This window comes from Oryx dammah, unplaced genomic scaffold (assembly GCF_014754425.2).
Source record: "Oryx dammah isolate SB20612 unplaced genomic scaffold, SCBI_Odam_1.1 HiC_scaffold_13, whole genome shotgun sequence".
In the NCBI taxonomy this organism is placed as follows: Eukaryota; Metazoa; Chordata; class Mammalia; order Artiodactyla; family Bovidae; genus Oryx; species Oryx dammah.
Genome location: NW_024070197.1, coordinates 13002937 through 13066154, shown reverse-complemented (window position 1 = coordinate 13066154; position 63218 = coordinate 13002937). Strand labels below are relative to the sequence as shown.

The window sequence follows — 63218 nt, the reverse complement described above, 5'->3', positions numbered from 1 at the left end:
TCAGAATTTATTTTGGGGGGCTCCAAAATCATTGCAGATGGTAATTGCAGCCATGAAATTAAAAGACTCTTACTCCTTGCAAGGAAAGTTATGACCAACCTAGATAGCATATTGAAAAGCAGAGACATTACTTTGCCAACAAAGGTCCGTCTAGTCAAGGCTATGGTTTTTCCAGTGGTCATGTATGGATGTGAGAGTTGGACTGTGAAGAAAGCTGAGCTCAGAAGAATTGATGCTTTTGAAGTGTGGTGTTGGAGAAGACTCTTGAGAGTCCCTTGGACTGCAAGGAAATCCAACCAGTCCATCCTAAAGGAGATCGGTCCTGGGTGTTCATTGGAAGGACTGATGCTGAAGCTGAAACTCCAGTACTCTGGCCACCTCATGCGAAGAGTTGACTCATTGGAAAAGACTCTGATGCTGGGAGGGCTTGGGGGCAGGAGGAGAAGGAGACGACAGAGGATGAGATGGCTGGATGGCATCACCGACTCGATAGATGTGAGTTTGAGTGAACTCCGGGAGTTGGTGATGGACAGGGAGGCCTGGCGTGCTGTGACTCATGGGGTCACAAAGAGTCGGACACGACTGAGCGACTGAACTGAACTGAGAAAACATCAGGATAGGGGCTGGTCACAAGAAAGACCAAAGCATGATTAGAGGGGTCAAACTTCCTAACCCTAAACTGACCCTAACCCTCATCCCAACTTGGACCTCTGGGGAAGAGACAGACATTAGAGGCTGAATGAATCACTAGTGGCCAATGGTGTAATCAGTCATGCCTGTGTGATGAAACTTCCATAAAAACCCTAAGTGACAGGATTCAGAGAGCTTCTGGGTTGGAGAAGACATCAAGTTTCTAGGAGGGTGGTGCTCCCAGAGAGGGTATGGAAGTTTTGCACACATATACCCCATACCCAGCCTTATGCATCTCTTCTATTTGGCTGTTTCTGAGTTGCATCCTTTATTAAAAAAACAAACAAACAACAGCGGGACATCCCTGGCAGTCCAGTGGTTAAGGCTCCATGCTTCCACTGCAGGGGGCATGGGTTCCATCTCTGGTCAGGGAACAAAGATCCCACGTGCCATGAGGTTCAGCCATAAACTACTACTAATAAACCACAAAATGGAAGTTAAGTGCTCCCTGAGTTTTATAAGCTGTTCTGGAAATGACTAAACCTGAAAGGGAAGGGGCTGTGGAAACCCCCAACCTTGTAGCCAAGTCTGAGTGAAGTTCAGGTAACTTGGGGACCCAATGCTTGCTACTGGCATCTGAAGTGAGGGCAATCTTTTGGGCTGAGCCCCTAACCTGTGGAGTCTGACTGACTCTGGGCAGCTGTTGTCATACTGAACTGCAGGACCCTAGCTGGTGTTAGAAACTCAGAGACAGTATGAGAAAAGAAAACCACACATTTGGTATCAGTAGTGTGAGTAAAAACATCCCAGTAAGTGAAGGGTGAACACAGGAACGCTTGCTCCTATTTCTGCAACTTCTTTTGAGTTAAACTATTTCAAAATGAAATGTTATAATTTTCTTTTAAAAGATGTGAAGGGCACTTGGATTTAACTTTTCATTTACAATAAACTTTTTTTTTTCCCCCAAATTTGCAGCTTTTTGCAAAGGACAGCATTATATTATACACCTCTCTATTTTATCTACCTTGACAAGACTTTGTGGGCTTTTGAAGCAATTCGCCTAACCACCTTTCCTTTCTAAATTTAGCTTTCATTGTCCATTAAATATAATGTAAAATTTTACAACACTCAGATGCAAATACATTCCAGAGGGGTTGAATGTAAGGTAAGCCACTCATTCAGAGAAGTCACCCAAGATTTAGAAGCAGAAGTTCAGAACCTAGAACCTGCCTCCTTTGGGTAAGTGGAGGTGTTGTCTGCAGACCAGCTCAACCTAAACCTGGATAATGCAAGTAAACATTTATTGAGTGCTTACTGTGTGCCGGGCACAGTTTTAAGAGCCTTATTGGATTAACTCGCTTAATCTTTACATCAACCCTGTTGCTGTTTAGTCACTAAGTTGACTCTTGCAACCCCATGGACTGTAACCTGCCAGGTTCCTCTGTCCGTGGGATTTTCCAGGCAAGAATACTGGAGTGGGCTGCCATTTCCTTCTCCAGGGGATCCTCCTGACCCAGGGATTGAACTGGAATCTCCTGCATTGGTAGGCAGATTCTTTACCACTGAGGCACCAGCAGAACATCAACCCTAGGAAGAAGGTATTAGTAGTTTTACAAGATCACACAGGCAATGTGTGACAAGACTGAAATCTGAACCCTGGCCATCCAGCACGAGGTCTTCACCGCCCTGCTACAGAAGCAGGCTGAGGCACGGGCCTGGCTTCAGACTGTGGTCCTGTGTGGTCCCTTCCAAGTCCCTCACCAGACTTCACTGCATCCCTCTTTGCCTGATTCCCTGGAAACGGACTCTGAGACAGGAAGCTGCATGTGAGAGGTCTGCCGGGAGAGTGTTTTCAGGTCCAGCCTTGTGCGTGGTGAGGAAGGCAGGCTTGGGTGGAGAGAGAAGCTGATCTACTGTGGGAAAGAAAGTGAGGCCTCGGGCCACTCTGAGGCTCCACAGGGAGCTCAAGTTGAGACCAAAGAGTTACTGTGGGTTGAGCTGTGTTCCCACCAAGAAGATGACGTTCCAGATTCCCAGGACCCGGAGTGAGTGTGACCTTATTTGGAAATAGGGTCTTTGCACTCATCAAGCTGAGGTCTTTAGCGTGGGCCCTCATCCATTAGGACTGTGTCTTTATAAAACGAGGAGCATCCAGATGGAGGGAGCAGACTGGGAGGAGGGCAGCGGTCTACCCTGAGTCAAAGCATGGCGGGACGTGGTGCGGTAACAAATAGCCAGGAGAGGGGGCGGCCAAAGGAGCATGAGTGTGGTGGGGAGGGGTAGTGAGAGATGAGGGCAGAAAGCTAACTGTGAAGGTGGGGTGGATATGTCGGTGAGGTGAGGACTTGGTATTTACTCTGCTTGAGAGGGAGCAGAACAAAGAGACAAGTTCTGTTTTAATGGAATCCCTGTGGCTGTATGTAGGGGAAAGATGGCGGGGGCAAGAAGGCAATATCAGGGAGACAGGGGAGACTGTGATGACCCAGACCATGGGGGACAGGGCCCAGACCAGGATATTCCTAGTCTCTTGAAACTGGAATGACCCAGGTGTCCATCAGTAGAGGAGTGGATGCAAACTCCATACAATGGACTACTACACAGCCATAAAAAGGAATAAGCTATTGATAACCCAGTAACATGGATAAATCTCCAAATTGTCATGCTGAGTAAAAGCAGCCAGGTGAGAACAGAGTACCTACTGTGTGATCCCACTTATATAAAAGATGAGAAAATGTAAACTAACCTATAGTGACAGAAAGCTGACCAGTGGATGCCTGGGGTGTCAGGGGCGGGGGGACCCAGAGGGAAAGCAATGGGAGATGCAGGAGATATTCTGGAGGTAGAGTAAACAGGATTTGATGACCTACTGGATCGAGTAGTATGAGACAGAGAGGTGCTGGGGATGACTGCAAGGTGTGGGAGGGCTGAGCATGGATGTACTCGGAACAGCGCAGAGTGGAGGTGACAACACTGAGTTCCCATATGGGGCTTGAGGGGCCTGTGGGTCCTAGGTGGCAACTTACAGGAAACAGGTGAAGATTGTTTTCGCTCTCAGAAGGGAGGTGGGCAACAGAAGAGGATTTTGGGGAAACATGGAACGGGGGCCATGGTGTGCGCTAGTAAACTAGTCCTCTGAAAGAAAAGTAAAAGCCCTGATTTGCTCTGATCGTTTCTGTGGAGTGCATATTCCCAATTTCAAGCTACTAATGGCTTCACAAGGAGCTGGCATTCCTGAATATTTAACAGCTCAACCAACCTGGTAGGAGTTGGCTCCAGCAGCCATTATGAAGGGTTGGAGACAGTAATAATCCTGAGAATGACCATCTAGCAAGCACTAATTCTGTCCCAACTGTAATGCTTCTTGTCTCCTTCAGTTTCCACAATGCACTCTCTTCTCAGAGGAGGAAATGGAGACACAGAGTGGGGCTTTGCTCAAAGCCTCAGCCACCAAGTGGAAAAACTGGGATCAAGACTCAGCAGACAGATGCAGCGCTGCATGTATTTTGTTTTGCTTTGCTTTTTGATTTATAACGTTGTGTTAGTTTTTGCTGTACAGCAAAAGTGAATCAGTTATACGTATACCTATATTCACTCTTTTATTCTTTTTCCACAAAGTCATTACAGAATCGAGTTCCCTGTGCTATAGAGTAGGTCCTTATTACCTATTTCATATATAGTAGTGTGTATATATCAATCCCAATCTCCCAACTCATCCCTCCCCTCTGACCCCCCTGGTAACTATAAGATTGCTTTTTACATCTGTGACTCTATTTCTGGTTTGTAAATAAGTTCATTTGCATCACTTTTTAAGATTCCATATATAAGCGATGTCATACGATATTTGTCTTTGACTTCTCTCAGGAGGACAATCTCTGGTCCACCCATGTTGCTGCAAATGGCATTGTTTCATTCTTTTTTTTTTGTGGCTGAGTAACATTCCGGTGTATATATGTACCACATTTTCTTTATCCGTTCCTCTGTCGGTAGACATTCAGGTTGCTTCCACATCCTGGCTGTTGTAAACAGTGCTTCAGTGAACACTGGGGTGCGTGTATCTTTTTGAATTAGAGTTTCCATCTTCCCCAGATACATGTCCAAGAGTGAGACTGCTGGGTCACATGACAGCTCTATTTTTAGTTAGGGAAAGTTTGTATTGTTTTCCACAATGGTTGCACCTATTTATATTTCCACCAGCAGTGAAGGAGGGCTCCCTCTTCTCCACACACTCTCCAGCACTTACCGTTTGTAGGATTTTTTGATGATGGCCACTCCCATGTGGGGTGACACCTCGCAGTTTTGATTTGTGTTTCTCTAATAGTTAGAGATGTTAAGGATCTTGTCATGTTCCTGTTGGCCATCTGTATGTATTCTTTGAGAAACGTCTCTTTAGATATTGCACCCATTTTTTGATGGGGGTTTATTTTTTATATGGAGCTGCATGAGCTGTTTGTATATTTTGGAGATTAATCCCTTGTTGGTCTGTTTGTTTGCAAATATTTTTTCCCATTCCGTGGGCTGTCTTTTTGTTTCTGATTTCCTTTCCTATGCAAACATTTTAAAGTTTAATTAGGCCCCATTTGTTTTTGTTTTCATTTTCATTACTCTAGGAGGTGGATCCAAAAAGATCTTGCTGTAGTGTTCTACCTACGTTTTCCTCTGAGAATTTTATTGTGTCCTGCCTGACATTGAGATCTTTAATCCATTTTGAGTTTATTTTTGTGTATAGTGTTAGGCTGCATAAGTGTTGATACTTTGATTGCTATGACCCAGAAGCTTCCTGAATTGAGCCACTCACCACCCAGCAGGCACTATCCTAGGACTGTTACTTCTAACAAATCTAAGAGGTAGATTCCATTATGATTCCATTTTAGATAGGGAAACTGTGGGTCGAAGGAACAATAGCTTGTCTGATGGCTCATGGTTAGCTGATGATGAAGGTGGGACTTGTAGCCAGGCAGGCTGGCTCCATGACTATGCCCTCAACCTCTGGGTTATGCCACCCACAGACCAGGCTGCATTCCCCACCCTTAATTCAGATCACTGAATCTTACTGAGAAGCTCAGCTCCGAGGTTTCAGGAACAACCAGTTTTATCACGCTCTTAGTCCAGTCCATATTATGTCACCAACATTTCCTCCCATTGTTCAGTTTGTCTAAGAAGACCAGATTTTAGTGACTCGGGGATTGTTCTAGTTGGCACAATCAGGACAACGGACACCTGGCAATAAGGAATGGGGAGGTTGGGGAGACAGATACTAGCGGTTGCAGTGGGCATGGCTTGGGAGGCTGTGAGGCAGGGAAGCTCAGATGCTGCCCATGATCAGAGCCTCAGGTGAGCACTCCTCCAGTACACCACTGTGCTCACTCAGGATTCCCAGCCAGGGGAGCCTGAGGGAATTTGTTTCCCTTTGGTGGCCAAAAATTCAAGAGAGCTTAGGGGCCATGAGTAGTTATGTTCTTGCCTCTGTGGAAAAAGTCCAGCTGTAAGAAGAGAAAAGAATGAATGCAAGGTACAGAGGGAGGCAGATATGAAAGGGAGAAAAAAAGTTCCTGCAGAGGTTTGAGCTTCTGGTCTGCGTGTCCTTGAAACACAGCCCCACTCTTATCTCGGAATTCCCTTACAACAAGTTTTCCTTTTTCCTTCCAGTGGGATTCCTGTCATGCAGCCCCAAAAGAATTTCAAGAGATACACTTGCCTTGACAGGATGTATCCTGACTTTCTTCTCCATGAGAGAGTACTTTTGTCAAGAGTAGGTTCAACTCCACATAACAGAAAAACCCAAAATCATATAACCTAAACAAGCTGGAAGCTTAATTTGTTTTTACACAGAGTCTAGTGGTAGGGCATCCAGGCTAATGTGGCAGCTTCATAGTCATTAGTACCCAGCCTCCTTCAATATTATTGCTCTGGCATCTTCAGTATATAACTAGTGATCCAAGATGGCTGCTGGAGCTCCAGCCATCATATCCACATTCCAGTCAGTAGTGTAAAGGACAAAGGACTTAGAAAAATTCTTTAAGACCAACCCCGAGAAGGCCCACACAATGCTTCTACTGGCACCTATTGGCCAAAATGTCATCACCTGGCCATACTTAGGGAAACATAGACAATCTAACTTTTGCTGGTTTAATGTGTCCATTTGAAAATCAAGGTTTGTATTACTAAGGGAGAAAGGGGCAGGGGTATCAGAGGACTCTCTTCCAGAATCTTATCCTTCAGCAGAAATGGAGGGCATCCTGAAGCTTCTGCCAAAGCCCTCTAAACTGAGAGTTTCCTCACAGGCCTTCAAAGAATTGATTGCACCAAGAACAGGCTATCAACAGTAGGCCAGTGGATGTAGCTCACCAGGGGACAGGTGGTGACCTGGAAAGCAGACACAAGCCAAAGAGCTGTTGATCTTCTGTTAGAGCCCAGTTTCATCCCTTCTTATCAACAGAGAAAACCATCCCAGCCCCACCCAGGGCAAGGTTTCTGCTGCCCAGCTGGCAGCTGACACTAATCAAGAATCCAGACTTCCCATGAGGGAACAATGAATGCTTACCTGAGACTCCCAAGAGCTGTAAATGGGGAGGGGCTCTGGTCTCTTGCCACCCCCAGAGATAGAAGACCCCCAGTTCTCCCCTGGCCCACTGTCTGGACGGACACCCATCCTACCAATGTCCCCTTTTAAAATACACACCTCCACCAACAGGAGGCGCCATTCACAAAGCATATCCAACAGAGTTATGCAAGGCAGTGGCATCCTGGTCCACCTCCCAATGGGGTGGAAAGGGAGCAGAAGAACTAGGCTGAGGGGGTCTATAAATTTTTTATGGCATACAAGTATTATAGTCATATTCATAATACAGTACTGGGAACCTTGTTGCTTTTTTTTTTTAAAAAATCACTTATCTAAGTAAGTGTAGGCTGACACACAGTTTCTCCAGTTATGAGGGGGAGGGAGAAAGATATACTGGAATTTAATTCTTTGAAAGCAAAGTCATAAAAACACTAAGAAAACTAACATGTTAATTTTATATTAAATGTATAAATATATTCAGCTTATGCCTATGTAAGGAGAGGCACCTCAAAACAAGGCTTGCACATAATGTTCTACACATATATTCTTGTGTATTTATTGAAAAAAATCTGCATGTAAGTGGACCCATGCAGCTCAAAACTGTGTCATTCAAGGGTTAACTGTACTCGGCAGTAAAAAGGAATGAAGTACTGGGACAAGCAACCATGTGGCTGAATTTCAAAAACATGCTGAGTTAAATGACTGCTCAGAATGGACTCAAGAGAAGGCATTCAGTGTAATTCCCTTGATAAGAAATGCTGAGAGAGACAAATCTAATTTTTTTTTCCCTAAAAAAAGGCCAATCAGTGGTTGCCTGGGATGCAGGGATTAACTGCAAAGAGGCACAAAGAATCTTTTGGAGTCACAAACATGTTTTGTATCTTGACTGTAGTGGCGGTTGTGCGTGCGTGCGTGCTAAGTCGCTTCAGTCATGTCTGACTCTTTGTGACCCTATGGACAGTAGCTCGCCAGGCTCCTCTGTCCAAGGGATTCTCCAGGCAAGAATTTTGGAGGGGGCTGCCATGGCCTCTTCCAGGGGATCTTCCCAACTTAGGGATAAAACCCGTGTTTCTTATGTCTCCTGCATTAGCAGGCAGGTTCTTTACAACCAGCACCACCTGGGAAGCCCAGTGGTGGTTACATGGATTAAATACATCAAATGTGTACTTGAAAAACAATCAAAGTATAGTTAATTTACAATGTTTTGTTAGTTCAAGTGTAGAGCAAAATGATTTGACCCTGCACAGATTTTCAAAATCCCCCATGATCTGGTCCTACCATGCTTATTCACAGTTAGCAGCTATCAGTCTCACATAAACCATCTATTCAAAAATCTGGCTTCCTTACCCATCATCTTGACTTTCATATCTGTAATTTTGCTTTTTTTTTTTAACTTGACCTAATATGTCTTTCCCTAAAAACTTCAAAGTTTGGTACATAGCTTGTCCTCTACACACCTTCCCTGGCAGTTCCAGTTTATACTGACCTCTTTACAAACTCAATTGTTCCCGCATTAGAATCAGGTGTGGACCTTCTGCCCACCCCTGTGAGACACTGACTTAGTGGCTCTCATATGGAGCCTGAGGATCTGTATGTTCACAGAGCTGTACTAATGATTCTGATATATACACAGGAATGCAAAGTACCTCTCTGGCATGTAATATGCTTCCTGTACCAATCAATTAAGCACGTGTTCAATATTTCCTCCATTGCCTGGGGGCCCTGGGGATACACAGACATAGCAGCATCCTTATGTCCAGGTAGCACAGAGTCTAGCTGTGGCGTTCCCTCAAATAAATGTGATGGGAACTATGAAGGAGGTATGGGTCCAGTGCTTTGGGAGCAGAATGGTAAATGGTTACCAAAGGGACTATGGAGGAAGTTGAGGTAGCCCTTGAAGAACAGTTGGCTTTGGTTGTTTAGTCTCTAAGTCACGTTTGACTCTTTGCAAACCCATGGTCTGTAGCCCGCTGGGCCCCATTGTCCATAGGGTTTCCCAGGCAAGAATACTGGAGAGGATTGCCATTTCCTTCTCCAGGGGATCTTTCTGATCCAGAGATCCAACCTATGTTGTCTGCATTGGCAGGTGGATTCTTTACTACTGACCCACCAGGGAAGCCCAGTTGGATTTTATCCACTCTCAAACAATAGGGCTATTTTAGCTGTAGCCACATACAGAGTATACACCTCCAGATACTCTGGTGGAGACTATATGGAGGAAATGACAGAGTCAGGATGGAAATGCTGGTAGAGATTAGAACATGAAAAACATCAAATACCACGCTAAGAACGTCACTGTTTTCGTCCGGACAACTGAAAATAATTTAAGGAAGAAACATCCAACTTAGTTGTTGTTATTGTTTTCTGGCACAGATTCACATGATAGTACTCTCTTTGAGTATGGTGCCCATTCACTTCTATTAAAACTGTGTCAAGAAATTAAAAAAAAAAAAATTTTGAAAAGGGACCTCCCTGGTGGTCCAGTGGTTAAGACTCTGCACTTCCAATTCAGGGGCATGGGTTAGATCTCTGGTTGGGGAACTAAGATCCCACATGCCTCGCTGCACAGTCAAAAACTAAAAAAAAAAAAAAAAGAAGAAGAAAGAAAAAGAAATAATAAAAAATTTTACAAATTAAAAAAAGGTGTATGACAATCGATTTTGTGTAAGAAATACCAAATCAGAGTCTCTCTAAATGTATAAGAATACTACATTCTCATCTAGTTTTTCTTTCACTAATAATTCACAACACCCAAGTTTCAAGTTATAATTTTCAGTGATTCTTAAAACAATATATTTTAACTACATCTAGCTTCAGTTACAATTACTAACAAATCCCAATCCACCAGAAGATGACCACCTGAAACCAATTTTATGTACAGGGTAGCAAACAGGTGAAAATAAGTATCCTGTCTGCTTTTTGTTATTATTTACAATTTTTGCCCACAGCCCTTGCCTGTCACACCCTGCAGCATGCAGGACCTTATTTCCCTGGCTGCTAAGTCGCTTCAGTCGTGTCCGACTCTGCGCAACCCCATAGACAGCAGCCCACCAGGCTCCCCCTTCCCTGGGATTCTCCAGGCAAGAACACTGGAGTGGGTTGCCATTTCCTTCTCCAATGGGTGAAAGTGAAGTCGCTCAGTCATGTCCGACTCTTAGCGACCCCATGGACTGCAGCCTACCAGGTTCCTCCATCCATGGGATTTTCCAGGCAAGAGTACTGGAGTGGGGTGCCATTGCTTTCTCCGGACCAGGGATCAAAAACCATGCCCCCTGCAGTGGTAGGTGGAGTTTTAACCACTGGACTACCAGGGAAGTCTTTGTCTTTCTGCTTTTTAAGGTAACTCCTAGAAATTTAAAAAAATGTATCTGTGGCATGCAATATATTTCCATTGTTCAGAGATGCTTCAGACTGCAATGCTACCCACTTCTCAAGGATTGGTACATGGCTCAGTTCAGCTCAAGTCTACATGTAAAAGAGACTGATTTTAAATCGTTGAGGGGGCAGGAGGAGTTTGATAAGCCTTAGGAAATACTGAAACAGTAATAGGTAGCATTTAAACAGACCGTACCACATGCCAAGCATATGTGCTTATCTATTACCTCACTGAATCCGATGAATCCCGTGGTTTCCGTGAAGGAGTGTAACAAATTGCTGTGTAACAAATTACTCCAAAAACTTATGGCTTTAAAAAAAAAAAAAAAGTTTTTAAGCACAGCTTCTGTGTGTCGGGAATTTAGGAGCGGCTTACCTGGGTAGTTCTGGCTAAGAGTATCTCTCACGAGGTTTCGGTCAAGATGAGAACCAAAGTAGCAGTCAACTAAAGGTTAAAAGATCTGCTTTCTAGATGGTTCATCCCCTTGGCTGTTGACTGAAGGCCCCAGGTCTCCACCAGGTGGATTTCTCCTGAGGGCTGCTTTGAAGTGTGATGGAACGCAGAGGGAAGAGCCTGAGACTGGAACCGCCTCAAATGTAGAAGGTGTGGGTAGCGGAGGCAGGTGGGGTAACTCCCAGTAGCGTCCACTCCTCCCTGTCTCCCTCGCTTGAAGTGCGCCCACAGCTGTAACCTGACCACCGTCCCCCCTGCCTTCTGTGGGGAATTAAGGACAGGAACCCGCCAAAAAAAAAAAAAAGTCCTGATTGGTTAACAGCTGAACCAATCATAATGTTCCTATCCCCAGCAATAGACACGTGACGTGGTACCAAGTGAGATGACGTCTTCTAGGGGATGCTGATGGGAAAGATTTTATTCTGTCTTAAAGAGAGCTAGTCACCAGGGGTCCTTTTTTCTGCCTTTGGAAGTTGTTGGCCCACGAAGTGGCTATCCTGGACTGTGAAGGGATTTGGCCTCAGAGTTCAACCTGCTGAGAGCAATGAAGGAAGATGCAGAACTTGGGTCTTTGGTGTTATCACCGAGCTGCTGGGTTAACCAACCCAGAACTGCTCTATCCTTGGAATCCTGCTACATAGGACAATACATGTCAGATTTTAAAATCTTTTTGAGTTGGGTTATCCTTTTTTTTTTTTTTTTTGCAACCAAAAGCAACCAAACATATTTTTGAGGATGATTTTCTCACCTGATCATAGTCCCCACTGAATTAAGCATGATATGAGGTGAGGCGCAGGGACATAGGCAGCAAGAAGGAAGGTCTGTTAAAAGGTTTTAAAATGCGAGCTGAACGTTAAGGGGAAGAGCCCCACCCACCCACATAAGACTTGAAGACTGGACTTGTCACCACTGTGGAGTTCTTAACTTTGCAAGAAAACAACAGTTTTTCAAATGCAACTCTCTGAGAAGTGAGGCGATTGTGCGAGGTAGATTCTGCCCCCCGCTCCCGCCAATAATTGGGATATCTGAATGTCACCATTAACCTCCAAATGGGATACAGCTCAAAAGTGACAGGTTATTTATGGGACTTCCCTGGTGTCCAGTGGCTAGGACTCTGTGTTCCCAATGCCACGGGCTCAGGTTTCATCCCTGGTCAGAGAATTAGATCCCACAGGCCAAAACTAAAGATCAGCATGCCTCAATGAAGATTGTAGATCCTGTGTGCTGCAATGAAGACCTGGCGCAGCCAAACAAATTTTAAAAAGAGAGTATCGCCTTCATACTCAAAACATGAAAAATAAAAAGTGACAGAACCTGAGTCCAAAAGACTGGTTTGGGTTCACAGCCATCCTGGGACCCCTCAAACTACAATTTTTACTTTTCCCTCTAACTTCTTCTTTTTAATGGATGCAAACTGTTGCATGCCTCATGTTCTATTTGTTAATAATCATATTAATCCCATTTGCCTTTACATTGTAAGTTTTGACCATATTGAGACTGCTTCTTTGTTTTCTTAACACTAAAAAAAAGTGTGATTGCAAGACTTTGCCTTGAAACTCTAGGCTGTTTAAACTGGTAACAGAAATCTCAGCAACAATCTCTCTTCTACAGCTTCTGAAAAGCAGAGACTTTGGCTCATGAAATCCTCTTTTCACATGTATTTTGAATAAAGGAGTCTTATAAGAAACCTGGACTTCAAAAGCTGATGTTGCTTCATCATTTGAAAGCCCCCATTAACCTGCTGTATTGGTTTGCTAGGGCTGCCTTAATAAAATACTACAGGCTAGGTGGCTTGAATAAAATCACTCAATCCTGAAGGAAAAGCTCTGAAATTGAAAGTCACTTAGTTGTGTCTGACCCTTTGTGACCCCATGGACTATACAGTCCATGGAATTCTCCAGGCCAGAATTCTGGAGTACCCTTTCCTTTCTCCCTTCTTCCTTTCCCTTCTCCCTTCTTCCTTTCCCTTTCCCTTCTCTTGGGAAGGGGAGCTTCCCAACCCACGGATTGAACCCAAGTCTCCCACATTGCAGGAACATTCTTTACCAGCTGAGCCACAAGGGAAGCCCAAGAATACTGGAGTGGGTAGCCTATCCCTTCTCCAGCGGACCTTCCCGACCCAGGAATCAAACCAGGGTCTCTGGCATTGCAGGCAGATTCCTTACCAACTGAGCTACCAGGGAAGCCCCCCTGGAGGAAATCAACCCTGGATATTCATTGAAAGGACTGATGCTGAAGCTGACGCTCCAATACTTTGGCCACCTGATGCAAAGAGCCAACTCATTGGAAAAGACTCTGGTGCTGAGAAAGATAGAAGGCAAAACAAGAAGAGGGTGGCAGAGAATACGATTAGATAGCATCACTGACTCAATGGACATGAATTTAAGCAAACTCCAGGAGACAGTGAAGGACAGGGAAGCCTGATGTGCTGCAGTCCATGGGGTCACAGAGTCAGACATGACTTAATGACTGAACAACAATGAGATGCCTTAAACAACAGAAAAAATGTTCTCATACTTCCAGCAGTCCAAGGTCAAGGTGCTAGCAGATTTGGTTTCTCCTAAGCTCTCTCTTTTTGACTTGCAGATGGGTGACCTCTTACTGTGTCCTCAGATGACTTTTTCCCTGCATGCATGCCCATCCCTGGTGTCTTTTCTTATGAGATCACTGGGCCTGTTGGGTTAGTTTAATGAGGTTAAGTTTAACCTCATTAAACTTAATTACCCCTTTAAAGAACTGTCTCCAATACAGTCACATGAGGGTATAGGGCTTCAACATATGGATTTTGGAGGACACAATTTAGTTGCTAATATGTCCCAAATCTGGACTGGTTGTTTTAATAATAACCTGTTGCCCCTGATAATAATATCTACATTGATACTCCCTTTTCCTGAAAAACGCCAAGATCAGTTTTCATTGTTGCTTCTCTCTTGTTCTACCCTCATGGAGCTAAGAAGAACACTCATGACTCTGCTAGATCCTTTATTGAAACAAATAGTGTTGTGTCACTTAAATTAATGTTTACCTCCTATTGCTATAGGCCATGACTTAAAAGAGGAAGGTGAGAAAATTGCTTTCACTTAGGAGATAATATTGCCCTTGTGTTTTCTATATGTTGGGAAGGTAGATGATCTGGTGCTATGACATTCTTGTGTATATGATTTGACTTAAGAGTGGATTGACTTTTTAAATAAATTTATTGATTGATTGATTTTTGGCTGTGCTGGGTCTTCATTGCTGCATATAGGCTTTCTCTAGTTGCAGCAAGAAGGATCTACTCTCTAGTTGCAATGCATGGGCTTTCATTGCGGAGATATCTCTTGTTGCAGAGCATGGGCTCTAGAGCACAAGCTCAATAGTTGTGAGGCAAATGGTTAGTTGTCCCTTGGCATATTGGATCTTCCCAGACCAAGGATTGAACCCGTATCCCCTGAATTGGCAGGCAGGTTCTTAACCACAAGACCACCAAGGAAGTCCTGGATTAACTTAAATTGGCTGAAAGGGACAGACCCACACCTACAGATATTACAGGTTTAGTTCCAGGCCATTACAATAAAGTGAATATCATAATAAAGCAAGCCACAGGAACTTCTTGGTTTCCCAGTTCAGATAAAAGTTATGTTTACACCATACTGGAGTCTATCAAGTGTGCAACAGCATTATGTCTAAAAAAATGCACATACCTTAATTTAAAAATACTTTATTGCTAAAAAACGCTAACCATCATCTGAGCCTCCTGCCAGCTGCAGTAACAATATCAAAAATCCCCGATCAAGGCCACTATACCAAATTAGTAATAATGAGAAAGTTTGAGAAATTGTGAGAATTACCAAAATCTGACACAGAGACATGAAGTGAATAAATGCTGTTGGGAAAACAGCATCAATCGCCTTGTTCAACACATGGTTGCCACAAACCTTCAGTTTGTATAAAACATAAATCTCTGCAAAGCACAATGAAACTAGTAGGTCTATACTGGCCCCAGAACCACATCATACTTGCTGAATTCACAAAGAGCCTCTCAAAACACACAAAGCCAGTCACTGGTGGTGCCTTCGAATAAACACCAGTCTGTCCATGACTGGCTTTACAAAAATCCATAGCAGAAGCATCATGAGCAAAGCTTCCATTTCACTTTCATTTTCCAAATCTCATGCAAGTATGTCATATTGGTAGAAGCCTGGCTTCAAGGGAAGTAAGGAAATATAGCTTCCCACCCTCTGTGGTACTGGAAGGTATTCTAGATGGGGAAAGTCTCAGATGGTGAGCAAAGAAATGCAACAATCTAAAACCCCTGGGACATTTTCTCCTCAGCTTCCTACATCCAAGGGGAACTCCACTGCTGATCTGTCCCCAGCATAAGTAAGGCCTGCTTTGCAGAAGAAAGTCCAGATAATCTCTGGTTTCTTTACACCCATTTTTCTACCAGCAACTGGGTGGAGATTGAAGATCTCAGTGAATATCACTCTTTGTCCTGGTCTGCAGGTAGTAACAATTGAGAGAGAAAAAGAGACGCAGGGGTGTATAAGAGAGAGGATAACATGATGGTTTTATTACCTGAACTATAAGCAACAGCAGGGAACGTGGCTGAGTCCTGTGGCCCAATGGGTTTACCATCACCTTCCCCTCCTTTCTGTTGCCCCCAAACGAACAGCTTAAAATTTGGCTGCATGTGAGATATTCAAAATAATGATAGCTTGCATTACACAGAAATGTTATTTCTCTCTCCTGCCACAGTCCCAGTTGGTGTGCAGCTCTGCTCTGTGAAGGTGCCAAGGGTTCTTTGATATTGTGATACTTACCCCCTTGGCCCAGGATGCCAGCTCATGATGTCCCTACTCTAGCCTCAAGAAAGGGAAAATGAGAAAGGGAGGCCCTCTTCCTTTAAGTTCAGTTCAGTCGCTCAGTCATGTCCAGCTCTTTGCAACCCCATGAACCGCAGCACACCAGGCCTCCCTGTCCATCACTATCTCCCGGAGTCTACCCAAACCCATGTCCATCGAGTCGATGATGCCATCCAACCATCTCATCCTCTGTCATCCCCTTCTCCTCCTGCCCTCAATCTTTCCCCGCATCAGGGTCTTTTCAAATGAGTCAGCTCTCTGCATCAGGTGGCCAAAGTACTGGAGTTTCACCTTCAAGATCAGTCCTACCAATGAACACCCAGGACTGATCTCCTTTAGGATGGACTGGTTGGATCTCCTTGCAGTCCAAGTGACTCTCAAGAGTCTTCTCCAACACCACAGCTCGAAAGCATCAATTCTTCAGTGCTCAGCTTTCTTTATAGTCCAACTCTCACATCCATACACGACCATGACCTCCACCTCTGCTCACGTCTCATGGACCAGAATCTGGTTACATGACTGCATCTGCTGTAAGAGAGGCTAGGAAATGTAGTCCTTATTCTAAACAATTAAGGGCCCTGCTAAAGTTTCTTTAACTATGAAAGAGGAGGCTAATAGATCAGAGATGGGGGCACCACTAGTTTCTCTTGCTTATAAACTTACCTTCCACAGGCCCTACAATCACATGACTGGAGGCGACAGACCAAAATGTGCAGATCCAAAACAAGAGGACCACAAAACAGGACAAAAACCAGAGTCACATGAGCCTTACTCCAATCCCACCTTTCTAACTGGTGTGCTGCTGGCCTTTTCTTTTTTTAAGTATTTATTTATTTATTTTTATGTGTTGGCCGCACAGCATGTGGGATCTTAGTTCCCCAACCAAGGATTAAACCCTTGCCTCTTGCATTGGAAGCACCAAGTCTTAACTACTGGACCACCAGGGAAATCCCACTATTGGCTTTTTAGGTGAGACAAATCTCTGGTATATGGGACAGTCCCATCTATTATTGCTGGATCTTTACAGCAATAAATGTCAGTGCTATTTCATCCTCAGGCATGTGACAACCAAAATGTAGGGAGATATTTCCAAAACCCCTGGAAGGGGCTGTGGCTGCCTCTGATGAATGGCAGGACATCCTTCCACGGAAATGTGAAACATGTGAGACAAGATTGGACAGGGAGTTCTTTTGGCCTTCAAGTTGCATTTCACAATTCTGTCCAGAACTGCACCACCTTGCTATTTGTCCTGTTATTAACAAAATGATGCTTTGGACTTCTCTGCTGGTTAGGAATCTGCCTGCCAATGTAGGGGACACAGGTTAGGAATCTGCCTGCCAATATAGGGGACACAGGTTCAATCCCTGGACAAGGAAAATCCCACATGCCAGGGATCAATTAAGCCAGTGTGCCACAACTACTGAGGCCCATGCACATTACAGCCTGTGCTCTGCAAAAAGAGAAACCACTGCAACGAGAAGCCCACTCACTGTAACTAGAGAAAGTCCGCGTGCAGCAACAAATATCCAGTGCAACCAAAATTAAATAAATAGTTTTAAAATGATGCTTTACTGCTCCCCTCTGATGCACCATAACACACACACACACACACACACACGAAGAAATAAATGATGCTGCAAGTATTCAAGGAGCCAAGGAGACAGGATCTGACCTGTGCCTCAGGAAATGCATTGTCTGAGGGCAGGAGGAAGGAAGTGAGGCTGGTTTGGGGTGACTGTGAGTTACATGTGTGTGACCTTGAACAATTTATTTAACCTCAGCCATGTATCTCTGTTTCCTCATATGAAAATATGAAAACAATAATATCTACCACTTCGGGATGTTAGAAGGCCCAAATGACTTAAAAACAAATTTATTGGAGTATAGTTGATTTACCATGTTGTGTTTGTTTCCCAAATGACATTAAAAGATCGTTGTATATAATGTCTAAGACCACAGACTCTGGAGACTGGCACCTGGGTCTGCCCAGCCATCCACCAGCTGTGTAACCTTAGATAAGTCACTTACCCTCTCGTTTCCTCCTCTGTAATAGGGGAATGGCAGCGCTTGCCTCAGAGGGCTGTTGAAAGGATAACTGAGCTAACAGATGTCAAGTGTTTACAGCAGTGCCCCAGAGTTGAGTTCTCTGTAAATGTTAGCAATTGCTATGTCAGGATTATGTCCTCCAAGTGGGACTCATGTTTGTTTGATTGTTTCCATTAAACTCTACACTGTATTCTAATTTCACCAAATTTTCCATTAAAGTCCTCTGTGTCAGGATGCAATCCGGATTACCATATCACATGCTGTTTCCATGGCTCCTGGGTTTCCTTTGTGGCAGTTTCTTAGTCTTACCCTGTTTTTCATGGTTGTGGAAGTTTTAAGGAATACTGGTCAGATATTTTGTAGAACGTCTCTCAGTTTGGCTTGGTCTGAGTTTTTCTCATACTTAGACTGGGGTTATGGGTTTGGAGGGAGGGGAGAAATACCATAGAGATGAAGTGCCCTTCTTATCTCATCATATGAGGAGCTCCATAATACTCACATGACATCACTATCGATGGTAGGCTGAGCTATCCAACTTTAATGAAAGAGAAGTAACTTATTAGACATTACATCTCCCATTTGCATTCTTTGTTCCTCTTTGAGTATTCAGTCCCTCCCCCAAGTTAACTACAGACTTGATGATGGTTTGTTATGATTTCTACATATGTAATTTTGCTACTTATTAGAATATAAGCAAGGGTTTATTTTAGACTGTAAAGACAAGCTATGTACATGATTGCTCCTGGCTCTCTTCTGGTTAAAAAATAAATTTTTTTAAATTGTGGCTGCAAAAAACACCTCATGATACAAAATTTTAAGGTACATTTAATTTTATTTTTGAGGTACAGATCAGAAATGTTAAGTTTCTTCACATCATGAAGCGACAGACTGGGGCTCGTATTCTTTTGGTGACACACCAAAGAATTTACACCAGTTATGTGGAAAAATATGTTTTATATTCATCATTATGCTTTAATTTTCATCTGCATTAATATAAGTTGCATATTAGAATATAATTTTGTGAATGTTAGCGTTTAAAAACTGAGTTGAGCTTATTTTAGTTGAGTTGTTTTAAGGAAAACTATTGGACGGGGGAGCCTGGTGGGCTGCTGTCTCTGGGGTCGCACAGAGTAGGACACGACTGAAGCGACTTAGCAGCAGCAGCAGCAGCAGCATTAAGTAAATAAATTAAAATGTATGTGGGTGTGCATATGTGAGGTATTATGATGTGGTAAGAGAAAGGCTGAGGTTTGTGAAACACTGACTTGCTAAATCCTCTTCCTCCCCCAGGATCAGTTTAACCATCTGCTTCACAGGGCACTTCCCCTACCATCCTCAGTCTCTGCTGGATCCCAAATCATATGGTCTCAAAACTCTATTTTTCACTTTTCCTTTCAATCAAATTTCTTTTGGAGACAAATAACTGAATCCCAAATCAAACTGGTCTGGGAAGATCAATGGAAATATATAGACTCACGTAATCTAAAATGTGAAGTCAACATTAGTACCAACTTCAGGCACAGCTAGATCTAGGTGTTTAAATGATATCCCCTGAAATTTCTGTTCACTTTGGCTATGCTTTCCTGTGTGTCAGCCTCATTCCTTTACAGCCTCTCTCAAGGCAGAAAGAGGGCCCCGAGCAGCTCCACGTTTAGATCCCTTCTGCTTAGCAAGCCCAGGAGAAAGCAGTCCTATATTTCCCAGAATTCAGGTAAAAGTCCTCATTTTGCTCCTCCTTGGCCTGCTTTGGGTATGTGCCCAAGTCTCAAGAAATTACCAAGGCTTGAGGCTAAAATGCTCTGATCCATTAAGCTTGGGTCACAAGTCCAGCCCTTACTCAGACACTGTGGTTGAAGAGTATAAAGTGCTCTGATTGGTCAGGCCTGGGCTCCTCGGCTCCCTGGAACCAAGAGGAAGTTTGTTTCTCAAAAGAAGCTCCACTTGTCACCTGGATAAAAGAATGTGAACACTGGTGGAGCAGAAACCACGAGTTCTCATCCATAGACGGTTATTAACCATACTGCAAATATTTGTTTATTACCCATCCCTGGTCCCCTGGCCTGGCTAGTTGCCCTAGCAGAGGCCTTCAGAAAAATCATAAAAAAAGGCAGTATGGCTAGTACCAGTAAAGACATAACCCTGTCACTTGATGATGATGACTTTCAGAGATTAAAGGCGGAGACTTTGTCCCAGGGTAGAGTAGAGCCTAGACATCTCTGGGAGAGAAAAATAGGAACTTCTGAGTCAGATATGAGTTCAAATTCCAACACTCCCATTATTTCATTATTTCCAACACTCATTCTTTCATGCACTCACTAAAGGAAATTTACTGGGCATCCAGGAGAAGGAAATGGCGACCCACTGCAGCGTTCTTGCCTGGAGAATCCCAGGGATGGGGAAGCCTGGTGGGCTGCCGTCTATGGGGTCGCACAGAGTCGGACACGACTGAAGCGACTTAGCGGCAGCAGCAGCATGATGTGCCCTGGGACATAGTCATGAGCCAAACATGACTGAAGGGCTCCTCTTGGATCTGACATTCTAGCCAGGGAGGTAGATGTGGGGGATAAGAGACAAATAATAAACAAATGAAAAAAGAAATGATTTCAGATTGTATAATAGTAGACATTATAAAGAAAATAAAGCAGTGTATCTTGCTAGCAAGAAGCAGGAGGGGGCTGCTGTAAGTAGGTGTTTAGGGAAGACCTTTGTGGGGCATTACTATTTGAATTGATATTTGACTTGAGATTAGAATAATGAGATGATGATTATTCTCGTCTCAGCCAGTCATGAGATGATTCGTGAAAGCCTCCAAGGAGGAGTAGCAGGGCTAAGGCCCTGAGGTGGCTCATTCCAAGAACTGACAAAAGCCATTAGGAAGAGCTGTGTGGCATTGCATGAATTTCTTAGACTCTGTGAACCCTGGAAAATGAGGATGTTCATACCAACCCCTCAAGGTACTATGAGAAGCCAACCAGAAAACAATTGTAAATGGCAATAACTGGCACTCAATGGGTGTTCAGTAAATCCAAGATATTATTTGGGCAGTATTATTATTAACTTGAGAAGGAAAGACTAGGCCTGAAGGGTCAAAAGGATGAGAGAATGAAGCTTTGATGGCTTCTCCTTCTAGAATCCAACATTTAGAATGTATAATATGAGCACAGCCGTGAGAAAGGGCTCCTGATCGTGACTCGAGAACATTCAAGACATCAATAATCATTATTATAATTAGCATTATTGTAATAGCCATGGCCATTTTTTGAGTACCTAGGACATGCCAGACACCCTGTTGAGCACCTGATTTCTGTATGCATGGGCCCCTCTGATCCTACAGAAGGCACTATCAACACCTTCATTTTATAGAGGCTCAGCGTTAACAGTCGGAAAGTCTAGAGCAAAGTCAGGAGGCCAGCACGAGGCCCAGCTCCCCGCCTACCTGATGACCTTTGGCCCGTCGTCGCCTCTGATGTGGGGTTCCAGGGACAGCTCTGTCCTAGTTCTCCATCTTCACCGTTCTCCCGGCCCAGAGGGGCTGGGAGGGGGAGCCGGAGAGAGAGGCGAGCTCAACTCCAGAGCCTCTTCTCCGAAGACCCTTCCCCAGCCTGCTCCCCCGCCCTGCCTCCCACTGCCACGAACCCAGTGCTAGAGAAGAGACTTCCCAGCTCATGACTGGAGACCAAGGCAGGGCACCGTGGGGGTGTGGCCAGGGAATGGGCGGGGCCTTGCGGGGTAGGGGCCAAGGTTGTGTACTTAACTGTGTGGTCTAGGAGACCCCACTCCAGAAGGGCGGCCTCTCCTGCGCAGCTGCCTACGCTGCAGGACAGAACGCGGCTTGAGGTGGCCTCTGGACACCAGCCGCAGCCACAGCCCCACCTGGACAAGACTGCTTCTAACAGGTGCGTGAGAGACAAGGGCTACACTCACGGGTTGGGGACAAAGAGGAGACATCCCTGGGGAGGAAGAGAGTCTTTATCCAAATCAGAGACGCCCCCACTCTGAGTTCTGACTCTGGTCATGTTACAGCCCACGCAGCATGGGCAACCGACACACAAGAGCTCTTGAAATCCCCAAGAGGCCCGTGTGATTGACACCTCTTACAAAGGAGTAAAGTGAGGCTCAGATCGGGGTGGGGTCACTTGCTCAAGAGCAGGCAGCTGGCAAAGGCAAAATAAGAATTCAGTACCCCCATGCCAGCCCCTTTCCACCAGAGCACCCTGTCTGACCCTAGCTATCCATATCTAATAACAATTTTTCAATAACAACAATAGCAATGAAAATAGTATAATAATCATAATAAAAAGAGGCCATTGTGACTGAGTACTTCTACATGTCAGCCTCTTCTAAGTGCTTTCATGTAGAAACACTTAATTCTTAACCCCAAGAGGCTAGAGCTACATGAGCCCCATTTCATAGAATGGGAAACTGAGACACAGAGAGGTTATGGGTCCTCCCCAGGCCACACAGCTTGAAAGTACCAGAAGAAGGACTTGACCCCAGATGGTCTGGCCACCAAGACCACACTTTCCAGAAACCACCCACATTTACCTCTTGGAGAGTAAATGAATTGCTTCTTTTTCCAGGCCTTAAAAAGTCCAGTTCTGTGTAATTTCAAAACTTCAGCCACAGTTGAGAACTTCACTTCTGCCCCAGCTTGGACCTGGGTCAGGCTGCAGAGAGGATGTAGTGGGATGTGGTGGGCCTGTCCTTTCTCCCTACCCAGAGGTGAGGTCTGTGCCCACCCCCTCCACCTGCCAAGGCCATGGGCAGAGGAGAGGAAGGCAAGGAGGGTGCAGGAAGGTTTCACCTCGACTGCTGTAGTGGTAAGGTGGGGACATGGCCTTCTGTGTGGCTGAGGCATGATGGTGAGATCTTCCTGGGTGGGAAATCTACCCGGCAAGTCGTCTCCTATGGGGCTTTTTGCCAGGACAGGCTCCAGAGATGCCCCCATTCGGAGCTCTGACTGGCTCCTTCAGCGGCATTCACACTGGCTCATGGGACACTCGTAGACATTTCTGTTGTTCCACCAAACGCAGCAGGTATGGACCACATCCGTCCTGCCCACTCTGCCTCCATCTGATACCTGAAGACTTACAGGTCTAAGTTCCCACAAACTCCATGGCACACATCTCCAGCTCTCCAAGAGGTTCCCTTGGAGCCCCCCTCACTTAGCAGGAGGTGGAGGAAAGTCCCAGCCCCAGCAGGGATCTCCAGTCCCCCAGAAAACCTCACTCTGTGCCATCTCCTCTTCTCTGTGAGCTCTCAGCCTTCTCTCTTGGCAGGGGTAAAGTGGCTGGTGCTGGCAGAACTGGTGATGGGTAACCCCTGTTAGCTGGGCTTCCCTGGTGGCTCAGATGGTAAAGAATCTGCCTGCAATGCAGGTGGACCCAGGTTCAGTCCCTGGGTTGGGAAGATCCCCTGGAGAAGGGAATTGCAACCCACTCCAGTATTCTTGCTTGGAGAATTCCATGGACAGGGGAGTTTGGCAAGCTACAGTCCTTGGGGTCGCAAAGAGTCAGACATGACTGAGTGACTAATTCAGCAAAAACCCCTGTTAGCTAGACCTCAGTTGGGAATGGGGAGTTCTTGGTGTCTGTTGTTTTGTTCTCAGCCTCTGGAAGCTTTGGGGAGATTCTGTGACAATGGAAGTCAAGTTTAACATTCTGGTGTATTTCTATTTATATATAGTGATTCAGGGAACTGTTCTGGGATCAAACAGGAAAAAACTGAATAGTGACTTTTTCACATCTGATTGAAGGTTAGAAATGAAATAAAATAGCCATGCTCCAGGCAAGTAGGACTTCTGGAATTGTCTCTATGGTTCTAGATCTGAAATTCCATATGTATACACATATGGAATTATATATATATTATATATATAGGTTTTATATGTATTGTGTATATATATATATATAAATTGCATGTACATGCTACGTTGCTTCAGCTGTGTCCAGCTGTTTGCGACCCCATGGACTGTAGCCCACCAGGCTCCTCTGTCCATGGGATTTTCCAGGCAAGAATCACGGACTCGATGGACGTGAGTCTGAGTGAACTCCGGGAGATGGTGATGAACAGGGAGGCCTGGCGTGCTGCGATTCATGGGGTCGCAAAGAGTCGGACACGACTGAGCGGCTGAACTGAACTGAATACTGGAGTGGGTTGCCAGACCCTCCTCCAAGGGATCTTCCCAACCCAGTGATCGAACCCTTGTCTCCTGCATTGGCAGGCAGATTCTTTACCACTGTGCCACCTGGGAAGCCCCTTTTTATTTATTATTATCACCGTTGTCACATCAGCTCTCCATGGCACATGTTCTCACCAGCAGGTGAAGGGTTAGCGACTGGGGCAGCATCTTGCCTTTGTTCCCATTGCTCCCTCGCTCTCTTCTCCCTCCCACCCTCCTACAAGGCACCCTGTTCGCATTCAGTACCTGCTCTGCCTCCTTGGAGCTGCCCTCCTCTGTGTCTCTGGACCCCTTGACTGAAGGAGCCGATGCCCACCTGCCAATCCCTAGAAGCCTGGATAGAGTTCTCGCCACCTCTTGGTTCCGAGGGCATGAAGTCCGGCCAGAAGCCATGATCTTCTCTCCCGAGGGCCTCCCAGGGCCTAGCCACACTGGCCGGGAGACGCTGGACACCCAGGGCAGCCTGATCATAAGAAACGTGACGACTCTCGATGCGGGCAGCTACACGGTGGTGCTGGAAACCAGCAGGGGACGCAGGAGTGCGACGGAGCAGACACCGATCAAGGGTGAGATCACCACCTGCCTCCCCGCGCCCCCGCCCCACCCCACCCCCCGCCCCCACCACCTCCACGGCAGGGCGGGAGGGACGGAGTTCTCCTCCGCAGGGCCCCAGGGGACCCATTCTGAACCCATCATCTGTTCCAAACATCCCGAACTTAGAAGAGCAACCAGTTTTTTTTTTTTTAGCTCTTAATTCTTGTGAACAGTTCTCATCTCAGCTAATTTTAGCCAGGCTCACTCCAGTGTCTGCGGTCAGCCGGTTTGGAAGGATTGCCTGGGCACGGGTGCAGAATGCCCTCCTCCCTGTCTGGCAATGGCCTGGCTGGCAGTTGGGGCGATGGGGGTAACTGGGCCATGAGCCTTCCCGTCCTCCAGCCGGGTAGCCTGAGCTCATTCAGTTATCAAAGGAGCAGAAGCTGCAAGGCTCTGGAGGCCCAGGCTCAGAACCGGCCTGCCAGTACTTCCACCATGTTTTATTGGGCAAAGCGAGTCACGATTGGTTTTGCTCTAGTGGGAGGGAGATAGGCTGAGGTCCATCAGGCTGGGCTTCCCGGGGGCTCAGTGGTAAAGAACCCGCCTGCCAATGCAGGAGGCATAAGAGACCGGGTTCGATCCCTCGGTCGGGAAGATCCGCTGGAGGAGGAAATGGCAACCCACTCCAGTATTCGTGCCTGGGAAATCCCATGGACAGAGGAGCCTGGCAGGCTGCAGTCCATGGGGTCACAACAGTCGGACTTAATTTTGCAACTAAACCACCACCATTGGTCTACATATCTGTGATCTGAAGGCCAGTTCTTCTAGAACTGCCTAGAGCGTGTGCAGATTCTGAAACGCAAACCACCTGCGTCGAGTCTTTGCTCCTTCACTTCCTAGTCACGTCTCTTTGCTAAGTGACTTGCCCTCTGTGTGCTTCAGCATCCTCCTCTGTAAAACAGAATCATGGTAGACCCACCCTTGTAGGAGTGCTATGAGGAACAAACGATTTAATCCACACCAAATACCTAGAACAGTGCCTGGCACCTGTTGCCAAAATCTTGGTTCTCTGTGGGAGATGCCAGGTAAAAATACAGAGACAGGGTTTTGGAGGAAAGAGAAAGAGTCACTTTATTTCTTTGCCAGGCAGAGTGGGAACACCCTTTTTTACTTTTACTCTATTATAAGAACTGTGTCCCTACTGGAGGGCCTAGTGAGGAGTTTTATAATCGTTATAATGGGGCTCATGGTCTGGGATACATGATAAGGATCAAAGTAAGAAAGGTCTTATATTCTTCTTCCTTTTGTAGAGTTTCAAAACAGCCCTAGTTGACATCAGGCGACTCTCTGTGACTCTGTCTGTCTATTTTCCAGGGTTATTGGCCCATTATCTTCTTTCTGAAAGGAAGAATGCTATAGGGGATTGTTACAAGAAGTGTGGAGGAAGGTGAACCCCAGGTGCAGGGTGTAACTCACACAGAGTCTGAGAGTGGTTAAGGAATTAGCTTTGTGAAAGGCAGGCCTTGCTACATGTACAGTGAGTCAGTGGCAGTTAGAGTAAAACTAGGATTGCTTAACTCTTTCAGGCCACTTTATGCTGTGTCCCCAGGCTGTTCATTGGTTCCTTATTTTCTTTCTTTATCAGAAAAGTCTCATTTCTATCTTTGCTGCAACACACAGAGTAATCAAATGTTCGCCATGAGTATTTCAGGGGACTTGACCTCTTTGAGCCCTTGTTTTCCCATTAAAAGGATGATAACAATGAAGTCTACCTTGTAGCGTTGTTGTGAGGATTAAACAAGTAAATCCAGTGGCTTTCAAGTTTTTTAAATCATGACCCTGGATGTTCATATATCTACACATCACAAGTCACTTGTCTTTATAAGTGTCATAAACTAACAATTATTGCTAAGTGTAATGCATTCTGATACTTTCTTTTACATCTCATTTCACATTTTAAATGCTGATTATTCACCCAATGTGCTCAGTCATGTCTGACTCCTTGGGACCCCATGAACTGCAGCCCTAAATGCTGATTACAACCTACTAAATGACTTCCCCCAAGCATGGGTCTTACTCGTAACATAACAAGCCAGTAATATAACAAGCTGTAGTTAACATGTGTTTAGAATGGTGCTTGTCTCACAGTAAGAGTCCAAGCTAGATGGCTATCACATCAATTCTTTTTTAAAAAATAATTTTATTTAATTTTGGCTGTGCTGGGTATTCATTGCTGTGTGGGGTCTTCTCCAGTTGCATTGAGCGGGGGCTGCTCTCTGGTTGTGGTGTGCGGGACTCTCCTGCAGCGGCTTCTGTTCTTGCCAAGCACAGGCCCTAGGCGCGTGGGCTTCCATAGCTGTGGCTCATGGGCTCTAGAGCACACGCTCAGTAGTTGTGGCACAGGCGCTTAGTTGCTCTGTGGCATGTGGGATCTTGCCAGACTAGGGATCGAAACTGTGTCTTCCACAGTGGCTGGTAGATCCTTTACCACTGAGCCATGAGGGAAGCCCCTACATTGATTCTTGTTTCCACACCCCTGGGTTCTTTCTCCTCCTGCAAGGCTTAGCTCAGGCACCACCTCCTCCAGGAAGACTTCTCTGAGCTCTTTGGCTGGATTGAAGTTTTTTTTTCACTTTTCATGTTGTACCGAATGGTAATCAGCTCCATATAGAGGCCCCCAGCACTCACCATGACATCAGATCCAAATCCCAGCTGTGCCTCTCTCTCTCTGAACCATGAGCCCTGGCCCTAAGATCCCCAGACCTCAGAGTCTTTCACCTGAAAAAAAATAAAGAACTGTGGTGAGGAGGTGGGGAGGGGAGCTTCCCTGGTGGCTCAGCAGTCAAGAATCTACTTGTCAATGCAGGAAATGTGGGTTCCATCCTTGGGTCAGGAAGATCCCCTGGAGAAGGAAATGGCAACCGACTCCAGTATTCTTGCCTAGGAAATCCCCTGGATAGAGGAGACTGGTGAGCTACAGTCCATAGGGTCACAAAGAGTCAGACACGACTTAGTGACTCAAAAACAACAAGAAATGGTGAGGATGATGTATGCTGTCTGTAAGGAGCCCTCCCAGTAGCCAGTGGCCCAGGCCCCAAGCCTTGGAGGACCCCTTGACCACCTCCACCCTCACCTACATCCAATCTGTCAGCAAATCCTGTGGACTCTACCTGCAAAATAATCCAGAATCCAGCCACTCCTCCAGAAGCTCCTTGGCCTTTACCCTGGTCCAGCTGAGAGCAGGGGACCTGGGGATTTATGTACCAGTCCACACTGGTCACTGTGGAAGGCTGTGTGCCCACTCTCCAGTGCTTTGGCTGCTGCCTCAATGAGCAGAGCAGACTCTGGCAGCCAGTGAATGCCCTGAAGCCACAGACGCAATGTTGGCAGTCATATGTGCTGAGGACAGCTCAGCTCCATCCAGTGTCTGGATCAACAGTGGGCACAGACCAGGCCCTCCAAACATGTTGATGAATGAATGAATGAGTGAGTGAATGAATGAACAAATGCCTCTGTGGTGAACAGAGGAAGTGCTTGGCCTCTCCGAGTGGTCTCCACCCATGTGACCTTACCCCCTTGTTTGCACAGCCACCTATGATGGGGTGCAGCTGGTGACATTCCCAGGAAATAGACAAGGTATCCTCCGGAGTGAACTCAACTACTCTGTGATCCTGCAGTGGGCAGCTTTAATCACACCTGAACCTGTGCTACGGTGGACCTTCAATGGGAGACCTCGTGGAACTGGGGAAAGGCTGATTATCCACAGGTTGTCCATGAAGGATCTGGGCACCTACTTATGCTTCGCCGAGAATAGCGAGGGAGTGTACCTCTCCCAGCCTGTGACTCTCATGCTGCCACGTGAGTCTCCCACCCTGACCCCAGACCCCTGGCCAGTGGCCAGCTTTCCTGATCCCACTGAGCCACCTTCTGTGAGCAGTTCCTTCTGAGACCCTTTATAGTCAAGGTGACATCCCATTCTTTCATCCTCCTGGCAGAGTGGGAATTATTAGCCCATTTTACAGATGAGAAGCTGTGGCCCAAAGACATGAATGTTAATGAAAGCTCAGGGCAGGATCTGGAGCCGGCTGTCTGGGTCCTTCTGGCTCCAATCACTTTCTACTGTGTGTGTTGGAGAAGTCTCTTTGCCTCTCTGACTCTCAGCACATGCCACAGGAAAAATGAAGGTGGTAATATAACGACTGGTTCCAAGCACGGGCTTTGGAATTTGAATTCTGGCTCCACTACTTGCTGGCTGTGTGACTCTGGGCCAGTGCCTTCACTTCTCTGTGCTTCAGTTTCCTCAGTATTCTGAGGAATATAAACTGGGAAAATACTAGTGCCCACCTGCAAAATATAGCTGTGAGCATTCAGTGAGATAAGCAGGTGAACAGCTTAAAATAAGAGTGCCTAGCACTATGGAACACTAGTGAGTGCTCAGTAAACATGAACTAGTATCATTGCTATGATTAGTATTATCCCTATTATTAATAATTTTGTGCCTGTTACCAGAGGCAAGAGTGTGTACAGAGGCTCAGACAGCAATCACAAGACGAGCCAGTTATTGGGATTAAAAAAAGTGGTTTGGGAGCCAGTCAAAGGGGAGTTCAGTTCCTGCCCCTCTGCCTTCTTGGCTGGGTGGCTTAGGACAAGTGGTGTCCCTTCTCCAGAGCTTCAGTTTCCTCCTGTGTATAACCAATGTGATTGTGTAGACCTCTACAAAATTGCTGGTAAGGAACTGAAATGGTAAACACTGGAAGCTAGTAGAAAATCAGTGAGCTGGTGCCTTAAATAGCAGCAGTTGCCATGCATGTTATTTTTAGTATTTCTATTCATAGAGTGGTCAGGAGGAGCTGCCTAAAGAAGATGGGGAGGCATGTAGGCAGCAGGAATCACTTGAGCCAAGGTCCAGAGCAAGGGAAAGATAGAGAGGGTGGAGAGCCTGGCGTGGCTACATTCCTCTCCCCAGCCATGGTTCAGTGGGAGGTTTCAGGATTTGATTTTAGGTAATTTATTGGGAGAAAAAATATAAATCTCAGAGCACCTGGTGACCCTGATACATTCACTGAGAATGACAGTACTTCTAAGACCCCCTTCCCTTGTTCATCAACTGTTCAGGAAATGTTTATTGAGCATCTATTATGTGACTGACCTATGCTGGGCAGTGCTCAGGACAACTGGTAACAGAGACACTCCTGGTCCTGCCATCACAGGACTTCCAGTACAGTAGGGGACAGGCCTGTCCACAAACAGTAATGACCAGAGTGGGCAGGGCTGGGGTGGGGGAACTCAAAGCGCCGTGAGACCCAAGGGCGCACCCGACCCAGCAAGGGAATCAGGGAGGGCTTCCTGGAAGAGGGGACATCTGAGTTGGTACGAGGACACATAGAAATTGTCCAGGCCACGGGGAGAAAATGGCATTCCAGGGGCACAGATGAAGGCTTGGAAGTAGGAGAGGGAAGTAGAAAGTAGAATCCAACAAGGCTTAGTTATAAATGTAGAGGGTAGAGAGAGATGAGACTGGCCAGACGCAGGTTCTTGAAGGCCAAGATGAAGTCCTGGGAAGCCATGGGAAGGTTCTGAGCAGGAGAGGAACAGGGTCAAGTGTGGACTTTACAAAGACCCCTCTGGGGACTTCCCAGGTGGTCCAGTGGTTACGATTCTGTCCTTCCAATGCAGGGGGCACAGGTTTGATCCCTGGTCAGGGAATTAAGATCCCACATAACGAGATGTGGCCAAAAAAATGTAAAAACCCTCTGGTTTCTATGTGGTGATGAGATGGGCTGGGGAGAGACTGAGACGGGAGAGCGGGGAGGAAGCTGGGGTGGAGATGGGGAGGATGGGGGAGGAGGTGGAATGGCGGGGGGCGGGGGGTATGGAGGGAGGGTATCTCCTCCAGTCTCTACCCTTCTCGATTCCCAGAAGCTGACGTGGAACCCACAGAACCTGCACCCATCTCTCGGAACCCCCCGCTCTCCCTGTCAGGAGAATCTGCCATTGCTCTCATCGTGGCCGCATCTGTGGCAGGCTTGGTACTGGTTGGAAGCGTGCTCTTCACCTTCATCCAGAAGCTAAGGTACCTGCCTTCCCTTCTTCCCATCCCCTCAGCCTCCACAAGGCACAGAACTCTCTCTGCTTCAAGACTGAAGCCAAACCAACAACCTTATCCCAGGGAGCATAAAGTTCATTCAGAGAGGCTGACAGGGACCCCCATGTGCCCCACCCTACTAGTCAGTTCCCAGAGTAGCCCCAGGGAGACAGAGAGACAGGAGAGGGTCCTGGATCTGGGTTCAAATCCCCGTTCTGTCACTTACCCAAAGTGAGGCCAGGGCAAGTCACAACCCCGCTCTGGGCCTCAGTTTCAGTTCAGTTCAGTTCAGTCACTCAGTTGTGTCCGACTGTTTGTGACCCTATGAACCACAGCACGCCAGGCCTCCCTGTCCATCACCAACTCCCAGAGTTTACCCAAACTCATGTCCATCGAGTCAGTGATGCCATCCAACCATCTCATCCTCTGTCGTCCACTCTCCTCCTGTCCTCAACCCTTCCCAACATCAGGGTCTCTTCAAATGAGTCAGCTCTTTGCATCAGGTGCCCAAAATATTGGAGTTTCAGCTTTAGCATCAGTCCTTCTGATGAACACCCAGGATTGATTTCCTTTAGGATGGACTGGTTGTATGTCCTTGCAGTCCAAGGGACTCTCAAGAGTTTTCTCCAACACCACAGTTCAAAACCATCAGTTCTTCGGTGCTCAGCTTTCTTCACAGTCCAACTCTCACATCCATACATGACCACTAGAAAAACCATAGCCTTGACCAGATGGACCTTTATTGGCAAAGTAATATCTCTGCTTTTCAATATGCTATCTAGGTTGGTCATAACTTTCCTTGCAAGGAGTAAGCGTCTTTTAATTTCATGGCTGCAGTCACCATCTGCAGTGATTTTGGAGCCCCCCAAAATAAAGTCTGACACTGTTTCCACTGTTTCCCCATCTATTTCCCATGAAGTGATGGGACCGGATGCCATGATCTTCGTTTTCTGAATGTTGAGCTTTAAGCCAACTTTTTCACTGTCCTCTTTCACTTTCATCAAGAGGCTCTTTAGTTCTTCTTCGCTTTCTGCCATAAGGGTGGTGTCATCTGCATATCTGAGGTTATTGATATTTCTCCCGGCAATCTCGATTCCAGCTTGTGCTTCTTCCAGTCCAGCGTTTCTCATGATGTACTCTGCATGTAAGTTAAATAAGCAGGGTGACAATATACAGCCTTGACGTACTCCTTTTCCTATTTGGAACCAGTCTGTTGTTCTATGTCCAGTTCTAACTGTTGCTTTCTGACCTGCATACAGTTTTCTCAAGAGGCAGGTCAAGTGGTCTTGTATTCCCATCTCTTTCAGAATTTTCCACAGTTTATTGTTATCCACACAGTCAAAGGCTCTGGCATAATCAATAAGCAGAAATAGATGCTTTTCTGGAACTCTCTTGCTTTTTCCATTATCCACCAGATGTTGGCAATTTGACCTCTGGTTCCTCTGCCTTTTCTAAAACCAGCTGGAACATCTGGAAGTTCACGGTTCACATATTGCTGAAGCCTGGCTTGGAGAATTTTGAGCATTACTTTACTAGCGTGTGAGATGAGTGCAATTGTGCAGTAGTTTGAGCACTTTTTGGCATTGCCTTTCATTGGGATTGGTGGCCACTGCTGAGTTTTCCTAATTTGCTGACATATTGAGTGCAGCACTTTCACAGCATCATCTTTCAGGATTTGAAAGAGCTCAACTATAATTCCATCACCTCTACTAGCTTTGTTCATAGTGATACGTCCTAAGGCCCACTTGACTTCACATTCCAGGATGTCTGGCTCTAGGTGAGTGATCACACCACCATGATTATCTGGGTCATGAAGATCTTTTTTGTATAGTTCTTCTATGTATTCTTGCCACCTCTTCTTAATATCTTCAGCTTCTGTTAGGTCCATACCATTTCTGTCCTTTATTGAGCCCATCTTTACATGAAATGTTCCCTTGGTATCTCTAATTTTCTTGAAGAGATCTCTTGTCTTTCCTAATCTATTGTTTTCCTCTATTTCTTTGCATTGATTGCTGAGGAAGGCTTTCTTATCTCTCCTTGCTATTCTTTGGCACTCTGCATTCAAATGGGTATATCTTTTCTTTTCTACTTTGCTTTTCACTTTTCTTCTTTTCACAGCTCTTTGTAAGGCCTCCTCATACAGCCATTTTGCTTTTTTGCATTTCTTTTTCTTGGGGATGGTCTTGATCCCTGTCTCCTATACAATGCCATGAACCTCATTCCATAGTTCATCGGGCACTCTGTCTATCAGATCTAGTCCCTTATATCTATTTCTCACTTCCACTATATAGTCATAAGGGATTTGATTTAGGTCATACCTGAATGGTCTAGTGGTTTTCCCCACTTTCATCAATTTCAGACTGAATTTGGTAACAAGGAGTTCATGATCTGAGCCACAGTCAGCTCCTGGTCTTGTTTTTGTTGCCTGTATAGAGCTTCTCCATCTTTGGCTGCAAAGAATAGAATCAATCTGATTTTGGTGTTGACCATCTGGTGATGTCCATGTGTAGAGTCTTCTCTTGTGTTGTTGGAAGAGGGTGTTTGCTATGACCAGTGCATTCTCTTGGCAAAACTCTATTAACCTTTGGCCTGCTTCATTCTGTACTCCAAGGCCAAATTTGCCTGTTACTCCAGCTATTTCTTGACTTCCTACTTTTGCATTCCAGTCCCATATAATGAAAAGGACATCCTTTTTGGGTGTTAGTTCTAAAAGCTCTTTTAGGTCTTCATAGTACCATTCAACTTCAGCCTCTTCAGCCTTACTGGTTGGGGCATAGACTTGGATTACCATGATATTGAATGGTTTGCCTTGGAAACAAACAGAGATCATTCTGTCGTTTTTGAGATTGCATCCAAGTACTGCATTTCAGACTCTCCTGTTGACTATGATGGCTACTCCATTTCTTGTAAGGGATTCCTGCCCACAGTAGTAGATATAGTGGTCATCTGAATTAAATTCACCCATTCCAGTCCATTTTAGTTCGCTGATTTCTAGAATGTCGACGTTCACCCTTGCCATCTCTTGTTTGACCACTTCCAATTTGCCTTGATTCATGGACCTGACATTCCAGGTTCCTATGCAATATTGCTCTTTACAGCATCGGACCTTGCTTCTATCACCAGTCATATCCACAACTGGGTATTGTTTTTGCTTTGGCTCCATCCGTTCATTCTTTCTGGAGTTATTTCTCCACTGATCTCCAGTAGCATATTGAGCAGCTACCAACCTGGGGAGTTCCTCTTTCAGTATCCTATCTTTTTGCCTTTTCATACTGTTCATGGGGTTCTCAAGGCAAGCATACTGAAGTGGTTTGCCATTCCCTTCTCCAGTGGACCACATTCTGCCAGACCTCTCCACCATGACCCGCCTGTCTTGGGTGGCCCCACATGGCATGGCTTAGTTTCATTGAGTTAGACAAGGCTGTGGTCTGTATGATTAGATTGGCTAGTTGTCTGTGATTGTGGTTTCAGTCTGTCTGCCCTCTGATGCCCTCTCTCAGCACCCACCGTCTTACTTGGGTTTCTCTTACCTTAGACGTGGGGTATCTCCTCACGGCTGCTCCAGCAAGGCACAGCTGCCGCTCCTGACCTTGGACGTGAGGTAGCTCCTCTTGGCCACTCAGCGCCATCGTGCAGCTGCCACTCCTGCAGCGTCAGTTTGCGCATCTGCAAAATGGGGGTGGTATTAATAGCACCTGCCTCATGGGGCTCTCATTTGGATTTCTCAAGCCTTTTGGGGCTTCCTTTGGTGGTCTTGTAATTAGAGCTCTGTGCTTCCACTGCAGAGGGTACAGGTTTGATCCCTGGTGGGGAACAAAGATCCTGGGATATGGTCCTCATTTTCCACATGAGTAGAACTAAATTGCAGAAAAATCCATCAACCTGCCCAAGGACATGCTGCTAACAAAGAGTTGACCCTGAATCAAACGCAGGTCTAACTCCAAAGTCATATTCTTAGAGGGGAAAGGTGAGATATCAGATAGTATGAAAGTGCTCACTCAGACTACTCAGAGTCCCTGCCTCCATGAACAGCAGAAGAGGTCACTTCCTGTCCTCCCTGCCATTCTGGCCAAGACCTATTTATGACAGACCACTGCTGACGTCATCCAGAAGGAACTAGCCTTGTCCAGTCAGCTGGGACCTTGGAGATGAGGTCATGAGGACAAGCATGGCTGTCTTGACTCTCCCAGTGGGAAGAGGCAATCTCCAGAAAAGAGGGGTCTGGACTGAGAAGCACCCCAAGAAGGCCTGCCAAACCCACCAAGGGCCAAGGGAGATTCCCCGTAGGTTTGCAGTTACGTTCTTGGACCCTGACCCCTTAAGCTCATCCTAGCTCTGCCATATGCTAGCTGTGGGACTCTGGGTGACCCCTTTAACTGCTCTGTGCTCCATCTGTAAAACAGGGATAATGGTAATATAATATCTGCCTCAAAGAGTAGGTGTGTGAGGGACTTCCCTGGTGGTCCAATGGCTAAGACACTGTACTCCCAATGCAGGGGTGGTGGGTTCAATCTCTTGTCTGGGAACTAAGATCCCACATGCCACAACTTAACAGTTGAGTTCACATGCCCTCATGGGGGCAACTAAGACCCGGCACAGCCAAATAAATAAATTAAATAATTTTTTTTAAATAAAGGGTAGATGTGGGACTAACCTGGTGATCCAGTTGTTCAGACTCCATGCTTCCACTGCAGGGAGTGTGGGTTTGATCCCTGGTCAGGGAAGTAAGATCCTACATGTGGCCAAAAAATAAAAATCAATAAATACCAAAAATAATAATAATAATAAAGTAGATGTGTGGATTACATAATATGGTGGGAGTGAGATACTGTTAATTGTGCCTGGCACATGGTGAGCCTTCAAAGAATGTCAGCCACGTGTATTATTATTATGGCTATTTTTGTTATTGTTATTATTTCTCTCTCCATTGTAGGTCTGGCTGCCAGTGAAGAGATGAGTGAACCATTTGGGGTATTTTTCAGTTTAAATAAATTGAATAAAAATAAAAATACAAACAAATGAATCTAGACAAAAGGAGACATTACAAGCAGATCTTAAACATGAATTTTTCTGTGGTATTAAAATACTAACAGCTATTTTACCATATCCAGTCAAAATATACATTTTGTGGAACATGTGTACATTTCTGTTCAGTATATAATTAGTAGTGGAATTTCACAGTTGTAGAATATATATATCTTCGGCTTTTATCAAGCAGTTTTTATAAAACAGTTTGGGAGCATCGATAACTGTTTTACAACCAAATTCAGTGTATTTCCAGACAATGGGTTCCACAGTGAAATACTATGTGGTAGGACTTCCCTGGTGGTCCAGCGGATAGGACCCTGTGCTTCCAATGCAGGGGACGTGGGTTCAGTGTCTGGTCGGGGAACTAAGAGCCCACATGCCGTTCGGCATGGCTGAAAATAGGCTCCTGGGCTCTGAAATCCCTATTTCCAATCATTCTACTGCCCCATTGCTCCCTCCCTGGCACCAAACCCTCCTTCCCATTGCTCCCTCCTGTGTCAGGGAGGCGTCCTTGTGTTCATGTACATAAGCTAAAAGCAAGGTACAGAGAGGGCAAGTGATTTGCCCAAAGTCACACAGCCACATGTGATGCCAGCTCAAGTCTGCCCAATACCAAAGCCTGTTTCTTAGACTAGCACTGTCCAAGAACACTCTCTGGTGAAGGAAGTGTCCATATCTGTACTGTCCTCTACAATATTATCCAACACAAATGGTTATTGAGCCCTGAAATGGACATCATGTAACTGAGGAACTGAATTTTTAATTGACTTTTAATTAATTTTAATTTACATATCCACCCATGGCAAATGGCTATTGCATTGGACAGTGCAACTCAAACTCCTAATTGTTAGAAAATAATAATAATAAATCCCCCAGCAGCCATATGTGTATATTACTGACTCCGTGGCAGTTCTGGGGTCCTTGCCCTGATCTATCCAAGGGTCCAGATTTGCTCAGAAACCCCTAATATTGAACCACACCCTTTCCTGCCTGCAGCATCCCTCTACTATAAAAGACAAATGAATTATTTCCTGCCTGGGCAGTGGTGAAGGCAGCTGGTTCCCTGGGTCTTAGAGTTGACTGCAGCTGCCACTCGGTCACCAGCTATGGAGCAGCTGCCCAGGGCTGTAGAACAGCTGAGAATCATCATGATGTTCCTCCCTCACTGAAAATAAACTGTGCAAATTTTCTCAAAGAGATTTCCTTACCACCTCTGTTATAAATTCACTCCCCTAATTGAACTTGCCCATAGGACTGTTCTGCTTTATAGTACTTAGCACATTATGTCATTAACTATTTATTGGTTATACCAATTGATAATTTAACAATTATCTCCATGATAGGGCTTCTCAGAGGGCTCCAGTGGTAAAGAATCCACCTTCCAAGCAAGAGATTCTGGTTCAGTCCCTGAGTTGGGAAGATCCTCTGGAGAAGGAAATGGCAACCCCCTCCAGTATTCTTGCCAGGGAAATTCTATGGACAGGGAGCCTGGTGGGCCACATACAGTCCATGGGGTCACAAAGAGTTGGACACAACTTAGCAACTAACCAACAACAACATCTCCATGTTAAATGTCAGCCCCGTGGTAGCCAGACCTGTATCTGGCTACACAGTATGTGCTCAATAAATGTTTGTTGAATGAATGAATGAATGAGAGACTAAAACCACACCACTAGGAAAATTCAAAAGCTCAGAAATGAAAGCATTGACTGAGTCTCCAGCCGTCTCTAAGTTGGAGTTTAACAGTTAGAACAACCTGAGTTGAATTCCTCTCACTCTCTCTGTCAAAATAAAAATGAAAAGGTCAGGCATCTTGAGGCCCCTCCCTTAACCCCGCGTGGAGGGTAAACGACCATCTGGCTGCAGCAGAAGGGCCCAGTCTCAGCAACTGTGGTAGCAGTTACCCTCAGAGTCCCCGAATTCATTCTCTCCTCCCTCTATAATAACCAAATCTTCAGTTTCAGCTGGGCACATGATGTCCAAGGGGAAAGAAAAACAAGCTTGCCAGTAAAATGTGTAAGGGTTATGTGTGACTTGCAGAACACGCCCTTCAGGCGAAGGAGCATCTTCTCCTGCTGGCAGGAATGAGAATGTGATGACTGGAGCCAAGCAGATATATAGTATCATGAGGTGACCGTCTCACATGGAGGATGACAGAGTGGCAAGTGTGAAGTGTGCCACACCCAGCTTGTGCCGGCTCACAAGAACTTACTTTGGGAAATTCCCCAGCAGTGGTTAAGACTGGGCTTCTACTGCAGGGGGCTTGGGTTCAATCACTCGTCAGGGAACAGATCTCATATGTCTCAGGGCAAAAAAAAAAAAAAAAAAAACAACCACCCAGAAAACATAAAGCAGAAGCAATAGTATAACAAATTAAAACTTAAAATGGTCCACAACAATAATCTTAAAAAAAAAAACAAAAACAACTCACATCTCTTCCTGACTCTACATTCAATGATAACATGCTAGGAGACTGAAATCAATTGTGATAGTGATATTTACACCAAGGAAATTGGGAATTACTACAAATCAGGAAACTTTTTTCCAGAGAGATAATTTACCAACCCTCCGCTGAAAAACAGATATCTGGAGATTTTGTGAAGCTGTTCAACTAGCCCTGTCTTAAACATATGTGCAGTTCCTTTTACATGAAAGAAGAAACAAAAGTCTATCTTGCCGAACCCACTCTTGTTTTAGTTCCATTGTTTTTTTGCAACCTATTCTATTCCCTTTTTATTTTTTTTTAAATTTTTATTTTTACTTTATTTTACTTTACAATACTGTATTGGTTTTGCCATACATTGACATGAATCCACCACGGGTGTACGTGAGTTCCCAAACATGAACCCACCTCCCACCTCCCACCCCATATCATCTCTCTGGATCATCCCCATTCCCTTTTTAAAATATTTATTTATTTGGCTGCACCAGGTCTTAGTTGCAGCATGTGAGATCTTGCTCCCTGACCAGGGATTGAACTTGGGTCCCCTCCATTGGGAGCTCAGAGTCTTAGCCACTGGACCACGAGAGAGGTCCCAACCTGGTCTAATCCTAATGGATATATCTAACCCTAAGATTTAAGCCATAAAGTCAAATATTTAAATGCTACTTGGGGGACTTCTATGGTGGTCCAGTGGAAGAATCTGACTTCCAGTGCAGGGGACAAGGATTCGATCCCCGGTCAGGGAACTGAGATCACACATGCCTCAAGGCAGTTAAACCCGCACGTCACAACTGGAGAAGCCCACACACCACAAGGAAGGATCTCAAGTGCCACAACCAAGACGTGACACAGACAAATGAGTAATAAATGTTCAAACAAAATAATAAATTCCACTTGGCAAAACAGAGATTGAATGGCTGGAAGAGAGCCTGTGACCATATATAGGCTTGAATGAATTGGGCCACAGTGAAAGTGTGAGACAGGAACAAGGAGAATAATATGCCAACTTCGCATGGTGGCAGTGGGGGGTGGGGTGGGCAGGCTGGGGAATGCAACTATCAGAAACAGGAAAGAGCTGAGAATCCCACACCTTGTTCTGGTTTTCCGGCTCTAACTGTGTAGATGTTCTGTATCCAGACAAAAGAAAGATAAAAAAAAGAAAAACTGGAACTTTCCTTCTCTGGGCAGGAATTCTCTCCCTCCCTGGCAGCCACACCTGCCATGATGAGCTGAGTGTCCATAGGCAGAAGCAAGGAAGGAAGAATAGACTAGACATGGGGTAGAAGGAGAGGGCAGAGAGAAAGCTGAGCTGCCTTCAGATTCGAGGGGACTCAAGGAGGAGCAGAAACTGATGAAACAAGTTTACCTCCAAGATGTGTCCCAAACTCACAGCTCATCCTCTCAACCTGCTCTTCTCCCAGGGATCCCCCATCTTGATAGGATATAGGCTTGGCAGAGACCCCAAATCACTGAGGCTTAAACAAGGGAAGTGGACTTCCCTTGCAGTCCAGTGGTTAAGAATCCACCTTGCAGGGGACCTAAGTTCCATCCCTGGTCAGGGAGCTAAGATCCTACATGCCAGAAGGCAACTAAACCCACATACCACAACTAGAAAGCCTGTGTGCCGAAACTTAAGCTCCAGTGCAGCCAAAAATAAATATTTAAAAGGGAAAAAAAAAAAAAGAAAGATTCTATGCTCCCAGTGCAGAAGTCATGGTTTCAATTCCCAGTCAGGGAACTAAGATTCTGTATGCCACACAGCATGGCCAGAAAAACAAAACAAGATAGAAGTGGGTTTCTCTCTCATGTAACAGTCCTGATGGATGCAGCCCAGGAATGGTATAGAAGCTCTGCTTGGTGACATCATCCAGGAGCCCTGGTTTCTTTATCTTGTGGTCTGGCCATCCTCAGGGTGTTACACAGTCAGAATGGTGCATGGCCAAGTCCCCATTCCAGCCAGAAGGAGGTGGCAATGTTGGAGACAGTCTCACTGCCTTCCTTTGATGGCACAACCATCAGAGGTGACATGAGAAGTTTCTCACATCACTTGTACTCATGTTCCAGGGGCCAGAACTTGGTCACATGACCCCACAAGACTCTACTGTTAATTTGTTGTTTGTTGTTCGGTCGCTCAGTCATGTCTGACTCTTTGCGACCCCATGGACTGCAGCACACCAGGCTCCCCTGTCCTTCACAATCTCCTGGAGTTTGCTCAAACTCATGTCCATTAAGTCGATGATGCCATCCACCCATCTCATCCTCTGTTGCCCCCTTCTCCTCATGCCCTCAATCTTTCCCAGCATCAGGGTCTTTTCTAATGAATCAGCTCTTCGCATCAACTGGCCTAAGTATTGGAGCTTCAACTTCAGCATCAGTCCTTACAGTGAATATTCAGTGTTGATTTCTTTTAGGATTGCCTGGTTTGCTCCCCTTGCTATCCAAGGGAATCTCAACAGTCTTCACAGCATCACACTTTGAAAGCATCAATTCTTTAGCACTCAGCCTTCTTTATGGTCCAACTCTCACATCTGTACATGACTACTGGAGAAAAACCATAGCTTTAACTGTTTACTTTGTTGGCAAAGTGAAGTCTCTGCTTTTTAATATGCTGTCAAGTTTTGTCATAACTTTCCTTCCAAGGACCAAGCATCTTTTAATTTCATGGCTGCAATCACTGTCCATAGTGATTTTGGAGCCCAAGAAAATAAAGTCTGTCACTGTTTCCATTTTTTTCCCTTCTATTTGCCATGAAGTGATGCACTCTTAATTACCCGCTCACATCTCTAGTCTCACTTTGCCCCTTTGTTGCCCCTCTCCAGCTGCACAGACTTTAGTCAGGGCTGGATAACTGCTGTAACAAATATCTCCAAAATGTCAGCGGTGTGACTCAGTAAAAGCGTATCACCCACTCATACCATAGTTCACTGCAGGTCACTGAGGAGACTCCATCCCTACACAGTCATCCCCGAGCCTGCTGTGCTTCTAGCCTGAGTCTCTGCCCTGCTCTGGGTCATATGACCACAGTACTATGAGAGATTCTGAGAAATGAAATCTTGCTAAGCTCCTGGAAATAAGAGGAAATAGGTTTAGGGGAATAGCTAGCCAATTGTATTTAATGTAGTGCTCTCAAGCCACCTGTCGTTTGCACATGCGGTTTTCTTTGCCTGGAAAGTTGATTCACCTTTCTTCAACCAGTTGATTCCTAGTCATTAAAAATATCTCAGCGCAGTCACCACCACCTGCCTGGATTTCACTCCCCCACCCTAGCTGCACACACCCAGGAAATCCCTCTTTAACAGTCATCATAAGTTGCCAGGTTAGAGGCTTCCCTGGAGGTTCAGTAGTTAAGATTCTGCTTTTCTACTGCAGCGGGTGCAGGTTGGTTTCCTGGTCGGGAACTAACGTCCCACATGCTACACACTGTGTGTGTGGCGGGGGGAGAGGCGCAGTGGGGTGGGGGAGTTGCTGATTTATAAGTGTTTGGTGGATACTTTGACAATGTCTGTCTCCCCAGTCAAGAATGAAGTCCCAAAGGGCAGGAACTGTGTCTCCCTTTGCTCAGCATCTTGCCCTCGGAACCTACAGTAATGCCAGTCCATGACGGGCACTCAATAAACACCTGCTAAAAGACTCTTGAGAGTCCCTTGGACTGCAAGGAGATCCAACCAGTCCATTCTGAAGGAGATCAGCCCTGGGATTTCTTTGGAGGGAATGATGCTAAAGCTGAAACTCCAGTACTTTGGCCACCTCATGCAAAGAGTTGACTCATTGGAAAAGACTCTGATGCTGGGAGGGATTGGGGGCAGGAGAAGAAGGGGACGACCGAGGATGAGATGGCTGGATGGCATCACTGACTCGATGGGCGTGAGTCTGAGTGAACTCCGGGAGTTGGTGATGGACAGGGAGGCCTGGCGTGCTGCGATTCATGGGGTCACAAAGAGTCGGACACGACTGAGCAACTGAACTGAACTGAACTGAATTGAAAGGAATAAATGAATGGATAGAAGACAGCTAAACACTTTTCGAGCCCCTAAAGTTCTGCGGCATGGAGCAAAGCACTAACGTCGTTCTTTTCTGTCCTCATGTGGTGAACCAAGGTATCCAGGATCTCAGGGAAAGCGAATAAACAAACCCAAATGCATAGGGCATGCCTAACTATAATCTCTGACCATCATTTCTCTCCCCAACTCTTATTTTTCACATCTATTTGCCAGGGATGACAAATACATTTCTTCTCAACTACCTTTTTTTTAAATGTTATCATTGTTTTAATTCACAGTTTCCCTTTCTTTCTTCCTTTCTTTCTGGCTGTGCTGGGTTGTCACCGCTGTGCGGGCTTTTCTCTGGTTGTGGCAAGCAGGGGCTACTCTTTGCTGCAGTCCGTGGGCTTCTCAGTGCAGTGGCTCCTCTTGTTACCAAGCATGGGCTCTAGAGCACCCGGGGCTCAACAGTTGCGGTTCCCAGGCTCTAGAGCACAGGCTCAGTAGCTGTGGCACATGGGCTTAGCTGCCCCACAGCATGTGGGATCTTCACAGACCAGGGATCGAACCCGTGCTTCCTGAACTGTTAAAGGATTCTTTACCACTGAGCCATCAGGGAACCCCTCAACTGCCATTGGTGATAGACTGGCAGTGGGTCCTCCAAGATCAGTATTAAGAATTCTGGGAACCTACTCACGCTCCCCAGGAAGGAATGCCTGCGCTGATCGTTGACGCCTGCTGAGAGCCTGGACATGAGAGTGATGTCAGCAACCCCATATTTGCTTCTGCTGCTCATCAGCCAGGTGTCACATTCTCTGTACTCTCTGATGGGGACCAAAAGAATTTTAGCCCTACTCAGAGTATACTGTGGGTCACAATTACAGAGGCACAGCAACATTTCTGAGCTATTTTAACAATGTCTGGCACATTCATTGGGCCAAGAAATATGTGCTGAGCACCATCTATGTGATAGGCTCGTGCTAGATGCCAGCAATATTGCCATGAGCAACGCAGACTTGGTCTCTTCTTGATAGTTTACAAATTCACTCTCCAGCATCCAACCCATTTCTTGCCCAGATTCTCAGCCTTCACCCACTCTTCCAGCCCACCCTCAATTTCTTCCCTCTTTCAAACACAGTCAAAGGCTCTTCCTCAAGTTCTCTCCAGCTCACTCTCTCCCTCTCTGTCATATACACCGACACAAGTCAATGAGTAGTAAAAGTGAAAGTCGCTCAGTTGTGTCTGACTCTTTTTGACCACATGTACTCCATGAAATTCTCCAGACCAGCATACTGTAGTGGGTAGCCTTTCCCTTCTCCAGGGGATCTTTCCACTCCAGGGCTCGAACCCAGGTCTCCTGCATTGTTTTGTCTAAATTCCAGCAATTACAGAAAACATAATTGTATATGCTAGAGCAAGAAACAGGAATTAAGATTATATAACAATCAGAGATCAAATAATCACTAAAGTCATTTGTTCATTCATCCAGCACGCCTTCCTCTGGCAACTGGTATTGAATCCTGTGCTGGGCAGTACTGGGGACCCAGAGGTGACCATCACAGCCACTGGGGGAGACAGAACCATCCCCAGATAGTAACAACCCAGAGTAGTTGGGGCTGGGACATGGGAACCCAGAGAGGGCTCCTGATCCAGTCTGGGTCTAAGAGGTCACTTTATGAGAGGGGTCAGCTGTGTTGGAGAACACATTAAGATGATTAACAACAAGAGCAGCCATATATCCTGAAACTGATATTTACCAGACATTGTACTGAAGGGCTTTAATGCATCATTTCCCCAAACCCTGGAAAGTAGATGTTATTATTAGTTCCATTTTACAAGATGAGGAAGTTGAATCGTCACTGCCGAGCTGTCAGTTACACAACCCTGGGTTCTGCCTCCGTGGAACTTTACAGCCCAGCAGGTGACAGATCCATCCCCAGAGAGTGATAACTCAGAGTGGGTAAGGCTGAGACAGCAGAGCTGAGGGGGCTCAGGGAGATCTGAGGAGGGATAACCCAGCCTGGGGAATCCAGGAAGGCTTCCTGGAGGAAGGGGTGGCTTAACCTGAAGTGGGAGCCATTAACTAGTGAAGACCAGAGGGAAAGTGTTCTGGCCTGAAGGTGACCAAATATGGTTTGCTTAAAAGAATTACAAAGGTTTCCATCTGGCTGACACATAAAGGGGGAGTGGAAGAGCCTTTGATCAAGGGCCAGGTCATGCAGGAACTAGTCAGCTAGGATTTAGAACTGGGACTTGTTCCCACTAATCCCAGAGATGCATCAAAAGGTGTGGTTCTGATTAATTATCTGTGGGCAGAGGGAAGGGCAGGAAGGTGTCATTTCCTTCTTCGGGGGAGTGAGAGGACTCTGGGATTTGGAAGGGAAGGATAGAGGGGAACAACCATTGCGAGGCACCTGCTGCTGCTGCTGCTGCTGCTGCTGCTGCTAAGTCGCTTCAGTCGTGTCCGACTCTGTGAGACCCCATAGACAGCAGCCCACCAGGCTCCCCTGTCTCTGGGATTCTCCAGGCAAGAACACTGGAGTGGGTTTGCAAGGCACCAGTACATCTCAAATAGAAGTGAGGTCAGTGGGGCTGGTGCGAGGTGAGAGGGAGGAAGTGTCTGCTCTGGTAGCCCTTGGGGAAGGGCAGGAAAGTGGTTTTTATTTACGGGTTTCTCTGCCAGCTTATCCTGCCTAGCCTCGGAGTACAGAAATGAAAGCTCTCCCCTCACCCACCACCCCCCTCATTCTTTGTCCCAGACCGCAAAGAGGGCAGGACAACAGGACACGTCACTATTTTCCACATGAGGAACACGAGTTTTATTACCTGCCATGAGGTCCTCGTCTTACGAAACACTGAATGACTCTCTGCTGCCCAAGACTGTCGTTCCTAACCAGGGTGCACGACAAGGCAATACAAGGTGGTCTCCCAAGCCCCAGGACGTCAGTAATAACTGCTGCCATTTGTCAGAGAAGCAAAATAAATAACCTTTTTATCCATATAACTTATTTAACCATCACTCTATGTTTTTGTGAGCTCTGGTTTTCCAGAAGAGAAAAAGGAGGCAAGAAAGTCCATACAGGTTGCCTAGGACCACCAGCTGTTAGCTGGTGAAGGTGGGATTTGAACCAAGGGAGTTGCATTCAGAAGCCCCCACCGAATCATTCCTGTCTCACCTTCTTCCGTTCTCCCCCACGCCCACTACCTCTATCTCCCTCTCTCCCTTTCTCCCCCCACCCCATTCTGCCACCCCCCTTTCCCTCTTTTTCCCTCCCCACCCTCCCACCCCACCTCCAGGTCCCTACATCAAATCATTTAGGACAAAACCTCACATCTGAAATTGTAAAAGCTTCAGTTCACGACCACATGATTCCCTGGGTAGGAAACACTGCCACGTTCCTAGTTGGCTGGCAAGAGTACTGAATGACAACTAGGCAATATCCTCCAAAACCACAAATGTCCATGTGCTTTGACCTGGCAAATCAGCTTCTAGGAACCTAGGGAACTGATACTGTCACAGGCGTGGGAAATAGTGTGGACATGGTCACTCATCAGAGGATAGTTTGCAAATGCAAGAGTTGGAAACACCCCAAGGGCTCATCTCCTGGGGACAGGTTACTGTGGGTTCATGCATTGGAATGCTGCATAGCTGTGAATGAATGAACCAGTGAATGAATGAATGAAGCTGTGTCCTTACCTAGAAAGATCACCAAGATGTGTTGCTAGGTAAAAAGCAGGAAGAGGCAGAACAATGCTACAATTTATTTTTTTCAGTGTGAGAGGAAAGAATAAGGAAATTATGTATAAGGAATATATATAATATTTGCATATGTATATAAGGAAATTTGCATATGTATGTATATATAAGGAAAATACACACACATACAAAATAAATTCCTTTATACATAAGAAAAGAATAAGGAAACATGTTCATATTTGCTTAGTTATATAAGCTTCCAGGTGATTCTGTTAAAACACAAATCTGATCACATTGGCTCAAAACCCTCCAAAGTCTTCCGATCTCTTAAAATGTCAATGTCTTATCCTGACCTGTTCTTGTGATTGTTCAGTTGCTAAGTTGTGTCCGACTTTTTTCGACCCCACGGACTGCAGCACACCAGTCTCTCCTGTCCACTATCTCCAGAGTTTGCTCAGATTCATGTCCATTGAGTCAGTGATGCTATCTAACCATCTCATCCTCTGCTGCCCTCTTCTCCTTCTGCCTTCAATTTTTCCCAGCATCAGGGTCTTTTCCAGTGAGTCAGCTCTTTGCATCAGGCGGCCAAAGTATTGGAGTTTCAGCTATAGCAGCAGTCCTTCCAAAGAATATTCAGGGTTGATTTTCTTTAGGATGGACTGGTTGGATCTCCTTGCAGTCCAAGGGACTCTCGAGAGTCTTCTCCAGCACCACAGTTCAAAGGCATCAATTCTTTGGTGCTCAGTCTTCTTTATGGTTCAGCTCTCACATCCATACATGACCACTGGAAAAAACACAGCTTTGACTATACAGGCCTTTGTTGGCAAAGTGATGTCTCTACCTTTTAATATGCTGTCAAGGTTTGTCATAACTTTCCTTCCAAGGATCAAGCATCTTTTACTTTCCTGGCTGCAGTCACCATCCACAGGGATTTTGGAGCCCAAGAAAAGAACATCTGTCACTGCTTCCACTTTTTCCCCTTCTATTTGCCATGAAGTGATGGGACCAGATTCCATCATCTTAGTTTTTTAATGTCCTTGTCTCCTTCACTTATCTTATTTTTCTTCATAGCTTTTACCATCCCGTGGTATATATAGTACCTGTCTACTTTTTTATTATCTTCCTCTCCCCAACTCTCATCCAACCCAGGATCTCCAGAAGGGCAGGAACTTTGTTTCTTGAACATCGCTGTATCTTTAGCACCTAAGAAAGTAAAGCACCTAGGACAGGGCCAAATACACAGTAGGTGCTCAATCAACATGCATTGATTGAATTAATACAAAGAACAAAGAGCCGTGGTGGGAAAGCCGAGGGAGCTGCGAGAGCCAGAGGAGGGTGGTTTCCATGGGACACCAGACCACTCTCAGGGCTTAGAGGTGGAAAGGGCCTGCAGTGGCGGTGGGGGGGGGGGGGGGGCTATTGGGAACCAGACAACTCCTTAACTCCACCCACCCATTCCAGCTGGCACCCATCTCTCTCCATCATGTCCTTGCCTTAGCCATATCCAGCCCTGCAACAAGATGTTTTATTTTATTAATTTATTTTGATTGCGCTGGGTCTTCATTGCTACACATAGGCTTCGTCTAACTGGGACTAGATGGGGCTTCTCTTGTTGCAGAGCACAGTGGGAGCATGGGCTTCAGTAACTGCGTGGTGCGGGCTCAGTAGTTTCTGCTCATGGGCTCTAGAGCACAGGCTCACACGTTGTGGCCCGCATGCTCTGAGGCCTGTGGAATCTTCCCACAGGTTCAAACCCACAGCTCTTGCATTGGCAGGAGGATTCTCATCCACTGTGTGTGTGTGCTAAGTCGCTTCAGTCGTGCCTGACTCTTTGCGACGCTATGGACCATAGCCTACCAGGCTTCTTTGTCCATGGGATTCTCCAGGCAAGCATACTGGAGGTTACAATGCCCACTAGGGAAGTCCAAGACATTTTATTTAATTCAAAGATTTTGACAGCCTGGAGCTTTTGGCCTTCACAAGTATTTATTGATTCAAAGGGTTTTTCCCTGGGAATACCAGCCACCAGAGGACCTTCCCCTCCTACTGACCCTCACCACATCCTAACCCTATCCCCAAGGCCCTCTCTTTTTTGACCCCATCTTTGACTTCGTCCCTAACCTTCACCCCATCCCTGACCCTCAGCCCTGCCTTGACCCCACTTTTCTGCTTCAATAACAGAGCCTATAGTATCCCCCTTGCATGAATTGTTCAGGACCAAGGTTCTAATGGTCTGATTTGAAGCAGAGGCCCCACTCTTGTTGCCAGGAAGTCAGATGTCCAGTGGGGAGAAGACAGAAAGTGGGGTGACTTGGGCCAAATAAGACATCCAAACATTGGTGAGGGCAGGGGGCAGTCACTAACCATCCAGAGTCAGAAAGGTGGCTATTGAAACCACAGTAGCCGAAGCTGGGAGCCCTGGGAGGAGGGGGAACCCCAGAGGTGACATCACAGTTCAAGGGAGGAACAAAGCAACAGCCAGTTTCCCAATTTGGAAGTTACTCACAGGCCCTGAACAAGAGTGCCAGAAAATTCAGAAATTTCCCAGAGACCAGCTTCCACATTTCCATTCAGAAATTCACCTACGTACACGCAGAGCAAGAGACACTCAGCATCAGAATCGCCTACCCACGGCTGCGCGGCAGGAGTGGGCTCCAGGACCAAGGCAGAGAGGGCAGCAGGAAGCGGAACCCTCCGAACTGGCCAAAGTCCAAAGGGGGAATTTTCTAGAAAGACATGAGGATGTCACAGAACAAGGGTCAGAATGGCTAGGGGGCCAGGTGGGGACCCTGGCTAGGATGAACAGGATTGGGGACGAGGAAGTCTCGCAAGTTTTCTGTCTGAGCACAGCGCTGTCTGGCCTCTCTGCCATCTCTTCATCCTCTTCCACCTCACCCTCTGCCCTGTGTTTCTCTCTCTCTCTTTGTATCTTTTGTGTCTTCTCTTTCTCCCCAACTCTCAGTGACTATCTCTGAGAGAGAATTAATCTCCATTCCTCTGTCATCCCTCCACTTCTGTCTTGGTCTCTCCCATCTCTCTCCCTCCTGTACGTTCATCCCTAACCGTTATCACCCCCAGACACGTCGCTATTCTGTGTACTGCTCTTTTAGTGGCCTGTTTTCTTCCAGTAGAAGTGGGCTTCATGAAGGCAGGGATTTTTGTCTGTATTGCTTTCTGCTGCGTCCCCTGTGCCTGGAATACTGCCTGGTTCAATAAGTATCTGTGGAATGATAACTGAATGAACTGTCATTCTCATCTAAGTGAGGACATTCATATTCAATATCATCAAGATTATTTTCTAATAACTATAAAGCAACATGAGTTGTTATTTGTGATCGTGGCTCTTTACTGAGTACAAAATATAAACCAGGAATTGGACCAAGTGTTGTAGAGAAGCAGCCAATTCTGACTCCAGGTTGGAACTGTTTCTTTGACTTGCTTTTTGTTGCTTTTGTTATTATAATCATACAGAATGGCCCACCTCAGAGAATCCTGCCCCTCTGCCCGACTGTTAAATTAAGGGTTTAATTTAATTAATTTTAAAGGTTCAGTCCACCTACTGATGGCACGAAGAAATAAACACATTCCCTGCCTCAGGTTTGCCTTTCTGGGAGATGTTTGCAAGATTAATGGCTTTTTCACTTTGCCTCCTCACCTGCTCCCATCTCTGATCTATAAAAGAACCTGGCACCCAGACCCTATAAGATGGTTATTTTAGAGGCACTAGCCTGTTTATCTTCTCATTCAGGCGGCACCTGGAGTAAAATCTCTTCCTTGCCTCAATCCCTCATCTCTCATTCATTGGCCTGTCCGGCAGCGAGCAGAGCCAGCTTGGACTCGGTAACAAGCAGTTGCATGTTTAAGTCTTTACAAACAGACAGGGAATTATTATCCTGTCCTTTTTTCAGATGAAAAAACTGAGGCCCCAAGAGGAGAAGCAACTTGCCCAGTATGACCCCAGGGGTGGCAGCTTTGGGGGTTAGGAGCTCAGGATCTGTCCCCATGATAGACTCAAATCCCCTTTAGAAAGTCGCTAAACCACCTGCCTGCAGTGCTGGAGGAAACCCCAGCTGGATCCCCGGATGGGGAAGATCCCCTGGAGAAGGAAATGTCTACTCACCGTAGTATTTCTTGCCTGGGAAATCCCATGGACAGAGAGGAGCCTAGCGGGCCACAGTCCGTGGGGTCACCAAGAGTAGGACACGACTCAGCGATTGAAACAAGGACACATCCCAACCCATGTCCTGAAGTCACCGACGTAAAGGACGGAGGAAGAGGCAGTACTCGGCGCCTCCGCGGGCGCCAGAGGAGCCAGACGGGCACCTGCGTGGGCGCCCATTTTTACTTCTTCCTCGCGGTTAGTCCAAGGAGGTCCTTCCCGAGGCTGCGGCGGCCGAGTGACGCCGGGATTCCTGCGCAGAAGGTGCAGAATCATTACGAGCCGCGCCCACGTGGCCGGCAGAGCGAGCGGACGCTAGGCTCGAGCAAAGGAGACCGGGCGCGCCCTGCCCAGGAGCGCCGGGAGGAAGCCGGCATGGGCCCTGCCTTTCTCTTCACTCGGCGGCTGCTGCTGCTGCCATTCCTGCTGCCGTTGTTCTGGGCGCCCCTGGAAGCCGGTGAGTGACCCCGCGCGATCGGGCGGCCCCCGTTCCCCCTCTCCCTCCCCACCGGCCCGGGCGCTCGCCCCACCCTGAGTTGCTCGGCGGCCTTCGCCGCCCGCCAGCCCGCCCGCTCCCCTCCGCCCCAGTGATGCAGGAACGCCGGGCCTGGGCCAGACTCTCCTGATAGCTTCCCGGATAACCGCCGGACTTCGGGAGATTTCTGAAGGGCAGGGAGGGCAGGCCTCCGGGGAAAAATAGAGCGGAAAGTGAACTTTCTCGGCGCCGCACCTGCCCGGGCATCACACCCGCGCACCTGCTCCCTATACCAGCGCAGCCTTCTCCCCAGCCCTCAACAGCTAGTTAACAGCCACCGAAGATGCTTGATGAGGGGAAGGAGGGCAGCGGCAGACAACCCCATTCTCTCGTTCCCCTTCGACCGCGCCTGGCTCTAGGCCGCGGCCATTCATTCATTTACGCATTCACCCCACGCACGTTTATTGAGTGCCTACTATGGGCCGCATTTCCGCATACGGGGAGTATAGCTCTGATTTCAGACAGACGTGAGTTCAAAATAGCTTTTGGCATTTATTGACTGTGTGACCTCAGGAAAATGACCTGAGCTCCCTGTTTCCCTGAAATGTCTGCTGGGGGCTGGGAGGAGGAAGGAGAGGAGAATGGAATCCCACCTACCTTGTAAGATGGTGTCTTGGAAACACTCTGAGCTAGATGCTCTGAAGAAAAACACTAATGACCGTGATGATTCACACGAACAGTAATAATACTGAACACAGACTTGAGGAAACCAGAGTCTCCTCATTTCTCAAAAGGTCTCAACCCAGGCTCTGCCCCCTCCCTTTCTGGTTTACCCAGGCAGATAGCTTGACCATGCAAGGCTCACGACCCCTCTGTCCAATGAGGGTGAAAATCCTAGTGCTAGGAGTGTGGATCTCATGGACCTTGGAGAGGGTTGGAGGAGGACTGACCCAAGGCAGCAGCTCAGGGGCCTGGCACGTGGTGGAACTTGGGCCTGGCTGTGACGCAGGGTATAAGCCTAGAGAAAGGCCACTTCACCCAGTGTCATCCTCACAGAGGTCTTATCATCAGAGAAGGAGACACACTTGCCCAGAGCCGCACAGCACGATAGAGCTGGCATTCGATCTGAGACTAGTGTGCTCAGCTCACCACTCAATCCCCTCATGTCCAGACTGAGTCCTCCCTCCACACACCTCGCTCCAAGCACCCCAGTCCACTATGTCCTGACCTCCTCTTCCTTATAGCAGTAATTATAATATTCACTGGTATAGAGTGCTTGGCATATGTCTTTAGGTAAATTTCTTCATTTAGTCCTCCCAACTCCATCTTAAGTAACAACCACCCCCATTTTACAGATGAAGAAATGGAGGCTCAGGGGAGTGAAACCACGGGTACAAAAGCCACAGTTAGTGAGTGGAAGGATTGAGATTCAAAGCACTTAACTCCTTTTCGCCTTCTCCTTTATCCCAATTATTATTAATAAGGATGCATAACATTGTGTTTATCAATGTGGATAAAAGTCAACACGTGTTGAGGATCAGTGTGTGCAGGGACCCTAGGGAGAATGATTTTCATATGGAGTCTGTGGATTAGAGATCGGGAGTCTCGACTGAAGATGGCCCAGGTTCAAATCCCACCTCTGCCACTTGCCCTCAGTGTGACTTGGAGCAAAAGACTGTGCTTTGGATTTCCCCTCTGTAAAGTGGGGCTGACAGTGGTGCTTTTGCCTCAAGGTGCTGCTTAAGGACTAAATGCTGGGAGATGTGTGTAGCCCTCAGAACAGCTCCTAATCTGTGTAAGCAACCCCAGAACGTTAACTGTAATTAGTCCTGTTTTACAAACTAGCAGAAAAGAATCCGAGATGTTAAGGAATCTGCCTGAAGCCCTCACAGCAGACAGCTGAGGGGATCCAAAACCTGGGGGCTATAATCACCTCCCTTCTTTTACAAAAAAAAATTTTTTTTTGGATGTGGATGCTTTTTAATGGTCTGTATTGAATTTGTTGCAATCCTGCTTCACTTTTATGTTTTGGCTTTTTGGCTGCAAGGCATATGGGATCTTAGCTTCCTGACCAGGGATCAAACCTGTGCCTCCTGCATTGGAAATCTTAACTACTGGACCACTAGGAAAGTCCCATCAACTCCCTTCTTATGCTTGGACCCCCCTACAAACATTTTCCCAACCTAAGGCCACAAACAGTAATAATACTACTTTATTTCATGGATCCTAAGACGTTGAGTTTCTTCCCCTTTGTGTGTGTGTGTGTGTGTGTGCACGTGTGCATGCTCAGTCACTCAGTCGTGTCCAACTCTTTGTGACCTCATGAACTGTAGCCTACTAGGCTCCTCTGTCCATGGAATTTTCCAGACAAGAATACTGGAGTGGGTTGCCTTTTCCTACTCCAGGGGATCTTCCCCTTCCAGGGACTGAACCAGCATTTCCTGCATTGGCAGGTGGATTCTTTACCATTGAGCCACTGAGAACCCCTTCTTCCCCTTCCCATACGTCTAAATCGGAAGTGCTCTAACAGCGTCCCAGTGCATCTTAAAATTGATGACTGGAGGTAACAGAAAAGTTTTGGAACTAGAGAGTGATGTTCTCTGCACAACATCATGAATGTACTTAATTGCCACTGGAGTATATGTTTTAAAGTGGTTTACGAGGCAAATTTAATTTTTAACCACAACACAGAGGCAATTTTTTAAATTGATGATGCTGAGATAGAGGATATACGGTAATAACAACTCAAAGGCATGGGGTGGGGGGGCCGCGGACTGGCGGTGAGGGCGGGGACCCAGTGGCAGACCCAGTCCAGCCCCCATCTCATCCTCACCCCTGGACCAGGACTGGTGCTCCGCATCCCCGTTCTCCTCAACACACGCACACCCAAGGGGTTCCAAGCTCCAGGAGCCCCCTGCCCCATCCGGATCAGGGACACTCAGATGTGACCCACCCTGTGTTTCCCCGCAGGGACCAAGATAATCACAGTGCTGGCCCCAGTCCAGGTGTCCGGTTTCCTGGGAGAAACTGCTACATTGCCATGCAAACTGCACCCCCTGGAAGACAATGTGACGGTGACGCAAGTGACCTGGACGAAGCAGAGCCAGGCAGAGCCTGCCCGCAGCGTGGCGGTCTACCACCCCACCCAGGGCCCCAGCTTCCACAAATCCAGCCGGTTGGAATTCTTGGCCGCCAAGTCCGGCGAGAAGCTGTGGGACGCCTCACTGGCTATTCGGGAGTTGCGCGTGGAAGATGAGGCTAATTACACCTGCCAGTTCGCCACGTTCCCTAATGGTGACAAGAGCGCTCAAACCCAGCTCCGTGTGCTCGGTAAGCCGGGAGGAGGGGGGAGCCGAAAGGGAGGGATGTGGAGTCAGATAGGGAGGTAGGCAAAGAGAGGGAAGGGCCCAGGAGGGAGGGAGAAATTCCGAGGGAACAAAAGGAGGTCGGACGCAGGGGAGATGAGAAGGGGAGGGTGTCAAGGACCGGAAGAGAGTCAGAGGTCTGGGATGTAAGATCTTGGAGACTGTGGGCCCAGGGGATTGGAGGATCTGGGGCTGCTGGTGGTATAGGGGGGACAAGCTTGGGCAGGTGGATTCATCTTGAAAGCTGCTTTCTTCATCTGTGAAAGAGGCTTAGTAACGGTTCTGCCTGCCTTCAGAAAGCTATCCTGAGGGTACAAGGAGTTCATCCAGGTGAACCGCTTAGAGCAGAGACCAATGTGGGCTGGGGATAGTGAGTCAGTTATTGTCACTCCCTTTGGTGAGGAAGTGAGTGAGTGACTGCTCCATCATGTCTGACTCTAGCCCACCAGGCTCCACCCTGTGGGATTTGCCAGGCAAAAGTAGTGGAGTGGGTGGCCGTTTCCTGCTCCAGGGCATTTTCCCAGCCCAGGAGTCGAACCGTCTCCCCTGTCTCCTGTATTGCAGGCAGGTTCTTTACCCACTGAGCCAAAGGGAGAGTTGAAATAGACTGGGAGGGGAAGATTCTGATATCCAGGAGTGGAGGGCTTTCTCCAACCGAGGTGGCGGGGGGCGGAGGGGATGCCCTTGGCATTGTCACGGAAACATGTGTTCATTTTTATGAGTACCAGAGAAAATATGACAGGCCTTCCTCTTGGCAACTGAGTATGAAGTCTCTTTGCCTCGGTTTTCTCATCTGTGAAATGGAGATTGCTGTGAGGATGAATAAGAGCTCATGCTTCTTTTTTGCTTCTGTGTCAGGAACTGTTCTGGGCCTTGTATGAATGACTCACCATTCTCCAGGGGGTCTTCCCAATGCAGGGATCGAACCTGGGTTCCCTGCATTGCAGGCAGATTCTTTACCATCTGAGCCACCAGGGAAGCTCACTATCACTTTCTGTGTCAGGAACTGTCCCGGGCCTTGTGTGAATGACTCATAAAAGATTAATTCCTTGGAACAGTGCCTGACACATGCCCCCAATCAAAGGCATCTCTCATCATTTCAGAGAATTTAAAACTTCACGTCTTAGGATTTAGGATGAGAGTAAAACAGAACCGGTGAGTCAAATTAAAGAGAAATCTTGGGTAAGAAGAACACAGGTACTGAGGGAAAAGGAACCACATGAAACCCCACGTCTGGGAATCACCAGAATGGTTAAGAAAATGGGCAAGGTAGTTTTACAGTCAGACAGACCTTGTGGGAAGACCTAGTTCTGACATTTATGACTATGGAACCTTGAGCCAGTCCCTCTTGTCTGAATCTCCAGAGCACAGCTCAGCTCTCCCCTCCTCCGTGAAGCCCTCAGTAACCACATCCCTGAGATTCAGGCACCCCTTCCGGGATCCCCCATCCCAGCCTTGCCCAGTCTGAGTCATCACTGTCTGGGGAAATCCGTCTTCCCTTCCAATGGTCCATCCCATGAAGGCAAGTTGGGGCTGTCTCAGTCCTTCCTGAGTCTTCAGTACTGCCCATCACAGAGCCAGGCACCGTATTCAATTACCAATCATAATTATATATATTGAGCACGTATTACCTGCCAAGTTCCGTTTTAAGAGCTTTACCTATAAATTCTCATCGCTGGTCATCCTCTCCTTATCCCCAGTTGACAGACAAGGAAACTGAGGCACGGACTTGCCCAAGGCCACCCTACGGCTGGGCCAGAGCAGGGATTTGAACATGGCCACATCCAGTACCCTCATCTCGGTACTGCCCTGCTGCTGAGATGTTTGTTGCGTGACTGCTGGTGAGGCATAACCCGTGTCTTTTGCTCCTCTTCTCAGCCCGGCCCCAGAACAAGATTGAGACCCTGGACATCCCGCTCAGCCCAAACCCTGTGCCGGTGGCCCGCTGCATCTCCACAGGAGGTCACCCACCTGCCCGCATCTCCTGGTCCTCAGATGAAAAGACCAATACCACCCAGGTGCCAGGGCCCCTGCTTGGCACCGTCACCGTCATCAGCCTCTTAATCTTAACACCTTCCAGCCAGATGGACGGCAGGAACGTCACCTGCAGAGTGGAGCATGAGAGCTTTGAGGAGCCCGTGGTGCTCCGCATGACCCTGGCTGTGTCCTGTGAGTGGGTCTAAGTGTAAGCAAGGGCGGGAGGGGCTGCCAGACTGTCTCCACCCTCCCCTACACTGACTCCGAGGGGCACTTTCAACATTACATCATTTCATCATCAGAGCTGGCTCTCTGACTAATGCCTTACACCCATCCCCACATCGTCTACACCGACTCCGCTGGGCCATAGATAACCCTGTCCTTTATTGTCTATACCAGCTGCTTCTTTTTTTTTCCCCCTTTTGGCCGTACCACCGGGTATGTGGGATCTTAGTTCCCTGTGCCTACGTGCACGCTGTCACTTCAGTCGTGTCCATCTCTTTGCGACCCCATGGCCTGTACCAGGGTCCTCTGTCCATGGGATTCTCCAGGCAAGAATACTGGAGTGGGTTGCCATGCCCTCCTCCAGGGGATCGTCCCCATCCAGGGAGTGAACCCGAGACTCTTATGTCTCCTGCGTTGGCAGACGGATTTTTCACCACTAGCACCACGTGGGAAGCTCCTTAGTTCCCTGACCAGGGATCAAACCCATGCCCTGTGCAATGGAAGCGCTGAGTCTTAAACACTGGACTGCTAGGGAAGGACTCTACCAGCTTTTTATACCACAGTTCACACTGCTCCCTGGGGGCCGCTGTCTACACGGACGCCCCACATACGCTCTCTTGAGCCTGCACACAGCGCCTACACCCTCTTCCCTGGGCAACTGTCCACACTGACCTTGGGCACACTGCTACACTGCTTCCTCACCAGCAATACCAGCTCCCTTGTGTTTCCTCCACTGCCATAGTACCGTCTGGGCTTCCCAGGTGGCGCTACTGGTAAAGAATCCGCCTGCTAATGCAGGAGATGCAGGTTTGGTCCCTGGGTGGGGAAGATCCCCTGGAGGAGGAAATGACAACCCACTCCAGTATTCTTGGAAAATTCCACAGACAGGAGGAGGCTGGTGGGCTACCGTTCCTGGTGTCACACAGAGCTGGACACTGCTGAGCACACACACACACTGTTATCTACACTGGCTCCTGTGGGCCCCAGACAGCATTTCCCTCACTGTCTACACCACTCCTTTAGGCCACCAGCTGAGGGCAGTTGGCAGTTGAGCACTGCTGCCCTGACCCCCTGCATTTTCTACTCTGGTTCTCCTAGATACTCTTTCACACCGACCCACAACATTGTCTACACTGGCTCTCCTAGAGAACTGCCTACATTGTCCCCACCCCCACCCGCCGTGTAGTCTACACTCCCCTCTGCCCCACTGTTGTCTACACTGGCTCATCTACGGACTGGGTCCTCCCGTCACTGTCTGGACTGACTACTCCCTGCCTGACAGTTGCTGCACTGTCTACACCCGACCCCCTCAACTGGATCTGAGTGAGGAGGGTGTCTAAACTGACTCCTTCCCAACACACATACAAAAACACCCTGTCTCACTGGCCTTCCCCCTGGAGACTTTAAAAATCTTCCCTGTTGATCACATTTGAGTTGGGTAAGACACAGACTGAATGCAGTCATCCAGGATTCTCTCCTGCAGGACTTGTCAGAGCCTTGAATATGCTCACATATGTTATGAACACCCAGAAGGAGGCTTTTTCTCACAGGACATCCCAGGCATGCCAAGACCTTTGCTTTATAGGGAAAACTAATAGAGAAGCAGGTCCTGAGAAGCACTGTCTGTGACCCCCCCTCCTAGCACCCTGCTGAGGACTCCCAGGCTTCTATTCTTGGGGCGGAAGCTGGAACCCATTGCCCAGACCCCTCCCAGGCCTCTCCACTTTGCACTGTTCCCCAAACCTGTCAAGGCCCTCTTCCTGTTGTGACATGAATCCCAGCTATCTTTAGGCCCTTTGAAGGCTCCCTGTCTCTGAGCCTGTGTGTCTGTTTCCCCCAGACCCCCCCGAGGTCTCCATATCCGGCTATGATGACAACTGGTACATTGGCCGTAGAGAGGTTGCCCTGAACTGTGATGTCCACAGCAAACCAGAGCCCACGGGCTGCAACTGGACCACGTGAGTTCCTGGGTCAGAGGAAGGAGGGACTGGGGGCCTGGACTCCAGGGTCTGAGGGAGGAGGGGCTGGGAGTCTAGACTCCTGGGTCTGAGGAAGGAGGGGTGTAGGCAGGAAAGTTAAAAACAAAACAAGAAGTCAACTGTGGGCCCTCAGGAAAATATCTTGTATGCATAGCGTTAATGAGGTAATGAAGTCCAGGTTTGTTGACACACCTGCTCTTTACGGGGTGCCTGCTGTGTGCCAGGTACTTACCTGCACCCCATGTGATCCCCACACTCCGGCCACAGTCTGCACTATCACCAGGCCCGGGTTAAAGATCTGCCCGGGAGCTATGGTCCTCTGCCCAGGCACACAGGTATAGAGGTGACTCTCCCATCGGTGTCTGGCTCCAAACCCAATCCTCTTAAGCCCTGGACTGTGCCACCTCCCCAGCCACCTTGTGTAACCTGCTCAGTCACCTCTTAGAGAGCAAATACTGTCCCACCCCCATTCTCATTTAAAAAAAAAAATCTATTTATTTGGCTGCATCAGGTCTTAGTTGCGGCACGTGGGGTCTTTGTTGTGGCGCACAGATGCTCTAGTCGTGACGTGCACGCTCAGCAGTTGCAGCGCACAGGCTCAGTTGCCCCAAGGCATGTGGGATCTTAGTTCCCCAAGTAAAAAATCGCTCAGTTGTCTCCGACAGTTTGCAACCCCATGGACTATACAGTCCGTGGAATTCTCCAGGCCAGAATACGAGTGTGTAGCCTGTCCCTTCTAGAGGGAATCTTCTCAACCCAGGGATCGAACCCATGTCTCCCACATTGCAGGCTGATTCTTTATCAACTGAGCCACAAGGGAAGCCCAAGAATGCTGGAGTGGGTAGCCTATCCCTCCTCCAGGGGATCTTCTCAACCCAGGAATCGAACCTGGGTCTCCTGCATTATAGGCAGATTCTTGACCAACTGAGCTACAAGGGGCCAAACCTGCATTACAAGGCAGATCCTTAACCACTGGAAGCTACCACCAGGGAAGTAACCCCCTCCTGATTTTCTTGATTGAGGAGCAGAGCAATCAAAACACTTCCTCAAATTCCTACTGAGACTAAGGATAAGAGTGGGGAAAGCTAAAGGCAAAGGGGTAAATGGTTTACCCTAATTTTTATTGGGCCCAGTTTTTGTTATTACACAAATAACTTATGAGCACTGTAGAAACTTTAGGCAGTATGGTTAAAAGTAAAAAGAAGAAAATAGCTCTTATAGTCCTATACCCAGTCATCTCCAGAAACATCACTGTTACCCTTTGTTATACATCCTTCCTGTTTTTTTATCAATGTTTCTAGAAAAAAAAGAAACTGTGCTGTATGTATAATTTTGAAAACTTTCCTCTGTCCATGAATACATTTCTTTCGTCTTTGTTTCGTCTTTGCCACACCTCACAGCATGTCTGATCTCAGTTCCCTGACCAGGGATGGAACCCACACTCCTTTGCAGTGGAAGCGCAGAGTCTTAACTGCTGGGCCACCAGGGAAGTCCCTCTCGTGAACACTTTTCCATGTCAGGGCACATAGATCTATCTTCCCTTAGCATTTTATCAGGAAATCTTTCAAGCCTACAGAAGTCTTGTAAGCATTTTCCAGTCAACATTCAAAAGCCTGCTGTGTAGATTCTCACACTAACATTTTCCTGGACTTGCTTTATCACATTCCTGCCCTTCGGTCCATTCCTCTTGCCATCTATCCAACAGTCGCTCATCATTTATGCATTTCAAATCCCCAATACCTGCTTCTTTGAGGCGCTAGGACTCTGTCACAAATGAGGCTGTCAGTGACATAACCGGTCCCAGCTGGGGATACAGAGGTGCTTTCCCATTTTTGACTATGCAAATGTTGTAGTGGGGGGCATCCCCGTCAGTCCACCTCTGTGGACAGCCAGGCATGTCTCGATGGTTGGCCAGCAGAGCTGCCAATCAAAGGTTTTCAATTGGTATTGACAGCTGGCCTTTACCTTCCTGTCTCAAAGCACCGCAATTCAGCCTCACGAACCATACAGCCAGCTTTCCATGCCAGCTCTGCAGAATACCCAAACCCATGCCCCGGTCTCCTCTGTCCATTAAACCAGTGTTTCTTTCTTTCTTTTAAAATATTTATCTATTTATTTGGCTGCACTGGGTTTTAGTTGTGCCATGTGGGATCTTGTTCCCTGACCAGGGATAGAACGTGGGCCCCCTGAATTGGGAAGTCGGAGTCTTAGCCACTGGCCTACCAGGGAAGTCCCTAAACCAGTGTTTCTTGACTACTTACTGTGTGTCGGATGCTACTGACCCACGTGCTGCCTGCTAAGTCACTACAGTCATGTCCGACTTTTTCTGACCCCCATGTACTGTAGCCCGCCAGGTTCCTCTGTCTGTGGGATTCTCCAGGCAAGAATACTGGAGTGGGTTGCCATTCCCTCCTCCAGGGGATCTTCCCCACCCAGGGACTGAATTTGCACCTCTTGGGACTCCTGCATTGGCAGGTGGGTTCTTTACCACTAGCACCACCCACAGGCTTCAGTAAATGAAAAAGAACCAAATTCCCCCCTCTCAAATCTCCAGATCTGGGGAGAGAAACAAACAAGGTAACGTTGGAATTCCTTGGTGGGTCACAAGTTATGTTTCCACACTTTCACTGCCAAGGGCCCCTGGAGTTCAATCACAGGTCAGGGAACGAAGATCCCACAAGCTTTAGGGTGTGGCCAAAATTAAAAAAAAATTTTTTTTAATTTAAAGAAAAACAAACAAGATACCATTTTTTAAGGATGGAGTGTGTCAGGTGGTGATAAATGCTATGGGAAAGATCTTGTAGAGGAGGCTGGGGGTCGCTACAATTGAAAGCGGGTAACCAAGGAAGGTGTCACAAAGGTGAGGTCTGAGTAGAGGACTGAAGTAGGTGAGGGTGAGCAGTGCGGGTACCAATGGGAAGGGCATTCCAGGCATAGGGAACAGCATATGCAAAGACCCTGAGGTGGGAACATAACTGAAGCTTCCAGGGCCAACAAATCAGACACAATGGATATAGAGGCAGGAGCAAATGGATCCGTGCATCAGGGGGCCAGCTTGTGTGGGACCTGTGCCCATGGTCAGGACTTTTCCTTTACGGAAGGGCTCTGGACAGAGGGCTGAAGAACTGATGCTTTCGAATTGTGGTGCTGGTGAAGACTCTTGAGAGTCCCTTGGACTGCAAGGAGATCAAACCAGTCAATCCTATAGGAAATCAACCCTGAATATTCATCAAAAGGACTGGTGCTGCAGCTGAAGCTCCAATACTTTGGCCACCTGATGGGAAGAGCTGACTCACTGGAAAAGACCCTGATGCTGGGAAAGATTGAGGGCAGCAGGAGAAGAGGGCAGCAGAGGATGACATGGTTAGATAGCATCATTGACTCAATGGACATGAATTTGAGCAAACTCCAGGAGATAGTGAAGGACACGGGAGCCTGGAGGGCTGCAGTCCATGGGGTCGTAGAGTCGTTCATGACTTAGCAACTGAACGACAACAATGACTGGACAGAGGAGAGACTTTGGCTATGTTCTCTTTGTTTTTAATGTTTATTTGGTTTTGGTTGAGTTGGGTCTTCCTTGCAGCACGTGGCATCTCTCCAGGCATGGTGTGCAGGCTCCAGAGTACGTGGACTCTGTGGTTTGCAGCAGACAGTCTCTCTAGCTGAGGCGACTGGGCTCAGTAGTTTTGACTTGCAAGCTTAGTTGTCCCTCAGCATGTGAGATCCCAGATCCCCAACCAGGGATCGAGCTCACATCCCCTGGATTGATTGGCAGGCAGATTCTTAACCACTGGACCACCAGGCAAGTCTATCTGTGTGGATTTTGAACGTGGGGCAGACAGGGTTTGCTGGTAGGCTGGATGGGAGTGTGAGAGGCAGAGTTGGGGGAACGCTAGGCTTGCTCTGAACTTGTATTATAGACGGCGTGAGAGTTGCTATATTCCTGCTGTACAGTGAGTGCCCCAACACCGGTTACTCTAGGCCTCTGACTGAGACCACTTCCTCACCCATCTGTTTCTCCTAGGACCAAGGGAACCCTGCCATCCTCTGCTGTGGCCCAGGGCACTCAGCTCCTGATTCATACTGTGGACGAGACCATCAATGCGACTTTCATCTGCCTTGTCACCAACGCCCTAGGGACCAACCAGGCAAATGTGACCGTCCTGGTCAGAGGTGAGGAGCCCCCTGGGTGGGGAGAACAGAGGAACTTAGGATAGATATCAAAGAGGATATCGAAGTAGGATTCCCTCTGAGGGAGGGGTTTAGAGGTGGTCCCTGGTTAAAGGAGTCCCTCAACCACAAGAATGCTCCCAAGCTCCCATTCTTTCCTTAAGCCCCTCCTGGAAGGTTCAACAGGCTCAGCTTTACTGTCTGTTAACTCACCATGTGAACCATTGGAACCACTGTACAGCCACCTGGACACAGCTCCTCTGCAAACCCAGGCTGGGGTAGTTGCATAATGCCTCTTCCCAATGGACTCAGGGAGGCTTTTCCAAGTATATTAGACAGAACTCTGTCATTTGCAATTGGTAGAAGCACAACTCAAAATAGTCCAGGCAAACATGGGACTTTATTAGAAATTCACCTTCAGGTACGGTTAGATCCAAGTGCTCGGGCTGTGTAACCCAGGAACCTTTCTTGACCTCTATTGTCTCTGCTTTTCTTTTGCTGGCTTTATTCCCTGGCAAGCTTTCCCTTCAGGAAGGTAAGATGATCCCCAACAGTTTATAGGCTCACAGCCCACCAGTTTAGTAATCCCAAGGGAAAGAATACACCACTTTCAATAGCTCTAGCCAGAGTCTGAAGGCTAGCCCTCATTGGCTCAACTTAGGTCCCACCTCATGAACCAATTGCAGCAGCCAGAGAGAATGGAATGCTCTGATTGACCAGGCCCAGGTCAAAGTCCCATCCTCTGGCTGGTACACGCTGCTACATTTAAAATGGATAACCAACAAGGACCTACTATATAGCAGGTGGAACTCTGTTCGATGTTATGTGGCAACCTGGACAGGAGCGGGGGTTGGGGGGAAATGGATACATATATATGTATAGCTGAGTCCCTTCGCTGTTCACCTGAAATTAACACAACGTCATTTGTTAATCGGCTCTACCCCAACACATAATAAAAAATTAAAAAAAAAAAAAGAAAACCCAAGTCCCATCCTAGGAACCAGAGGGTGGG

At 47.1% G+C, this 63218-nt stretch overlaps 2 protein-coding genes across 3 annotated transcripts in view; both read left to right on the top strand.

The window, feature by feature from the left end:
- The first annotated feature begins 20020 nt into the window (after positions 1-20020).
- IGSF23 (immunoglobulin superfamily member 23) lies at positions 20021-35945 on the top strand. The gene is made up of 5 exons (XM_040254078.1): positions 20021-20102; positions 24314-24655; positions 28212-28481; positions 30543-30696; positions 35642-35945. Exons 1-5 carry the CDS (start codon positions 20021-20023, stop codon positions 35655-35657), a joined length of 864 nt encoding a protein of 287 aa, XP_040110012.1. The 3' UTR covers positions 35658-35945.
- A 14088-nt stretch (positions 35946-50033) lies between these two features.
- Positions 50034-63218, top strand: part of PVR (PVR cell adhesion molecule) — a 29750-nt gene continuing 16565 nt past the window's right edge. For both annotated transcript variants that reach the window (XR_005723221.1, XM_040252580.1), the window contains exons 1-5: positions 50034-50472; positions 53461-53820; positions 55734-56024; positions 57898-58015; positions 62061-62209. Coding sequence is in view for 1 of the 2 variants with exons in the window: in XM_040252580.1 (XP_040108514.1) it covers positions 50391-50472; positions 53461-53820; positions 55734-56024; positions 57898-58015; positions 62061-62209 (1000 nt within the window). In the remaining variant the exon portion in view is untranslated. The remainder of the gene's footprint in view (positions 50473-53460; positions 53821-55733; positions 56025-57897; positions 58016-62060; positions 62210-63218) is intronic.

What these genes read in the sequence shown, in the direction of transcription:
- IGSF23 (XM_040254078.1), top strand. Translation starts at nt 20,021, where the DNA reads ATGGCTAGTACCAGTAAAGACATAACCCTGTCACTTGATGATGATGAC. An exon ending in GGCGGAGACTTTGTCCCAGG is followed by an intron (nt 20,103 to 24,313) that starts GTAGAGTAGAGC and finishes CCCTCCTACAAG; the next exon opens with GCACCCTGTTCGCATTCAGT. An exon ending in TGTGACTCTCATGCTGCCAC is followed by an intron (nt 28,482 to 30,542) that starts GTGAGTCTCCCA and finishes CTCGATTCCCAG; the next exon opens with AAGCTGACGTGGAACCCACA.